Source organism: Pleurodeles waltl, chromosome 6 (genome assembly GCF_031143425.1).
Source record: "Pleurodeles waltl isolate 20211129_DDA chromosome 6, aPleWal1.hap1.20221129, whole genome shotgun sequence".
NCBI classification, from domain to species: domain Eukaryota; kingdom Metazoa; phylum Chordata; class Amphibia; order Caudata; family Salamandridae; genus Pleurodeles; species Pleurodeles waltl.
In genome coordinates, this window is record NC_090445.1 from 80,940,182 (window position 1) to 81,012,270 (window position 72,089).

The window sequence follows — 72,089 nt, forward strand, 5'->3', positions numbered from 1 at the left end:
GATAGAGATGTGCTCCCCTCAACAAAGGGAGGGAGATCAAGGAGGGTGTAGTCACCCTCAAGGACAGTAGCCATTGGCTACTGCCCTGTGACCTTAACATACCCCTCAATTCAGTATTTAGGGGGGACCCTGAACCCAGGATTTCAGATTCTTGACGACCTACAAAGAAGGACTGCTGACCTGAAAAACCCCGCCGAGAAGAAGGAAGACGACAACTGCTTTGGCCCCAGCCCTACCAGCCTGTCTCCTGCTTCAGAGAACCTGCACAGCGAACAGCAACGCATTCTGCGAGCCCAGCAACCTCTGCCGACTCAAAGGACTACCCTGCACCCAAGAAGGATCAAGAACTCCCGTGGATAGCGGACCTGTCCAACCAAGAAAGAAGAAACCATCTTTAAAGGGACTCCCACCTCACTCCAGAAGCGTGAGTCCACAACACTCTGCACCTGACGCCCCCGGCCCGTGTCCAGAGAAACCAACTATCCAGAGAGGACCCCCAGGCGACTCCGACGACGTGTCCACCCTTGGCAGACCTCCTTGCACCCCCACGACGATGTCTGCAAAGGGAATCCCAAGGACCCCCTGACCGCGACTGCCCGGGACGCATATATCTGACGCCTGGAAGAAGCACTGCACCTGCAGCTCCCAGGTCCGTGAGAATCCGACCACCAGTGCAGCAATGACCAGCAGGTGGCCCTCACCCTTGCCCAGTTAGTGGCTTGCCCGTGAGGCCCACCTGTGCCCTGCCTGCAGCACCTAAGTGACCCCCGGGTCCATCCATAGAATTCTATTGAGAACCAGACGCCCCGTTGGCACACTGCACCCGGCCACCCCCGTGCCGCTGAGGGTGTGGTTTTTGTGCCTACTTGGGGTCCCTCCAGTACTCCTCCAAACCCCCTTGGCCTGCCCTCCGAGAACGAGGGTACTTACCTGCCAGCAGACTGGAACCGGAGTACCCCCCATCTCCATGGGCGCCTACGTTATTTTGGCTCCTGTTTGATCTCTGCACCTGACCGGCAATGTGTTGCTGGTGCTGGATGTGTGGTGTTTGCCTTGAACCCCCAATGGTGGACTACCTATACCCATGGATTGAACCCTTAAGTGTGGTACATCTGAAACTGTACTGTACTTACCTCCCCAGGAACTGTTGAATTTTGCAATGTCCACTTTTAAAATATCTTTTTGACATTTTAATGAAAACTGTGTACAATATTGAATCTATTCAAAGTCTCAACTATTATTGTGCAAAGTACCTTTTCATGTAATGTACTTACCTGCTAAATTAATCTTGTGGTTCTAAAAATAAAATAATATTTTTCTATATAAAAATACTATTGGTCTGGAGTTAAGTTATTGAGTGTGTGTTTCTCTTATTGTCTGTGTGTGTACAACAAATGCTTAACACTACCCTCTGATAAGCCTAACTGCTCAACCACACTACCACAAATAGAGCATTAGTATTATCTATTATTGCCTCTGTCAAGCCTCTTGGGGAACCCCTGGACTCTGTGCACACATTTGCCCTCATTATGAAATTGGCGGCAAATGCCACCTACCTCCACGGCGACAGCCGCCAACATACCGTCGCTGTGGCTACCGACCGTCCACATATTTATGATCGTAAGCGGAATTCTGCCAGAAGGCTGGCGGAACTCCATCTACGGTCATGGTGGCGGACGGCGGTAAGGTGGTGCGGCTGTCAGCCATGATACGGCCTGACAGTGTTTTGCTGGCAGATGCTGCTGCTGGCAGCAGCGCCGTGTCCCGTCTCCTGCCGGAGGCCCCCCTGCAAGCAGGTCAGTCGGGTCCTCCGAAAGGAGAGGGGGGTGGGTGGGTGTTGTGTGCATGTCTGGGGGGATGTGACTGTGTTTGTATGCGTGCATGCGTGTGTTATGCATGTGTGCATGAATGGGTGTGTGTGTACGTGCATGTTGTGTCGTGTGATTGCATGTGTGCCTGGATGTATGTTAGTGAGTGTTGCTGTGAGTGTGTATGAATGTATGCATGCGTGGGTGAATGTAGGAATGCATGTGCGTATGGGTGTGTATGTATGAGAGTGTATGTGTGTATATGTGGGGGGGTCGGGAGGGGGAGTGGGAGGGTGGGGGAGATCTCTGGGGAGGGGGAGGGGCAGAGGAGACCCCTATCAGTGCCAGGGAAGGAATTCCCTGACAGTAATAGTGCCTACCGCCATGGTTTCTGTGGCAGTACAGAAACCACAGAAACCATGGCAGTGGGCGGAGTCAAAATGCCATGGGTGGCCTAGTGATGGCCACCGGGCTGGAGACTGTAATCTCTAGCCCGGCGGTCGTTACCGCCGTGGCAGTCGGTGTGTTAACTTGGTGGTTTGGCTTTGGCCAAACCGCCAATGTCATAATAGTGGTGGTATGTACCGTCACTATTACACCGACCGCCGGGGTCGTAATGACCCTTATATCTCATTTTGATTTTGTATATACAGACCCAGCTTCCTACATTGAAACAAATGGGTGGAGTCTAAGACTTTGCATTTGCTGGACTACTCAGCCAATACCTGATCACACAACTAAATTCCAAAATTGTCATTAGAAAATTGATTTTTGAATTTTGAATATTTTTCAAAATTTTTAAAAGTCCTGCTAGGGCCTTGTGTAAGACCCTGTTAGCATCTCTTTTTTAAGTTTAAAAGTTTTGCAAAAGTTAGGATTTAAGTACTAGAAGTAGTTTTTAGTTTCTTAAAAAGTAATCCCAGCTTTTAGAGACATAGGTCCTCATTTTGACATTGACGGTAAATGCCGCTTACTGCCACGCTGATGGCCGCCAACATACCGCCACAATGGCGAATATCCGTTCGCCATATTATGACATACACACACTAATCCGTCAGAATATAGCCACATACACAAATCCGCCAGCCCAAAGGTCAGTCAAAAGTGGCAGTCCCAAAACCCATACAGTCACATCAACAGAACAACGCCCACCGCATTATGACCCACGAATCACTACAGCGGACATTCAACGGCGGTAAACTATTGGCGGTACATACCGCCGCGCTCAGAATGGAAACCCACATACAAAACAACACTACATTGGCCATACGAAAAACACACACCTGACACTCATACACACACCACACACACCCACCCACAATACTATAAAACACACACTCACATTACCCACAACCCTTTACGATTACAAATCATTGCCACCAGACTGACACCAAGACCAGTTAGACAACTAGACACACACCACTTACACCCATACACCCCTCATGCACCCCACATTACACACCCCACCACATTACTCAACACACTCTCACCAACACACACCACACAACACCCATGTCCCCTCAAAGGCACCCCCGTTTCACTGAGGAGGAGATAAGGGTCATGGTGGAGGAAATTGTCGGGGTAGAGCCACAGCTGTTTGGAGCACAGGTACAGCAAATATCCATTGGAAGGAAGATGGAGTTATGGCGGAGAATCGTGGACAGGGTGGATGACGTGGGACAGCACCCAAGAACAAGGGACGACATCAGGAAGAGGTGGAACGACCTACGGGGGAAGGTACGTTTCATAGCAGCAAGGCACCAGCTCGCCATACAGAGGACTGGCAGTGGACCTCCTGCTCCTCCCCTACAGCCCACAGCATGGGAGGAGCAAGTCTTGGCAATACTCCATCCTGAGGGACTCGCTGGAGTAGCCGGAGGACTGGATACTGGTAGGTCAATAATTACCACTTATCACCCCCATACCTGTATGCCATCTCACACCCTCACCCTCACTCCTATCACATCACTCCATCCCACACACTGCACCAACGCAGATGACTACCCCAATGCCAAGCCCTGCATGCCATACCAATGCATGGACAGCCCTCCCAGCCCTGCATGGACACCCATCACCAAAGCATGCACAGCATAGGGGAACTAACAATCCCACAATACATCACCATACGCAGTCAAAGGTGGCAGGGCAAAAGCAACCATAGAGGGGAGGATAGGGATGTACAATATGTCACAGGTATGAAGCATAATACATCTCTTACATACCCACAGGTGCCCCAGCCAATCTCAGTGGAAAGGAGGTGCCACGGCCATCCAGTCCCCCAACAGAAGATGCCTCCAGTGATGACAGTAACTCTGGACTTCAGGATCTGGATCAACAACCTGGCCCATCAGGGACCACTGGACAGTCGGTCACCCCAGCCCACTCACAGACCACCACAGAGCCTCCCCCATCAGGATCCAACACCACAGTACCCACCCAGCGTACCCACACCTCTGTCCCGAGGACATGTTAATCAGCAGTGTACCCACCTGTACAGGGACCCAGGCCACACCTTGCTCCCAGGACAATCAGGGACCTGGAGTCAGTGGCAGTGGGCACACCATTCAGGGGACAGAGGCACAGGCCATAGGGACATTGGGAGGACTGCTGTGCGACGGGGGAGGACAGGAACAGGGAACCGACTCTCCAGGAGGCACTCTTCAAGATCCTGGGAACCTACCAACATTCCCAGGACACAATAGGCCAGATTCTTGACAACATGCAGGTGAACAGGTGGCTGCAGGAGGGACAGTATCAGGGGATCAGGGAGGACTTGCAGGCCATTAACACCGCCCTGATCTCCATAGCAGAGGTGCTGGCAGACATGGCCAGCATCATGAGGGAGGCAACAGTACACCAGTGAGCCCCTACCACTAGCCAGACCATTGACCAGCTCTCCACTTCTGCTGCAGCTAGTGGGCAGGAGACCCTGCCACAGGACCCACAGGCCACCAACATCCCTCCCCCTGCAGAAGGTGAACCACTCCGCAAATGTTCCCTGTGACCCAGACAGAAGCCAGAGACACTTGCCAAGACCACCGCAAGGAAATGAGACTCTCCTGATTGTCCCTCTTGTGTCTCACTCAGTCACCTTGTCCACCTTGAACTGCTGTTGCTCCCCTTCGTATGGCCCCTTGGACACAGGACCTGTGCTACAAACAGACTGGAACAATACCCTGGACTTTCCTCCGTCATCACCCCATTCTATTGCACCTTCCCCTACATTTCTTTGCACTACAATAAACACCCTTGAACACAACTCGACTACTTGTATGTCATGTGTTTAAAATGTGTATTCATGGAAACAGTAACATCCATTGCAAATTAACTGTACATTGTGAGAGCATAGAAATAATGACCTGTAGCTGGCTGTAGTCAGCACATCAGCACACAGTTGTTATATCACCAACATCTGTAAAATGACAAACCCTAAGTGACAGTAAGTAGAGGTAAAAGGAAGTTAATGCCATCATGCCACAGCCACACAGAATACACAAATAGTCATAGAAATGTGTAGTTGCACTGTCTCACCTGTGTGTCATTGGAAGTACTGACGGATAACTGATGTTCTTTTGTTCTCTTCCTCATCCCCAGCCTCTTCAGCCTCACTGTCATCAGTGTCTACTGCTGCCACAGGGACATCTCCTGTCTCCTCCTCCTGCAGAAAGGGTACATGGCGTCTGAGGGCCAGGTTGTGGAACGTGCAGCATGCCACTACTATTTGGCAGACCTTCTTGGGTGAGTGGCACAGGGATCCACCTGTCAGATGGAGGCACCTGAACCTGGCCTTCAGGAGACCGAAGGTCCTCTCGATGATCCGTCTGGTTCGCCCATGTGCCTCATTATACCGTTCATCAGCTCTTGTCCTGGCATTCCTCACAGGGTCAGCAGTCACAATAGGTTTGGGTAGCCAGAGTCACCTGCAGGTATTGAGGGACAACATTTAGCCACACACAATCCTATGGTGTCAACACCAGAGGCATACACTAACATACAGTGGGTGGGGACCAAGGCTCACCTATTAGCCACACCCTGTGCCTCTGTAGTTGGGCCATCACATTTAGGATGCTGATATTCCTCAGGACAAAGGCATCATGCACTGACCCAGGATACTTAGCATTGATGTGGGAGATGTACTGGTCCACTAGGCACACCATCTGCATAGTCAGTGAGTGGAAACTCTTACAATTCCTGTACATCTGTTCATTCTGGCGGGGGGAGACAAACACAATATGTGTCCCGTCAATCGCCCCAATAATATTGGGGATATGTCCCATTGCATAGAATCCAGCCTTCATTGTGGCCAAATCTTCCATCTGGGGGAAAGCAAAGTAGATGCACCTGTGTTTTATCAGGGCAGACAACACTCTTCCCAGCACAATTGAGAACATTGGCTGTGACATTCCTGCTGCCAAGCCCACTATCACTTGGAAAGAACCTGTTTCCAGGAAATGGAGCACTGATAGCACTTACACAAGAGGGGGATCCCAGTCGGATGATGGATAGATGAGATCAGGTCAGGCTCCAACTGGGCACACAACTCTTTGATTGTGGCCCTGTCCAGTATATAGGTGAGTATAATGTGCCTGTCCTCCAGTGTAGTTAAGTCCACCAGGGGTGTGTACACGGGGGTATGTCTCCACCTCCTATTCACCCGCAGCGGTAGGTATCTAAGTGATACAAGAGTGAGTAGGCTGTCACAGTTGGAACAACAAAACCACGACTGCAGTCCACTTGATGCACTTATGTATTGGGACAGTGTTAATGGCGAAGTATGTGGCATCTAATCTGTGACGCAGTAATTGTCGATATGCCTGTTTACCCCCCCTTGAAATGGTGACCGCCTGTCCTGTATGTAGGGACCGGTTGAAAGTAAGGTAATTCCGCCGACGTGGGCCGTTGTGGTGGAAGGCGAACTTGCACCGCCATGCCATTCCTCATTGGATAATATTAGGCTCTATGGAGTACAGTGGCCAGTGGGGATCTACGCCGGCGGTGACTGTCATACACCGCTGAGGATATGACCGCCATTTTCTATCTGATTCCTCACTTGTTTCCTGACCTTCAACAGGAGAACACCTACACTGCGTGTTCTGCTGTGACCTGTGTCTGGAACCTACCATGGCCCGTGTGACCGGGGAAAGGGCTCCAGCCTTCACTTCGGAGGAGATGGAGTGACTGGTGGATGGGGTCCTACCCCAGTACGGACAGCTGTATGGGCCTCCAGACCAACAGGTGAGTACACTTTGGGCAGGATGCATGTGGGAAGGATGCATGGAGATGTGTGTGCAAGCATCCTGTAAGGGGGGTGGGGAAATGGGGGAATGTCTTGTGGCGGTGTACATGGTGTGCACTGGACTATGTGTGTGCCAATGGTGATGGAAACGGTTATGGTGGGACATTTCTATGACAGGCTGGAATGTGTGTGTTCTCCTGTCTTTATTGCTTCTGCAGGTCAGCGCCCAACAAAAGAAGGGAATATGGTGTGCCATCGCTAAAGACGTGCGGATCCTGGGGGTCTTTGGCAGGCGGAGCAACCACTGTCGGAAACGGTGGGAGGACCTGAGACGCTGGGCACGGAAGACCACGGAGGCCCAGCTGGGCATGGCCTCCCAACGAGGAAGGGGTGCCCGTCGGACCCTGACCCCCCCTGATGGCCCGCGTACTGGCGGTGGCCTACCCGGAGCTAGATGGGTGCTTGAGGGAATCACAGCAGCCACACGGGGGTGAGTACAGTGGGTATCAATACATATTTTGGCTGGTGGGGTGGTATCCGGGTGGTGAAAGTGTGTTAGTGGGTGCCCCTAAGGTCAGGCCAGACATTGCAGCGCGGGTTATCTGAAGAGTAATGGGTGTATGGCAAATGCAGGTAACCTAGCTTGTTAGCAGTCCATTTCAGCCAGGGTATCGTGGGTCCCAGGAGTGCTGCAGTTGGCGGTGTGTGCTCCTCATCTTGCCTTAGTGACTAGCCATATAACTGGTAGTGCAATGCATAGTGCTTAAGCCTGTTCCCTATGTGTGACGGTGATGTGTATGCTGGTGTATGTGGTGTTGGTGGAGACATTGACCCAGTGTATCCTTTGTCACTCTCCCCCACTTTCTTGTTTTGTCATTCTGTACTTGTGTGCATTAGCATTATCTGGTGGAGGAGCAGGGGCATCAGTGACAGAGGGAGCAGCATCCCACAGGACCCAGGAGGCAGAGTCCACCGACGCCGAGGGAACCAGTGGGATGGAGGGCGAGGGGAGCACCACGGCGGAGACTGAAGGAGACACCACAGAATCAGATACCTCCTCTGATGGGATCTCCCTGGTGGTGATTGGCACCTCTGTGACCACCCCAGCTGCAGGTATAGCCACCATCCCACGTACAAGCACCGCCCCAGGCACCTCAGGCCCTGCCCCAGTGAGCTCTGCTGCGCTGAGTGAGGAGGCTATTGACCTCCGGAGATCCATCTCTGTTGGGCAATCAACCATTGTGAATGCCATCCAGGGGCTGGCATCCCAGATTCAGCAATTCAATGCATTCCTGGAGGGCATTCACAGAGGCTTGGCGGCCCAACAGAGATCAATTCAGGCTCTGTCCCTGTTTCTACCGTCCCCCATCCAACTTCCACTACCCAGTTCCATTCTCCTAAACCCCAACCCATCCCAGGCACACATACAGACGAGCATGCACACAAGACCACACCCAAGAGTGTCACAGGCAAACACAAGCACCACACTTCATCCCACAAGCCCTCACGCAAACACCATACAGTTGCAGACATGACAACATCCACTGTCCCCACTGTCACCCCTCCTCCTCCTCCTCCACCTCCCTCCCAGTCACATCCACATCCACACTCACACCTGCATGCACTACATCAACATCCACCACCAGCATCACCACACCAAGCAGAACACACACCTGCACGTGTCCCCTCTGTCCTCTCCCACCCTGTCTCTACCCCCTTCTAGAGGACACAAACGCAAGCACTCACACACCCAACAGCCATCCACCCCACATCAGCCTACAGCCCATGCACCTGCACCCAAATCCAGCAGACATACACCTCCTACAACCACTCCCTCAACCTCCACTCCCATCACTCTTCCCTCCTCCCACCCCAACGTCCCTAAAAAGCTTTTCCTTTCCCAACTTGACTTCTTCCCTCCGGCTCCCCTTGTCCTGCCCATAGGAGCGGGGTACCAAAGACCCAGCCCAGCACCTCAGCCAAACAGTTCACGGGACAGTGCTAGCACCACCTACTCATGGTGGGAAGGATACCACACCTCCATCGAAGAAGGGGAAGGGGGCTGAACATACAGGCAAGAAGGGGAAGGACCCTGCACGACCAGGCAAGAAGAGAAAGGAGCCTGCACCTCCATCAAGGAAGGGGAAGAGGCCATCCACCCCTGCCAGGAAGGGTAAGGGATCCATGCCCCATGTAATGGAGGAGAAGAAGCCCTCTACTCCAGCAGAGGCTGACACCTCCACCACCAACAGCTGTCACGGGCCCCCACCGCCAGCTGATGAATTGTAGCCATCAGCAACTGCAGAGGCTGCCCAGGAGGCACCTCAATCCACCACGACACTGCAGCCATCAGCAACTGCAGAGGCTGCTCAGGAGGCACCTCCATCCACCACCACTCTGCAGCCATCACCACCTGCAGAGTCTGCCCAGGAGGCACCGCCATCCTCCAACACACTGCAGCCGGACGCCATGTAGCCCACCCTCCAGGGGCTGCTGTATGAGTTGCCCCCTCCAGAACCAGTGGGAAAGTCACCCACCTGAGAGACTGTGACCTTGCCCTCCCCAGGACAGAGCAATGGGCAAGTTGCCCCCTCCAGAACCAGTGCGAAAGTCACCCACCTGAGAGACTGTGGCCTTGCACTCCCCAGGACAAAGCAATGGGCAAGTTGCCCCCTCCAGAACCAATGGGAAAGACACCCACCTGAGAGACTGTGGCCTTGCACTACCCAGGGCAGAGCAATGGGCATGGAGCCCCATCCAGAAATAGTGTGCTTGTTCCCTCATCCGGCTGAGGTGCCCCCCCCAACTCCCCTGCAGTGCCTGCCCATTTGCATACTGATGCCCCTGCAGACTACTATCCGGATGAGGTCAGGATTCAAGTTTATCCTTAGATTGTGCCCTGTGGCCATGTGGGCCCTTTAAACATTGGACCGGGCAGTGTCCCTTTGTGTACATATCTGTTTCATTGACAAATCTATTGCGTTTTTTAGATGGTGATTTGATTACAATCACTTTCGTCCATTCCTGTTGTTCTTGCATTATTCTGCTGTGTTTCGGGGGCAAATTGTTTTTCGTGTGAAGCTGGTTGAGTGTATGGTGTGTGTGAGGATGGTGTGTGTAGTGAGTGTGTGTGTGTCACTCTTGTTTTCCTGCTTCCTTCCCTTGTGTGCTAGGCGGCTGTACTAACCATCGTCGTCTTCGACTGCGTTGATGTTCCAGGTGGAGCATAACATAGAAGATCATCAGGAAAACTTCCAATTCGGCTTCCGTGGCGGCGTTGTTCTTCCCTATGTCTCCGATGGTAAGTCCTTTCTCTTCTGTGATGCGTTTCCGCCAGGGTTTGGATGGCGTTGGTACCGCCCCGGAAAAGGTGGCGGATTGCAGTGTCTTAATATGGTGGGCAGTTTTAGGAAGTTGGCTCTGTATATACTATTTCAAAGTAAGAAATAGTGTGCACAGAATCCAAGGGTTCCCCTTAGAGTTAAGATAGTGGCAAGATTAGATAATTCTAATGCTCTATTTTGTGGTAGTGTGGTCGAGCAGTAGGCTTATCAGAGGGTAGTGTTAAGCATTTGTTGTACACACAGAGGCAATAAATGAGGAACACACACTCAAAGACTTACTCCAGGTCAATAGGTTTTTATATTGAAAAATATATTTTCTTAGTTTATTTTAAGAACCACAGGTTCAAGATTTACAGTAAACCCTTTAAATGTAAGGTACTTCACTTAGATACTTTAGGAACTTTGAATAAAAGCAATATCATATACAGTCTTTGTAAAAATGGCAATAAGCTATTTTCAAAGTGGACACTGCAAAAATTAACATTTCCTGGGGGAGGTAAGTAAAGGTTAGATTTGGAGATAAGTAAAACACTTACAAGTCTCAGTTCTGGGACATAGGTAGCCCACCGTTGGGGGTTCAAGGCAACCCCAAAGTTACCACACCAGCAGCTCAGGACCGGTCAGGTGCAGAGGTCAAAGAGGTGCCCAAAACACGTAGGCGCCTATGGAGAAAAGGGGTGCTCTGGTTCCAGTCTGCCAGCAGGTAAGTACCCCCCCTCCTCAGAGGGCAGACCAGGGGGGTTTTGTAGAGCCCTGGGGGGGACACAAGTAGGCACACAAAACACACCCTCATTGGCACAGGGGCGGCCGGATGCAGTTTGCAAAGCAGGCATCGGGTTTCAGGTGGAAAACAATGGAGAGACCCGGGGGTCACTCTAGCGGTGCAGGCAGGCACAGGGGGGGCTTCTCGGGACAGCCACCACCTGGGCAAGGCAGAGGGTCACCTGGGTGTCACTCCTACACTGAGGGTTGGTTCCTTCAGGTCCTGGGGGCTGCGGGTGCAGTGCTGGTTTCAGGCGTCTGGTCCCTTGTTACAGGCAGTCGCAGTCAGGGGGAGCCTCTGGATTCTCTCTGCAGGCGTCGCTGTGGGGGCTCAGGAGGGTTGTCTCTGGTTACTCACAGGCTCACAGTCACCAGGGAGTCCTCCCTGAGTTGTTTGTTCTCTGGATCTCGAGCCGGGGGCGTCGGGTGCAGAGTGTGAAGTCTCATGCTTCTGGCGGGAAACGTGCAGTCTTTGAAAGTTGCTTCTTTGTTGCAAATAAGTTGCTGGTTTTGAGCAGGGCCGCTGCTCACAGGAGTTTCTTGGTCCTTTAGTCCAGGGCAGTCCTCTGAGGCTTCAGAGGTCGCTGGTCCCTGTCGGATGCGTCGCTGGTTGCAGGTTTTCGAAGTTGGAGACAGGCCGGGAGGAAGTTGTTGTCTTCCTCCTTCTCTGCAGGCTTGTAGGTCAGCAGTCCTTCTTGTTTCTTCAGGTTGCAGGAATCTGATTTCCTGGGTTCTGGGGTGCCCCTAAATACTAAATTTAGGGGTGTGTTTAGGTCTGGGAGGTCAGTAGCCAATGACTACTGTCCTGGAGGGTGACTACACCCTCTTTGTGCCTCCTCCCTGTGGGGAGGGGGGCACATCCCTAATCCTATTGGGGGACTCCTCCAAACTTAAGACGGAGGATTTCTAAAGGCAGGGGTCACCTCAGCTCAGGACACCCTAGGGGCTGTCCTGACTGGTGGGTGACTCCTACTTGTTTTTCTCATTATCTCCTCCAGCCTTGCCGCCAAAAGTGGGGGCAGTGGCTGGAGGGGGCGGGCATCTCCACTGGCTGGGATGCCCTGTTGTGCTGTAACAAAAGGTGTGAGCCTTTGAGGCTCACCGCCACGTGTTACAGTTTCTGCAGGTGGAGGTGTGAAGCACCTCCACCCAGTACAGGCTTTGTTCCTGGCTACAGAGTGACAAAGGCACTCTGCCCATGTGGCCAGCAACATGTCTGGTGTGTGGCAGGCTGGCAGAAACTGGTCAGCCTACACTAGAAGTCGGGTAGGTATTCAGTGGGCATCTCTAAGATGCCCTCTGGGTGTATGTTACAATAAATTGCACACTGGCATCAGTGTGCATTTATTATTCTGAGAAGTTTGATACCAAACTTCCCAGTTTTCAGTGTACCCATTATGGAACTGTGGAGTTCGTGTTTGACCAACTCCCAGACCATATACTCTTATGGCTACACTGCACTTACAATGTCTAAGGTTTTGCTTAGACACTGTAGGGGCATAGTGCTCATGCACCGATGCCCTCACCAGTGGTATAGTGCACCCTGCCTTAGGGCTTTAAGGCCTGCTAGAGGGGTGACTTACCTATGCCACAGGCAGTGTGAAGTTGGCATGGCACTCTGAAGGGAGTGCCATGTCAACTTAGTCATTTTCTCCCCACCAGCACACACAAGCTGTAAGGCAGTGTGCATGTGCTGAGTGAGGGGTCCCCAGGGTGGCATAAGACATGCTGCAGCCCTTAGAGACCTTCCCTGGCATCAGGGCCCTTGGTACCAGTTACAAGGGACTTACCTGAGTGCCAGGGTTGTGCCAATTGTGGAGACAAAGGTACAGTTTAGGGAAAGAACACTGGTGCTGGGGCCTGGTTAGCAGGGTCCCAGCACACTTTCAAATCATAACTTAGCATCAGCAAAGGCAAAAAGTTAGGGGGTAACCATGCCAAGAAGGCATTTCCTTACAGCGGTAGTTTGTCTTCCGCCTGGCTGTTGATGGCTACTGCTGCGGTGACTGTTGTTTCCGTCCTGGCGGTTGGTGTGGTACATTGGCTGTCTATGGGAGTTATCACCGCCATGGTCATAATTTGGCGGTACTTACCGCCAGGCTGTTGGCGGTATTACCGCCACTTTTATCACTCACCATCAGGGTCATAATGAGGGCCATAATGAGTAACAGAGGATATGGTGATGGAACTCAGCGTCACCCCTTACCTGCATCTAGGGAAGGCAGAGCTAAGGCCCCTGTGTAAGTTAAGAAAAATTAAAACTGGGTCCAAACCTACCAAGGTCAAGCTCCAGGAGCTCTTGGCAGAGTACACTAGGGACCACCCTACTGAAGGGGAAGACCTCCCCTCAGATGGGTAAGAAGTTGGGGATCTGGAGGTAGAACTCCCCCCTCCTAACCCAACTAGGGAGACCAGGGTTCCAAGACCCCTGTCTCCACAAATCAGAGTCAGAGATTCTGGTTATTCCACAGGGGAGTCCAGTCTCTCTGGGAACATTGAGGATAGCCTCAATGAGGAGGACATCCTTTTAGCAAGGATGGCCGAAAGATTAGCTTTGGAGAAACAGCTCCTAGCTATGGAAAGGAAGAGACAAGAAATGGGCTTAGCATCCATAAATGGTGGCAGCAATATAAATAGGGTCAGAGAGAATACTGACATCCTAAAAATCCCAAAAGGGATTGTTTCAAAATATGAAGAAGGTGATGATATCACCAAATGGTTCACAGCTTTTGATAGGGCTTGCGCAACCAGAAAAGTAAGCAGATCTCACCGGGGAGCTCTCCTGTTGGAAATATTCACTGGTAAGTGTAGGGATAGACTCCTCACACTCTCTGGTAAAGATGCAGAATCCTATGATCTCATGAAGGCTACCCTGATTGAGGGCTTTGGATTCTCAACTGAGGAGTATAGAATTAGGTTCAGGGGGCTCACAAAACCTCGAGCCAGTCCTCAGTTGATTTTGTTGACTTCTCAGTCAAAACACTAGATGGTTGGATAACTGGCAGTACTATGATGGGCTGTATAATTTATTTATGAAAGAACATCTGTTCAGTAATTGCTTCAATGAGAAACTGCATCAGCACCTGGTAGACCTAGGTCCAATTTCTCCCAAAGAATTGGGAAAGAAGGCAGACCACTGGGTCAAGACAAGGGTGACCAAGACTTCCACAGGGTGTGACCAAAGGAAAAAGGTCACAAAGCCTCCCCAGGGGAAGGGTGGTGAGATGTCCAAGGACAAAACTAAAGAGTCTTCTCAAGGGCTCCAAAAACCTTCTCAGGAGGGTGGGCCCGAGCCTCTTCACGGTCCACAAATGGGTAAAAGGGTAAAACTTTGATCCCAAGAAGGCCTGGTGCCACACCTGTAGATAACATGGACACCAAATTGGAGAACAGGCCTGTCCCAAGAAAAGTCCCACAACTTCTACTCCTGTTAGCACTGGAATAGCCAGTCTCCAGGTGGGATCAACAGTGTGCCCAGAGCAAATCAGAGTTCACACTGAAGCTATTCTAGTCTCTGAGGGCAGGGTGGATATAGCCACACTAGCTGCCTGGCCACCTAACATGCAAAAATACAGGAAGCGGCTCTTGATAAATGAGACAAAGGTAGAAGCCCTGAGGGATACAGGTGCCAGTGTCACCATGGTGACAGACAAACTGGTTTCCCCAGGACAGTATTTGGCTGGACAAACATATCGAGTACCCAATGCTGACAATGAAACTAAGGTTCATCCCATGGCAATGGTGACTTTAGAATGGGGAGGGGTTACTGGCCTGAAACAGGTAGTGGTCTCTTCTGGAATCCCAGTAGAATGTTTGCTAGGGAATGATTTGGAGTCCTCAGCATGGGCTGAGGTGGAACTCAAAACCCATGCGGCCATGCTGGGTATCCCTGAACTGGTGTGTGTAACAACAAGAGCACAGAGCATAGGGTGAAAAAGAAATGCCTGGAATAATGACCCAACCTTCCAAGAGAAAAGGTAAGAGGGCTTGGGGACCAGCCTAAGTACAGCAAAAGAAAGAGGACCTCTCTTCACAGGAAGATATCCTATCCCCTGATGGAACTGAGTCCATGGAGCTGGAGCCTTACCAGGTAGAGCTCTTGGGCCCAGGGTGGCCCTCAAGGGAACAGCTGTGCCAAGGACAAAATACTTGTCCCACTTTTGAAGGCCTGAGACAGCGAGCTGCTGAACAGGAAAAAGGAAAAGTCAGTGGATCCCACAGGGTCTATTGGGAGGATGGACTCCTTTACACTGAGGCAAGAGATCCCAAACCTGGTGCCACTGGGAGAGTGGTAGTGCCTCAGGCATTTAGAAAGTTTATCCTCACTTTGGCCCCTAGCTGGACATTTGGGACAAACCAAGACATCGGACAGATTATCCTCACTTTGGCCTCTAGCTGGGCATTTGGGACAAACTAAGACATCGGGCAGATTAGTGAACCATTTCTATTGTTAGTGAACTATTATGTCCCATAAAGTAAGGGAGCTTTGTAGCTCCTGTGTCACCTGTCAAGCAAGTGGCAGACAGGTGGCCATCCAAAGCCCCCCCTCATTCCACTTCCAGTGCAGGGGGTCCCCTTTGAAAGGGTTGGTGTGGACATTGTGGGTCCACTTGAACGTCCCACAGCCTCAGGGAATCAATACATACTGGTAGTAGTGGATCATGCTACCAGATACCCTGAAGCAATTCCCCTTAGGTGACTACTGTCCCTGCAATAGCCAAGGCCCTAAATGGTCTCTTTAATAGAGTGGGTTTCACTAAGGAGGTGGTTTCAGACAGAGGTACCAACTTCATGTCAGCTTACCTCAAACACATGTGGCATGACTTATAAGTTCACCACACCTTATCATCCACAAACCAATGATAATAGAGCACTCTGACAGTCCCTGGGCTAGCCCAGTGGTCTTGGTCCCCAAACCTCATACCTAAGATAGAAAGAGAAAAATTAGGTTTTGTGTGGACTACAGAGGACTCAATTCTGTCACCAAGACAGATGCTCACCCCATACCCAGAGCAGATGAACTGATTGACAAGTCAGGTGCAACCACATTTCTGAATACCTTTGACTTAACTGCAGGGTACTGGCAAATTAGGATGGCACCTGGAGCAAAAGAGAAAACAGCATTCTTAACACCTGATGGGCATTATCAGTTTACTGTTATGCCCTTTGGCTTAAAGAATGCCCCTGCCACCTTCCAAAGGTTGGTGAATCAAGTCCTTGCTGGCTTGGAGTCCTTTAGTGCAGCATATCTAGATGATATTGATGTCTTTAGTTCCAACTGGCAGGATCACCTGGTCCGCCTGAAGAAGGTTTTGCAGGCCCTGCAAGCAGCAGGCCTCTCTATCAAGACATCCAAATGCCAGATAGGGCAGGGAACAGTTGTGCACTTGGGCCTCCACTTGGGCCACCACCTTGTAAGTGGAGGCCAAGTGCAACCCTTATAACCCAAGATCCTGACAATTCTGGACTGGGAAGCTCTAAAAACCCAGACTCAAGTCAGGGCATTCCTTGGCTTGACTGGGTACTACAGGCGGTTTATGAAGGGATATGGATTCATAGCGACTCCCCTCACAGAACGTACCTCCAAGAAAATGCCCAAGAAAGTAAACTGGACCTAGACTGTCAAAAGGCCTTTGGCACCCTAAAAGAAGCTATGTGCTCAGCACCATTTCTAAAAGCTCCAGATTATTTTGAGAAATTCAATGTGCAGACAGATGCCTCTGAACATGGGATAGGAGCAGTCCTGTCCTAAACCAATGATGATGTCCTTGACCAGCCTGTTCCTTTCATTAGCAGGAGGGTACTCCCCAGGGAGCAGCGTTGGAGTGCCATTGAGAGGGAGGTCCTTGCGGTGGTTTGGTCATTTAAAAAGTTGAGAGCATAATTGTTTGGTACTCACTTTATAGTTCAAACTGACCACAGACCTCTCAGATGGCTCATGCAAATAAAAGGAGAGAACCCTAAACTTTTGAGGTGGCCTATACCCCTACAGGGAATGGACTTTGTAGTGGAACACAGACCTAGGACTACCCATGCCAATGCAGATGGCCTTTCCAAGTTCTTCCACTTAGACAATGAAGACTCTCTTGGGAAAGGTTAGTCTCATCCTCTTTCATTTGGGGGGTGGGTTCTGTAGGAAAATCCCACTGTTGGCATGATCACCCTCACTTTTTGCCTAGTTTTGATGCCAGCTTTGATTGGAAGTGTGATAGGACCCTGCTAACCAGGTCCCAGCACCAGTGTTCTTTCCCTAAAACTGTACCTTTATTTCCACAATTGGCACAGCCCTGGCACACAGTTAAGACTCTTGTAAAAGTACCCCTGGTACCAAGGGCCCTGTGGCCAGGGAAAGTCCCTAAGGGCTGTAGCATGTACTATGCCACCCTCAGAGACCCCTCACTCAGTGCATGCACACTGCCTTGCAGCTTGTGTGTGCTGGTGAGGAGAAAAGACAAAGTTGACATGGCACTCCCCTCAGAGTGCCATGCCCACAAACCACTGTCTGTGGCATAGGTAAGTCACCCCTCTAGCAGGCCTTACAGCCCTAAGGAAGGGTGCACTATACCACAGGTGAGGGCATAGCTGCATGAGCACTATGCCCCTACAGTGTCTAAATCCATTCTTAGACATTGTAAGTGCAGGGTAGCCATACTGAGTATATGGTTTGGGAGTTTGTCATAACAAACTCCACAGCACCATAATGGCTACACAGAATACTGGGAAGTTTGGTATCAAACTTCTCAGCACAATTATCCCATACTGATGCCAGCGTGGGATTTATTGAGAAATGCACACAGACGGCATCTTAGAGATGCCCCCTATATGTTAGCCCTACTTTTAGTGTGTGACTGACCAGTCTGTGCCAGCCTGCCACTTCCAGACGAGTTTCTGACTTCATGGGTTGAATGCCTTTTTGCACTCTGTGGTCAGAAACAAAGCCTGTCCTGGGTGGAGATGCTTCACACCTCCCCCTGCAGGAACTGTAACACCTGGCGGTGAGCCTCAAAGGCTCAAGCCTGGTGTTACAATGCCCCAGGGCACTCCAGCTAGTGAAGATACCCGCCCCTGGGACGCAGCTCCCACATTTGGCGGCAAGTCAGTGGAAGTAATGAGAAAAACAAGGAGGAGCCACCCCCTCAGCCAGGTCCACCCCTAAGGTGATCAGAGCTGAAGTGACCCCCTCCTTGGAAAATCCTCCATCTTGTTTGGGAGTATTTAGCCCAATAGGGATAGGGATGTGCGCCTCTCCCCAAAGGGAGGGAACACAAGGAGGGTGTAGCCACCCTCAAGGATAGTAGCCATTGGCTACTGCCCTGTGATCCTAACACACCCCTAAATTCAGTATTTAGGGGCGTCCGTGATCCCAGAACTTCAGATTCCTGAAGACCTACAAAGAAGAAGGACTGCTGACCTGGAAAACCCTGCAGAGAAGAAGGAAGACGACAAGTGCTTTGGCACCAGCCCTACCGGCCTGTCTCCTGCTTCAGAGAACCTGCACAATGAACAGCAATGCATCCTACGGGCCCAGCGACCTCTGCTGACTCAGAGGATTGCCCTGCACCCAAGTTCAAGAACTCCTGTGGATAGCGGACCTGTCCAACCAAGAAAGAAGAAACCATCTTTAAAGGGACTCCCACCTCATGCCAGAAGCGTGAGTCCCCAACACTCTGCACCTGACGCCCCCGGCCTGTGTCCAGAGAAATCAACTATCCAGACAGGTCCCCCAGGCGACTCCGACGACGTGTCCACTCTAGGCTGACCTCCCTGCACCCCCACAATGACGCCTGCAGAGGGAATCCCGAGGACCCCCCTGACCGCAACTGCCTGGGACGAAGATATTCGACACCTGGAAGAAGCACTGCACCCGCAACCCCCAGGCCCGTGAGAAACCGACCACCGGTGCAGCAATGACCAGCAGGCGGCCCTTGCCCAGTCAGTGACTTGCCTGAGAGGCCCCCCTGTGCCCTGCCTGCAGCACCTAAGTGACCCCCAGGCCACTCCATACAGTTCTATTGAGAATCTGACACCCTGTTGGCACACTGCACCTGGCCGCCCCCGTGCCGCTGAGGGTGTGGTTTTTGTGCCTACTTGGAGCCCCTCCAGTACTTCTCCAAACCCTCCTGGTCTGCTCTCCGAGAACACGGGTACTTACCTGCCAACAGACTGGAACCGGAGTACCCCTTATCTCCATAGATGCCCACGTTATTTTGGCTCCTGTTTGACCTCTGCACCTGACCGGCCCTGTGTTGCTAGTGCTGGGTGTTTGGGGTTGCCTTGAATCCCCAACGATGGGCTACCTATACTCCAGAGATTGAAGCGGCAAGTGTGGTACTTACCTCTGATACTGTACTGTACTCACCTCCCCCAGGAACTGTTGAAATTTGCAGTGTCCACTTTTAAAATAGCTTTTTGCCATTTTAATGAAAACTGTGTACAATATTGAATCTATTCAAAGTCTCAACTATTACTATGCAAAGTACCTTTCTATTAATGTACTTACCTGCTAAATGAATCTTGTGGTTCTAAAAATAAACTAACAAAAGAATATTTTTCTATATAAAAACCTATTGGCCTGGAGTTAAGTCATTGAGTGTGTGTTTTAACTTAGTGCTTGTGTATGTACAACAAATGCTTAACACTACTCTCTGATAAGCTTAACTGCTCGACCACACTACCACAAATAGAACATTAGTATTACTTATTATTGCCTCTGTCAAGCCTCTTGGGGAATCCCTGGACTCTGTGCACACTATGGGGGTCGTTACGACCCCGGCGGTCGGCGATAATGTGGCGGTAAGTACAGCCAACAGGCTGCCGGTAATTACCGCCACATTATGACATTGGCGGGTTGGCAGAAGCCAACCCCCCAATGTACCACTCTGACCGCCACGGCGGTAACAGCCGCCGGGCTGGAGATATACATCTCCAGCCCGGCTGCTGCCATTGTGCGGCCTGAGGGATTATGACCCCGCCTACCGCCATGGTTTTTGTGGCGTTCGTAACGCCACAAAATCCATGGCGGTAGGCAATGTCAGTGACAGGGAATTCCTTCCCTGTCACTAATAGGGGTCTCCTCACCTCCCCTACCTCCCCTACCTCTACATACCCCCCCAACATCCACACCCCCCCTTCACTAACATACACACACATACACACACACACATACATACACGCATGCATACAGCCAATCACAGACACATCCGCACACACTTCCAAACATACACGCAGACACGCATTCACATTTCACAACATACATGCACTCACAGGTCCGTACATGCACACACGCATTCAGCACTGGACACACAAAAACACCCCCCCCCCACACACACAGACACACAACACCCCCCTCCTCTGTCGAAGACCCGACTTACCTGGATCCAGGGGGTCCTCCAGCAGGAGACACGACGGGGCTCTGCTACCGCCAGCAGCGCCCGCCATGCAGTATTATTTGTCATAATACGGCTGGCGGCGGTCTACTGGCGTGGCGCTGCTGGTGGTAGCAGCTCCACCTTACTGCCATCCGCAGGTATGGCCACAGCCGGATTTCCACTATTCTTATGGCAGAAATCCGGCTGTGGTCATAATATTGCGGCGGCTAGTAGCCATGGCGACGGTCTTTTGGCGGCCGTTGCTGCAGGGGTAGGCGGTTTTTACCGCCAATGTTGAAATGAGGGCCTATATCTTATTTTGATATAGTATATACAGAGCCAGATTCCTACAGGTGTATGATGGTGTTGTCTGATACAACCAATTAACTGAGTATAAAAACTAAAATGTTTGCATTCATCATTTACTTCTGATATACAGCAGGTATGGCTGAGAACCAAGTCAATGCCAATAAAGGCAGCTGGGTGTCCCAGAACAAATCATTTGTGTGGTACAGAGGTAGCTAACATCATCAGTGATGGGCATCTGTCAGTGTTACAGGATACAGTTCCAATTGTGCCTGTTGTCAGATGTGTCACAGGTCTCAATATTGAAACTACATGACCCCACCAATGACAGCTGAAGAACCAGACTTACCTGTCCAAGACAAAGTACACATGAACATTGTGAACGGCGGGTACACTGGATGGCAAATGCATGGACCAGTAGACGTGAGGTTGCAGAGAAAGTGAAAGCTCCTTTGTCTATAGGGGAAGCATATAGGGATTACAAGACAGTAATGTTTCCATTTTCCATTCCCCTAATTTGCCCAGTGCACTCATAAGAAGGCCAAGATACTCAGGCAACTGACACAAAATGATTGCTAAAACAAAGAGGATTTATTATGAAAACATCAACCTATCTAGTAACTAAAACCTTCGCTACCCTAAGCTAACCTATACTGACTATGCTCATCAAACAACTACATATATCTAACATAATCTAAACTTATCTTACACATGGAACACCACACTCTAAACATTGCCCCCTCCCCTTAAGAAACAAGATACAAGTAGGACAACAATTACTAAACTACACATGTACTAACATCCTATTTCCTATACAAATATATATATTTTTAGACTTTTCTAAAATGTTTATTTTTTTTATTTTTTTATTTTATTACATAAATACACATACCCAAACATTATCCCTACCCAACTCTCCACCCAAAAAAACTTTATAATTAAACCCCCCAACATACTTAACCTAACTAATGCCTACCCTACACTAACCTAATACTAACTATCTAAAACCCAACCCACAACTAACAACCGCAATAGGGAGGGGAAGGAACTGAGAGGTAGTCCAAATAGTCCTTGTTAGAAATGGGGTCTCTAGTTGGCAGAGGTATACACCACAATTCTAGTCAGGGTAAGTCACACACAATCCAAATTATCCTGTGCCCACCCTCTGGTAGCTTGGCACGGAGCAGTCAGGCTTAGCTTAGAAGGCAATGTGTAAAGTATTTGTGCAATAAATCATACAGTAACACAGTGAAAATACCACAAAATACACCACACAGGTTTAGAAAAATATATGATATGTATCTGATTAAATTAAGGTCAAAACGATAAAGATTCAATAAGCACAAGTTGCGATTTTAATTTTGCAAGATTAAAAAGAGTCTTAAATCTTAGAAATCAACAGTTGTCTCTTGGTTTCATAAAGTACCTGGTTTGCATCAAAAATAACATGCATGGAGACCGCAAAGGAGGAGATGCGTGGGAAAATAGGGCATGCGTCAGATATTACAGGGCCCACAGACATTGTGTTGTTTCTTTCCACACTGCAAGGGGCTTTGCGTTGATTTCCGACGCGCAGTCTTGGTTCCTCACTGCGATGCAGGGATCTTTTTGACACCCAGGGACGATGCAGGGAAATCCTGGGTGTGCAGGAAAAAGTTACAGGTGTTGTGTCGTTCTGGCAGGCGATACGCTGAATTTTCTGTCACACTGCAGGCGCTGCATCGATTCTTCACTCGGGAAGTATGGCTGTGTCGTTCCGGTTTGGCTGTGTGTTGATCCGGTAGGCTGTATGTCAAAGTTCCGGCCGCAAGGCAGGCGCTGTTTCAATTGTTTACTCGGGAAGTTGTGCCCCGTCGTTCCGGCTCAGCTGTGCGACGATTTCTCGGTCGCAAAATGGCTATGCATCCTTTCCGGCAAGCTGTGTGTCGATTTTCGGCGCACAAGGAGTTTCCCCAAGAGATAAGTCTTGGCCCTGAGACTTCAGAAAACAGGAGGGCAGCAGGGCAGCAGGGCAACAGCAGGGCAGCAGTCCTTTTCAGCAAAGCAGTTCAGATGAGTCCTTTGGGCAGCCAAGCAATTCCTCTTGACAGGTTGCAGGTTCAGGTCCAGAAGTGTCTACTATGGTGGGGTCAGAGACCAGGTTTATATACCCAAAAATGTCTTTGAAGTGGGGGAGACTTCAAGGAGTGGTTTTGAAGTACACAAGTACCCCTTTCAGTACAGGTCTGTCTGCCATGGTCCTAGTAGGGGGTTTGGCAGTCCACTGTGTGAGGGCAGGCCACTAGCCTTTGAAATGTAAGTGTCAGACCCTCCACCCTTTCAGCCCAGTAAGACCCATTCAGTACGCAGATGAGTGCAGATGTGACTGAGTATCCTGTGTTTGTGGTTTTCTGGGTGAAATGCACAAGGAAGTTGTCAACCAGCCCAGCCCAGACATTGATTGGAGACGAGCTGTAAGGCACAGATGGATTTTAAGTGCAGAGAAATGCTCACTTTCTAAAAGTGGCATTTCTAAAATAGTAATATAAAATCCAACCTCACCAATAAGCAGGGTTTTCTATTACCATTCTGACCATACTAAATATGACCTGGTTACTCCTTTCTGACCAGAATCTACCACTCAAACAGTATGTGACGGTAGCCCTAATGCTAAGCTATGAAAGGAGCAGGCCTCACAGTAGTCGAAAATGTATTTAGGAATTTCCAACTACCAGGACAAATAAAACACACATGTTCATGTCCTGCCTTTTACCTACATAGCACCCTGCCCCATGGGTTACCTAGGGCCTACCTTAGAGGTGACTTATATGTAGAAAAAGGTGTCAAGTACTTTTAAATGCCAAGTCGAAGTAGCAGTAAAACTGCACACACAGGCCTTGCAATGCCAGGCCTGAGACATGGTTAAAGGGCTACTTATGTGGGTGGCTCAACCAGTGCTGCAGACCCACTAGTAGCATTTAATTTACAGGCCCTGGGCACATGTAGTGCACTTTACTAGGGATTTATAAGTAAATTAAATATGCCAATTGGGAATGAACCAATATTACCATGTTTATGGGAGAGAGCATATGCACTTTAGCACTGGTTGGCTTTGGTAAAGTGCGCAGAGTCCTAAAACCAGCAAAAACTGTGTCAGAAAAGTGAAGTGCGGCAGGCAAAAAGTTGGGGAATGGCCACCCTAAGGTTCTCAGGTCTAACAGTCCTAAAGTTCATTTTTTCTGTTTTATGATATTCTTCTTGATGAACTTTAACATTCTCCGGTTGTCAGCCGATTCCTCCTCCAGTTTGTCCAGTCGCTAGAGGATAGCATTCAGGTACCTCCTGAGGTCCAGCTCAAACTGAGTCAGTAAACCAGCTGCTGGTGGCATTACCTATGGCTGTGTGCTGACAGGTGGTGCTGATGTTTCGGGCGTAGGTGGAGCTGGGACCCCTTGCAACCCTGAGGTGCTGGCTCCTGTGTCCCTTGGTGCCTGCATCGTGGGACCACCGTGTGGAAAGGCATGCCATTCCCCGGAAGCTCTCTCATGCATGTAATGGCTGAGTATCCTACAGTATCCCGGTTCCACTTCTAGGATGTGAGGATAATGGTCTGTCCTCTGCTCAAGGGTCATGTTGGCAGCTGAAATATGAGGACAAGCAAGCATCAGTATCAGCATTGGATGGAATTTGTACAGAGTTTAAACTTACACTGCAACAGTAACTGACACAGTACCACACACATTCCACAACAATGACGTGATCCTCATCTATGTCTAAAACCAACTAGACATCACCAGTATCACGTACATGTAAGTGAGATGACGGCAATCCATAGTAAATCAAAAGGGCCCAGGACTGATAGGAACAAATACAACCTTCATCAACATTTGTGTCATGTAACTTGTGAGGATCATGTGCCTCTACAGGTCTGAATTAACTGCCTCTCTGGCCATTAGGGGGCCTGGGCATGCTATCCATTTCCTCAACACCCCTGGTGATACATCACGGCCTGACCACACATTATGGAGTTAAGGTGGGGCCCATATCATTGTGGGGCTGCTAACTACAAACCTGCTATTCTGAGGTCAGGTAAATCTACATTCATGTGTCCTGGTGTAAGACCTGCCCTGAGTATATGTGACAAGGAGCCACCCCATATCCCATTATGTGTCCACATGTGCAACTGATGCAATGTTGGCAGAAGAATGGTTGGGCAAAGTCTGAGCTGCACATCACAGTTGTCAACACATTACAGAACTGAAACTCCCTACGCTGTGCTATGTAGTCCTACTTGTGTAAAACTGCACACACAAGGTGGCTGTATGGATGGTCCACAGTGATATTAGCACAGCATTGAGTGCTGCAGCTGTATCCTGAAATGTGTTATATCATTAGCACATGCATGTCATACATCATCAAGATACCAGCTACACACACACAATTCACATCATTTGCATATGTGATGTGACCTACAACCGTCAAAATTATCATGGTGGCAGGACAATGTTGTGAAAACTGTGGACATCTGGGCCCATATTCATGGGAAAATGACAAGGCGCGATGCAGAGCCAAAATTTGCAGCGCCGCGCTCCCGTCAATTTCACAACACAGGGATGCGCCGTATTTAATTGGATAAGGCGTACACCTGTGTTGTCCCCTGCATTGGCCCTAAATTTAGCTGACTGCACCAATGCAGGCATCCTTGCACCATTGTGCATGGATGTCTGCGCTGAGGGGTGCTATTGTTCATGTGCAGGAAGGTGTCCCTTCCTGCACATAAAAAAACATTTCTGGCAATTTTGCTCTTTCTATGCGGGCTGCAGAATGGAGCATGCATAGAAAAAGGGGAAAATGAGGAGGATAAAAGTATTCCTCCTCGCAGTGCCTTGCTAATGCCACCCCTGGGGTGGCATTTGATTATGGCGCTGCCTCAGGTTTACGGAATCTCTTGGATCTGAGGCAGCATCAAAATGCAATGGATGTTGCTGTGGCATGCCCACAGCAACACCCATTGCACGCTGCTCTGACGCTGAAAACTGCGTCAGAGAGGCCCATAATTACAAGGAGGCATAACGCCACAAAAATTGTGTTACACCTTCTTGTAAATAATAAGCTGAGATTAGCGCTACTGGAGCGTCAAGTTAAGTGATGCTCCAGTGGCGATAGGGGCTCTTACATATGGCCCCTGGTGTGGAAGAATCATGGACCTTTCCAACAACCATCTGGAGTGGAGTTGTCCACAAATTGTGAACACTACTGACTGTTGTGCAGCACATAATGGCTCCTGCTGTCCTACAACAAATTAGATCTGAAGGTTACTGAGGCACATGTGGTATGTGTGTCTCCTACATAATCCCCATAGTTACTTCTGCAGACAGAACACACATCTGTACCATCATGTCAATAAGTGTATGTTATGTGTGGCACACTGTGCTGACAATGGTGCTGTGACAAAGTGGTTGTCAACAGGCATGCTATGTACATGTACAGCTGCCTTGTGACCCATAATGGTAGACAGCTATGAATATGTGGTCAGCCATAACTATTCCTATTACACACGTTGGCCTGTGAACTACATGCAAGCCATTCTATTTGCATAACATTCCAACATACATGATGTCATTATCCATCCTCCTATGATAACAGATCATTGGTCAGAACCAAATACTTCTGTCATTGCATTCCACACCTCTGACTGACTCACAGCATTCCCTGGATTGGCGCACAGGACGCACAATATGACACTTACTGGATGCTTTGGGGTCTTGTATACACAGCACCTCTCCAATGGTGTAGCGGGCTGGTCCACCTGCAAGACATTAATGGAAAACATTGCTTAGTGTAAAAGGCAAGTTGCAGTACATGGACAACATTGTACAGTGCAAACTTGTTAGGCTGAAAGAGGTAGTTGTCCTAGTGGTAGATCACAGTAACTGGCCAACTTCTATGATCACTCTATCACACATACTCTCAAATAAGGTAGACCCACGCACTTACAAACCATCACTGTCCCTGAAACTCCTGTGGTGCTTCTCACTGCACCATTTATACATGACATTGTCATGCAGCTGTCTGGTAGCATGACACCTCCATTACCATATAGGACTGCTTGATAATGTTTATTCCATCTGAGGGGCATGCAGTGGTTGTCGCAGTGCCTGGCCCATTGTAGCACCCATAGCATTTCTGCCTGCATCTGATGCTGTAAACATCTACATCATTGTCACAGCTAACTGACAAACTACTACCCTGGGGTTGTGTGGGTATTCCAAGGTGTTGAGGAATGCCATCATACATCCTTCAGTCAAGTAAGGTATCTGTGTGTGCCATCTCAAGGTACACATACTTTCAAAATAGCTATGGGAGTGTACACATGTAATGTTGAGATACCTACTTGCACATTGACTGGATGTAATCATGGATGTAGTGCCAATAGTGTGTGGCCTGCCATTGCTGCCATTGTATACCATTGTTAGTCTAGAGAGGAATTAGTGCCTGGGCATAGATATATGACTCAACATGGACACACTTGCTCAGTGGCTAAAGGATGCATCTGGGGGTGTAGGTTAGTGAGTCGTATGCCAGTGATAGAGCTGATGCAGGGCAGCCCATACTGTCAGTGAGAAGCGGCCTGTGGGACTGACTCTGCATATGTGTCTGGTTATTGACATCTTATAGGCTGTCTGTGATACACAATGAACTGGAACATGAAACTGCCAGTAGTCTGGACCATTGCATGTTCAAGCACCCTTACATGGCCTTGGCTATTTACACAAAGGACCCAATAGACCAACAGTGATGCATTACCAATTGCATCTGTACCTTCCTTGTGGCTCTCATTGCACCCTTTACTCACCGCCATGTGTATGCGTAGTCAGAAACATGTCACAGCATGATGCATGTGTCGTTCAACATCATCTATTCATGTGAAGGTCAATGATGCACTCAGCAGGAGATGCAACAGATCACAAAAACTACTGCTGAGTAAATGGGGGCCCTTCTCACACATTTGTATGCCCACAATTCACAGCTTCTCACAGCAGCTGTTCTGGGTGCTGGAAAATAATACCTAGGGAATTATCTTCTGACTCAGCGGATGACAATTTGTGATAAAAACAATGTTTTGAGGTCCCCTTTCATGCATGTTGCATGGCGCAGGCCTCATTTGTAGCTGCTCTTTACCTAGTTACAATATGAATTTATCACAACACTTGGAGATGGTTGTGCATGGTAAATTATACATCTGTCCTGCATTTGCTTTCTTGTTGTACAATTAAAATGCAGCCCTAACGTGAGGCATAACCTCTTCATGCAGGTCGCATATGACATGTCCACAGCCACTGCATGCAGCACTCAGACTTAACAGCAACTGTTATGCATATGCTAATAAAATAAGGTTGTAAGGCAATGGGAGACTTACCAACTGTTCCACCAATCTCTACTACCCAATGGTCAAGCAGATCCTGCTCCCTCAACACCAGATTTGCCCAACAGTGCTTGATTTGGTGGTCGTTTCTTCCTGTTTTTAATATCCGGGTAAGATGATGGAGCACCTTGCTTTCATGGGGTAACCTTGGATCACCTGCCCACCCAGTTGCAGCATCATGTGGAGGTAGTGTGCCACAAGCCAGATGAACCCCCAGCTCATCAGCAGACATCCGGCTTATCCTCCCTTTCCCAGACATTACCAGTGGTGAATGGATTTCACCCAAATAATAAAGAAATTAAACGTAACCCCTACTCATACCCCAACTACCCAAATTACCCCAACTACTTAATTACCCAAGACAAACTCCCGACAATACAGAGACAATTACAGTACACTCAATAGACAAAATACAAGTATTGACACAATAATAAAATAAAATAAACTCAGGACACAGAGCAATGTACACAACGCACACAGCAAACACTCCACAAATTCAGCAGCACCAAAAATATCCTCACACAGTCACAGGGAAACAGACTGTAAGTGAAAATGAAACTACGCTCACTGTAGCATGTTTGCAGACAGGATGTCCTGGTACATCACTTCCTGGGTGCGTGTGTCAAGTTTTTCAGTCATGCGTCTTTTTTTTTATGCATGGCGGTTTTGCATCGTATTTTCACACCATTAGTGTGAAAAAAGCCTATGGATGTGACATAGACACATAGGGCCTTTGCGTCTATTAGCCTAGGGGTATTGTATGGCAAATGTGTGAACATTTTTCACGCATGACGGTATTACGTGGATTTTTGCATTGTGTCCTTTGAGTGTACCCTGAGTGACTTGAGGTGCTACATATGGTGTACAACTATGGTGTATATATGTAATGGCAACATGTGGGTGTATGTCCAGCAATGTCATTACGGTGACAATGGGATGTTGGACCTATGGGTTGGTTTGTGAGTGTGCTGAATGCGATTACTGAATACCTCATGCACATATGCATGTGTAGCTACACTGTGTCCACAAACATGTTGGCACATGTGTGCTATGTGTGTATACATGTGTTCGTCAGCTAATTTTGGTGTGGACCACATTGTTATGTTTGAGATACAGATGTACACATACCTACGACACCAAACATGTTTGGTGGCCTATGTTCAACACATGGGAATATATGTGACGACCATGTAAACTTTTACACACAGTACTCAGTGGACTTAGACTGCATTAACATCACGTCAACCCAGCCAATTTGCCTGTGTATGTGTGTTCACTCTGTGCTGTGTCATTGGATTTCCCTTCATGTTGCTCTGCTACACATGTGCCATTTCTGCCCCCATGCACTGTACTTGTTGGACATGTCATGTATACATGTGTTATGTAAGACTGGCATCTGCCGTGTGTGTGTATGGACATATGTTTTGTGATTGCTGTCACATGTGACAACAGTGGTGTGTTCATGGGATGTGAAACCTCACATTACATTCTTCCTGCATAAACACATGTTGCCATTTCACAAATGCATGTGTTGTCACATCAGTGCCATCCATGTTTCCGTATGTCAGAACACATGTGTAACTCATTTCTGTCAGCCACTGATCTTGTGAAACCAATGCCCTACTTTTTTGTTAGGTTGCCTTTTGCTCTCAATCCATACACATTTCCATGGCTGAGCCAATACAGTGGTCCATGTGTGCTGACATATGTGGCATCGGGTTAGTAATGACAGTCACAAACAATGGCAAATGACTGTGTCACAGTGTTGAGGCCTGGCATAGCTGCCAGCCTTCTCATATCACAACAGAGTGAGTACCTATAGCAACACAAAACCATGGTTGCATGTGAAGAGGTAAGTCAAAGGAACCCCAGTTTAATCACATCCCTGTGCACATGCATCAGGCCCCTGACAATGTCATATGTTCATGTAGCTAGAGCAGTGGTGTGTGGATTCATTGAGCAAGGACCTAGCCTCTTCATGTTTGCCACTCAGCAGTACTTTGCACACTCCCCAGCAGACACATGCACAATTGTTGTCATACAGCCCTGTATCTCACATTTACCATTGCCGTACTTGATGTCACCTTTCCCCTCTCACGTACATCACTCTGATGTTGGACATTTTGTACAGGTGACATGTTTTGATGTCCTTAGCATTCCCTTGGGCATATTTTTGGGCCTAGTGTCTCTGTTGTGACTTCAACATTGGAAACATTCCAGGGTACAGATGGTGTTACCTGTCGCAGCCTCCTGTCATGGGGGCATGCGATGGGCAAAATACTATGATATGCAAGTGGGCAACATGACTGGGTGATGTACTGACCCAGTTGCCCTCTCTGTCCATATGTGAAATATTGACATGTAGACATTGATGTGTTCTATAGTCTATGTGTATCCATTCTCCTTGCATTCCTGCACTATTGGTGAGGCATGTATTGTCACCTACATTGCTCCCATTCTTCAGTCTGTTAGCACTTTGTGCACATCTCATACTGAAAAATTGTCTACATATACATGGACATGATGCTGTTGTGTAGCCATTTTAGTTATAGCTCCATGCATGTTATTTTAGCACACTAGCCCTGCCGCTGTACACTTTAACCTAGATATATTTTATTCAGCTTTGTTTATTATTTTAACAATAGTCACATTTACAGTCTTGTTTTATTTCTCTCTATCTAGCTGTTCTTTGCTTAGGTCGGCACTGTGTTCTTAAACAAGCACTCTGCTTCTCTCAAAGCTGCAGTGAAATAGGTTGCCAGTAACACGTGGTAAGGTTTTGTCTCTGGTATTTATAGAAACTTACACATCCTTACATATGGACGTTTTCTCAGAACCTCAGATGTTTTATTATAAAAACACTTCCCTGTCCCATGCAAGTTAGAGGGAGATTCCAGCCAGATAACCACGACTGTATGCTGATTGCTGAACACCTCCCTACAGCTGCTTATGCAGACTTCAGGCCTTTGCTCAGGTGTGGGGGATGATGTCTTCCCAGGGGAACCTCAAGGGCAGAACTAGAGCTTAACATGTTGTGCTCTAATATAGCCTAGGTAGGGATTAGTCTATTGACTCTAGTGACAATATGGTAGCATTATTTCTATGCTTCACTCTCCTTGTCACAATTTTAAAGCTGTCATGCTTTATCGTCCTGGTGATTGCAGTATATGCATTAGTATCTAAGACGCAGTTACTTCATTAAAACCTTATTAAAACATATACTGCCTCTGTATGTCCTTGTATATGTGAGACTAATGTAACTGAGAGAAACAGATGAGATCTGAGTGACCACGATTTCCCTGAAGAGTCAATTGTGTTATGCCCTCGGATGCCCAATCATCCCTGCTCTTGGGAAGAGATGAGGCATTGCTAGTTGTCTGAAGCAAAACCCAGATTGGGGGGACAGGTGTCACCTGTAGTAGGTTAGACTCAGTCTTCCACACCACAGGCGATTCTGCCGCTCAAATCCAGTAGTCTTGTTAGAATAATGAGAGCCTACATGACAATGCAACATGTGACTTGTGTTTATGGAAGATGTTTACATCTCCTTCTCCTGCCAACTTGATAGGTACAGTTCCATTGTGTGTATTTGTGAGTTATCATGTGTTACCCACACACATGACATCACTCCTGCCACACCACTTTGTTTGTCTCCATTTGACATCCCATGTTGTATGTATAAGTATGTGTGGGTGTCTGGAAGCAGTCCATCCAATATGTCCATTGGACGTGTGTTAGCATTTCCCCCAGCATGGCACAGCCTAGGTAACTCTTACCATGACTGACTGATATTGAGGTGCCCCATCATCTCAGTGCTGGAGAGTTTATTAGCCAATTGCAACATATATGAGTAGGTCTACTCCCACTCTGTTTGGCATTGTGTCTCAGACAAATTTCAACAATGCTGGAAAGAGTAGCACACCCACACCTGTCTGCGATGTTGGAGGCCACGACATGTATGGGACTAATTGTCTATATTGCCATCATGCACTTGCCCTGTCATGTGAGTGACAATGGGTGATGTGTGGTGTTTTGTGCTGTGTGATGTAGTTGTACACAGCATACTAGATATACATGCTGTCACATCAACCATAGTTGATCCTGGCAAAACCGTTGCTACCTAGAACATACTCCCATACATCAGTATGCACATGTTTGCCTAGATTTACGCTAGCCATGTGTCAGGACAGGAGATTTGTGTGAAATGTTTGCACCTTATGTACATTATGATCATTTGCTACTGTAACTACATTCAACCCAGTTGAGTATGTGGTGATAAATTGTCCCAAAATATCCCTGGGTGGTGACAATGGCCATATGTTTGGATAGTGATTCTGTACCCATAGCTGCTTATGTAGTTAAGGCAAGCCATTGTGCACTCCACAGCCAATGTATGTGTGCCATACGTGAGGTCCAGCACACCATGTGCCCTGGTTGTGCACATTGGCAGTGCTGGGACACATTTCCATGGTTACACTGTGCATGCTCAGCATGGGTCATTGGTTACAATCCCTGGGCTTTAACTGAGGGACCACAGTTCACAGTGATGTACCACCCTTGTCACACATGTACCATGCAGGCAATGCTACTGTCACCATGAATTGTGACAGTGTATTGTTACTACATGACTTGTTATGTATTTGGTGACAGCCCCTACCTCATGTATGCCCCCTTGCATTCATCCCGTTATGGATGGTGTTGTTGTGGTGGATTGGCTAGGTATGGACACCTTTCCCACTTGACGGGACAATATATGTGGTGGTGCATGGATCCAGACCTTCAGGATCCACTGCCCGCAAATTACGTGTCACTGATATTTGATATGGTGGCAGTAGACCCACTAATGTCACAAAGGCTGCTGCTACCATACAGGTCACCTTTGTGTTACCTACCTGCTCACTGTGGTTAGAGTCACATTCCAATGGAGTATGTATTCAAGAATGAGTAGACCAAGAAGATTCAGGTGCAAAGTGATTAATTAGTGCTATTTAGAAGGTGATGTTTGAAGTACTGTGGTCATGTGTAGAAGTTATCCACAATATGGCATCTCCTGCGAACTCCGGCTGCAGTGTTAATTTGTTCCCCCTCCACATGATCTGCTCCATCATCATCCTCATCCTTGCTGCGAACATCATCCTTTTCATCCCAGGTGATATTTGTCCGTACACAAAGGTTGTGCAGGATTGCACATGCCAAGATGATCTTACAAACAAGTGGTTGAGCATATAAGAGGCTTCCTTCTGTCAGGGCCAGACACCTGAACCTGGATTTCAGGATGCCAGATGTCCTCTCCACCAAATTGTGGGTTTTCCTGTGCCTCTCGTTGTAGACCCACTGCTCCACCGATGTGGGATAAGCAAAAGGGGTCATCACCCACGGCTGGATGCCATAACCTTGATTAGCTGCAATGAATACAGAGGAGATATGCTGTTAAGTGTTGATACTGGCTTGGTACGCCCCATGGCAGTTGTACTTTTTCATTAGAGATGTGACACAATCTTGCTTGTGGTGTACTGTCTATTCCTGTTCTTGTGAAATGGTTTCTTTGAACTGTGTTGATGGACATGGCAAACTTGGGTAGTGGCTCAAAGGCCTGGGAAGTTTTTATGTTGTTCCCAGAAGTGACGGTCATGATTTGGGCCTATGTGTTGTGTAGTCTATATTTGGATCAGTGTACTAGTCTTACATGGCACATACCACTTCCTAGCAGCACAATGGTGTCAGATGTTGATAGAGCATTGTTGCCCTACAAAGCAAGATAGCGCTGTCCTTTTTGACATATTGCACTATGCAAACAGTGTGACACTTAGGAGCCTAATTTTGAGCACCTAGCGCCACCAGAGCATCACTTTTATAGAAGCTCCGGTGGTGCTATGCCCTGCCCCATATTTAAAGGTGGTGTTATACCATTTTTTGTTGCTTGATGCCACCTTGTGACTACGGCCCCTTCACACACAACCCTTTGCACGGAAGGGGCGAGCAATGGGTGTTGCTGTGGGTGTGCCACAGCAATACCCATAGCATTTTCTAGCTGTCTCTGATTTTAGTAGATCTGAGGCAGCACCAATACCTCACCCCACCCCAGGGGTGGCATTAGCAAGGCACAACTAGTGGGATACTTTTATTCCTCCTCGTGTTTTACCAAATTTGATGTGTGCTGCATATTGCTGCACGCATAGTAGGAACAAAATGCCAGATATGGTAGTTTATGTGCAGGAAGGTGTCCCTTCTCACACATGAACAATCACAGCCCTCAACGCAGACATCCTTGCACGATGGTGCAAAGATGCCTGGGTTGGTGCTGGTAGCTAATTTTTGCACAAGCACTGGCCACAACACAGGGGTGTGCTGCATACTATTAAATTAGGAGCATCCCTGCATCATGTAAATGAAGGTAGGCTGCGTGGCCTATTTTGGCACAGTGTTGCACTCTGTCATTTCCCGTAAATGTATGTGCCCTAGTGACCCTTTGTGGCAGATGGTGGTTGTACCAGCCATGACCTGTATGGGAGTGTGTGTCCCACATTGGTAGGAAGAAGTAATTTTTTGCTGAAGTTTTGCCTGCCTTCTATTACATGATTTCTGACTGACACTTTCAACAAATGCATGGTGCAGGCTTTGGGAGATGGCACAGCTATATTTCAAATGGGTCCCTTAGTACGGAGAATATAAGGTCATGCATCTCCACTATACACCTACCACATCCGACTATGTCATCCATGAATTTTAGTGATTTTTCCACAGACACAAGACCATGGTGGAGCATTTCTGGTAATTGGAACAGACATGGTGTTCTTAGTGGGCACTATGGGGCGCATGTGAGGTGACACTGGAGTAGGTGCTGCCCCATTTCTCATGATTAAACCCCACGGTCTTCAAAGTGAAATATTTTTGTATACGTTTGTGTGGGACTCAATGCAGCAGACAGGTGTATGTGAACACAACAGGAATGTCAGACATGTGTATCTGATGTATACTTGGTTAGGGCACCACTTGGGTGGCATTGGATTTAGGTTCTTCCAGAGGCTGACACACCATGAGTTACGTGGGACTGTGCCTATGTGTGACTTCCTCAACATGACCATAACCTATGCCATTGACATACCTGTGCACGTCTTTGTTTGGGGTAATGTGTGTGTGTGATCTGTATTTAGTTGTCAACCTGTGGACACTTGTAGTGATTTGTGAGCAACTTCGCCATGCAAAGGAGACTTGGCTCCACCTGTCCACACGTGGTTTGCCAGTCAGGGTGTTGCTGTGATATGAAGATTTGGGTGCATACAAATGTGACATGCAATGTGTGCAGTGTGGTGTGGCAAGTGGCTTATGTGTTGTTGCCTGTACATCTCTGTGGCCCTGCCCATGTGTATTTCTTGTTGAGTTTGTCTGGCTTGTCCTTTCTGGGTAGTGTGTTGTGTGGTATGATTGGTATGGTGACTTACCTATGAGTAGCCCATTGCTATATTCGCCATCCTGGAACCGCTGGTTGATGGTGCAATGGCAAAAGATATATGCGTCATGGATGCTGTCGGGATATTTCCCCAGGATGTTTGTGAAGAGCTCACGGTGGTCAATGATAGCCTGCACATTGATGGAATGTGTGTGTTTGCGGTTCCTGTAGAGGTGTTCCGCTGCTGCAGGTGACACCAGTTGGACTTCGGTACAGTTCATTGCACCCAGCACATGTGGAAAGCCAGCTATCTGATAGAAACCTTGCTTGGTCCCATACTGCAGCTGCTGGGTGTTTGAGAAGCAGATGTGTTGTGACGTGAGGTGTAGGATTGCGTCCAGGACCTTTGGTAGGCAGACGGAAAAGGATGACTGGGAGATACCAGCCACTAACGCACCCGTTGTCTGGAATGATCCAGACACCATCATGTGGAGGACAACGAGGAATTCTGTAATGGGTGGGATGTTATGGGGAGTTTGCAGCCTTGCCGTGATGTGTGGTGCTATCAGGTGCAGCAGGCATACAATGGACTCCCGGTTGAGTCTGTACACCCAGACCAGATCTTGTTCCCTCATTCCTAAAATGGTGATTCGCTGTCTAACAATTCTCTCCTTCCTTCTGCACTGTCTCTGTGGCTGTTGTGGTGGGGTTTGAGGTTGCTGCAGTGGTGGTGGTTGGATCTGCTGTCTTTGCTGACGTCTGCAGCATGTGCCAAGCTGGAGCAGTAGAACTTCCATGTTGTCCTGGCAGTTTCCAAGGCTCCGTCTGGGTTTTTTCTATGAGTGGTGGTGTGTGAGCCTCTTTTTAACGCCTGGGCCTGACCAGGCGTTAATGTTTTGCGCTATTCGTACTTAGCTCCATTTTTTCAGTCCGCTTCCCTCGTTAGCGCCATTTTTGCGTCGGGGATAAATATGGCACTAGGGGGTTAGCATTGTGTTTAGGGTGAGAACGCCTACCTGACATCTCATTGACGCAAGGTGCTTTTGCGCATCCTAAACATGGCGCTAACTCCAATATTTTGATGCTAGATGGGTCTAGCATCAAAATATAAATAAGGAGCTAGCTATGCACCATTTTATCGTCAACATTTTTTATGCTAATAAGGCGCAAGCCAAGCATAAATATGCACCTTGGTGTTTGTAAACTTGCGGTCTCTGTTCACTTTACTCGGCTTTACATTATAAAAGCGAACTTAAAGTGAGAGAACCTTTGTTGGAAGTTTGCCTTTGTCACTTTTCTAGCAACAATTACTTACGTTGCTGAGGACAAAAGCTTACAGCATGCATCATTAAAATATTGCGTCTTTCTTTTCAGAATACATTCTGGCCCTTCTGCTTTTTTGCATCTTTTCTGCTACCCACCCACGTGCACACTACACCTGACTGTCTTAAATGGTTAGGGTCTGCTTTGACGTGCTGCCATTGTTTAACAAGCAGGCTTCAGGGCACTTGGCTTATATATCGGTGCCTTTCCTCGCTACCTACATGGATGTGTGACAGCACTGACACCACTCACTATCCATATTTTGTTTCCCATGTCTTGTTGTGTGGTGTAGGTGTTGCCTCGATCAATATATTTTTAGGTTAAGCTCCAGTGCCAGTTAGCATTTGGCCATGACACGCCTAAAGCAAAAGGCACCGTCAATACACCAAAAAATAAAAATAACTCCTGTGTTCTGGATAATATGCTGTATGTCTAAACACTTATAAGGTCCAAAAGGCGGGACCTATTGGCTATGCCAATGCTTGCTTCCTTTTAGTCTCAGCCACGCTGCACAGTAGTAGCGCAGCTACATAATATTCCTGAAAAGAATACATCGCCAAAGCCATTAGCTCTCGAATAGGCGAGGCTAATTGCCTTTGTCAATGCTTGTTTGTTTTGCTGCCTGAGCCTATTTTCTTTCCCAGCCCGATCCCGAGAACATTCTAGATCAGATCATGTACGCAATGGATGTACACATAACAAGTGTTACGTAATCTTGGCAGCTGGGGCTGAAACAGGCTGGTGGGGCGCTTTCACTTTCACTTTCGGTCGTGATGGGAAAGTCGGAAACCTAGGCTACCTGTTCCCACAAGACACAAGGCTCCACTCCCTGCTCGTGCACTTGTTCCAAAGACCGTAGGAGATACTGGCAAGGTCCAAGCACCGACGACCGACGTCTCTTTACTGAAGGCGAGGGGCTGCCCAGCTCATGCCAGGCAAGTGAGCATGACTCAAGGAGGGAGAGAGGGAGAGGAAAACGTGGGAGCAGCAGATGAAGCGCGAGTACGCTAGGAAAACAGTGGGAAAGTTCTGCAGATTTGGGGGGCAGAAATTAAAAAGTAGAGGGAAGAGGGGATGGAGCATGAGAGAGAGGCAAGGTAGGACGCGGGCAAAGGGTGGAGGGGATGAAAAAACTTACTAGGGAAAAGAGGAGGCGGAGAGACGGAGTTTGGAAGGAGGCCTCTCTGTTGCCAGGGTAACCAGGTGTAGGCTCGTCGGGTATAAATCATGGGCACCAGGTGTGTCACTGGAAGTGCTTTAAATGGACGGGTACTGTCCGGTACTGAGTGCGAGTACCTGCACTACTCAGCACTGCTGCAACTCATTTAATGGGAGAGTACCGGCACTTCTCAAGTGGAAACAGGTACTCGGAAGAGTATCTGCACTTGACATTTCTATTTAAAGCACAGGTCAGTGCCATGCCTCAGTGAAAGCAATGCTTTAAATGGGAAGGTGTTATCAGGTACACCGTACCTGCATTTCTTTGATTTGGAAGGGATAGCACCGGCAGTGCTCCAGTGCTTTTATCGATGGGGGACAGGCACTTCTCAGCAGCAAACTGGTACTCTGTGACAAGGAGTATCTGCGCTTGTGCATTTGCAATTCAAGCACCTAGTGGAATCCAGGGCCGGCTTCAGGGCGATGCCAGTGGCGTAACAACGCCACCCGCAGCACCCTTCGTGCCGTGACCCCCCAAGCTCCAAGGGTCCCCTTCAGCATTGGGCTTGAGAGCTCCTGAATAAGACCTGAAGAGGGCCCCCTCAATGTACTTTGCATGGGGGCCACCCCAAGTTTTGTTACGCCACTGGGCGGTGTCCAGCTCCGTGGCACTGGGCGAAGAGCTCAGGAGGCGCTGTATTTGGAAATGCCTTTTATGGCGTTAAAAGCACCTGCTGCCTTGCACCCCAGATTTTTTTCAGGAAACAATACACACGTTAAGATATCTCTGGCGATTAATCTACATGCTGAAGAGAGGCCAAGTCACAGTTTTGACCGTCCATGAAGTAGAACGGAGAGGAGTTATGCCTGCTTCATACCGTGCATATCACTGAGTTGTATTTTATGTAGATAGCTCAGAGGGTTACTGCTTTTGTCACGGAGGTCCTTTTGTTATGTGTGGTTCATAAGTTACAACCCTGACAGAACACAGCGAGCTATGAACTGGCCCCACAGAGCTACACGAAAACTGCATGTATGACCCTGTGGTCCTGACTGCCTTAACATTTCTTGTGTAACATTGACTTACACTACACTTATGCGATTCATTGTCTCTGTATAGTGTGTGTGATGTAAAGTGCTCTGACGCCCTACAACGAGCTGAGCAGCGCTATAAAAGAAATGGACTAGTTGTGCGAGAAGGGCTACGGAGAGATGAGGGGTGCAGTTGGAGCCCCCTGGAGAAGGCGGTCACTTACAACAAGCATCGGGGTGCTTTAGGAAAGAACAGACAGAGGTAGAGATACAAGTGGAAGAGGGGAGCGAGCAGGGCTGATATGAATAATTTCCATGGATGCTTTGGGATCCCAGAACAGCCCTCGTCTCTGCACAAACTCCTGTTAGCACCGGGATTGGATTTTCGCTCTTTGCTTGGAGCTGGGCCTGAGTAATGACCCTCATTGCTCTAGGTATGAAGGCGAGTGATGATTTGCTGTTTTGATTACTTCTTAGTCTGGTCAGATTGAAATGTTGCACAGCATAATGTGCCGGTGCCCAAAGCTCTCCTCTGAAACACGCGACTTTTGAAATTAAGTGTGCAGCACGGAATACTGAGGCAGCGTAACCCTGAAGCCATCTCAGGCCCCTTTGATCTGTTTACAGCCACTCCCTGACCCTTCAGGTCTCTCTTGTAGCTTTGTGCTTTCTCCTTTTGTGACTCTTTTTCGGTGTTCTCTTATTCCGTCTTTCCCATGTGTGTCTTTTGCTCGCAGTAAATGCTTGAGGCAGAAAAATAAGTGCCGGTGCCCCGCACCGGAAACCACCGTCTCAAATTAAGCAGAGTCCTCCAGCACAGGTGCATGGTAGCAGTACCTGTGTCGCTTCTTCAATGGGACCATTCGTGAAGTTCTCAATAGAACACAACACCCTAAACACCAGTTGGAGTAAAAGGGCTCCCAACGCCCCCCAAACCATCTTGTGTGTCAGCCCGGGCTGCTGCAGCCTCCAGGACACACAGATGTTTAGCCGTTTTGCTTTGTATTTTAAGTGCATACAATACACAGTGGAGGCTGATCCTGGGCAGGGCCACAACAAGTATTCTGCAACTATTTTGTCGGCCTTTCACCTTCAGGCAAGCACATATAAAATATTAAGCACAAACCTTTAATTAAAAATTTGTGTCAAAATAGTCAGTGGGAAATGCATTATTTTATCATTTGAAAGCTACATTGGTTAATGGGGTCACAGCTGATATCTGTGTGTGTGTAAGCAACAGTCACACAACTGAGTCCTGTTTCTGTGTGTGTAAGCAGAAAGTCATACAACTGAGTCTAGTTATCTGTGTGTATAAGCAGAAAGGCACACAACGGAGTCCAGGTATCTGTGTGTGTGTAAGCAGACAGTCACACAACTGAGTCCAGGACAAGTATCTGTGCGTGTAAGCAGACAGTCACACAACTGAGTCCAGGTATCTGTGTGTGTATAAGCAGACAGTAACACAACTGAGTCCAGGACAGGTATGTGTGTGTGTGAAAGCAGACAGTCACACAAGGGAGTCCAGGTATCTGTGTGTGTAAGCAGACAACACAACTAAGTACAGGACAGGTATCTGTGTGTATAAGCAGACAGTCACACAACTGAGTCCAGGTTCAGCACCAGTAGAGCGGTGACGTGTATTTATTCTGCTATGAGCTCCCAGCCTGTGATTGAAAACATTGTGAATATGCAAGACATTATTTTACAATTGCTTTGCACACAGTATAAGAAAGGCTGCTACAAAATTGCAAAGAGCTAAAGGGGGAGATTTACTAACGTTTCACGCACTGTAGCACAACTACTAAAGTTGTGCTGCGATGTATGGAAAGGAGAGCAGAATATTTGCTAAAATATGGTGACTAGAACTTTAGGCTGATGTGCCTCCGCACACACACCAGTGCAAAGCTGCAAGGGTGTGTGTGTTCTGGCAAGCATAGATTGTGCACATCATGGGTATACATCCAGTACAAAATGCTATGCTCAGATGTAGTGTACCACTTTTCCCAGTTTGCAAGTTTGCTAGAAAAAAAATATATTTCTCCAAGTCAAAGCCAGCCTCAAAGAGGCATTATTTTTCTACGCAAAGCCTGGTCTACAAATGCTAGTAGATAGATCTTTGCATTAAAAACAGTGGGTGGTTGTATGGGAACGTCCATGTACCACCCATGGTAAGCCACCTTGACACAAAGCAGTGCCAGCGCCACATTGCGTTACTTTACAGCTACTTTCCAGCCCTAATAAAGTTGTGCACTTGAAAGTAAATCCCAAACAAACTGTTTGCACTGCTTTGCGTCACTTTTGTGATGCAACCCAATATATACAGCTGGGCTGGAGAAACTGTACAGACCCCAGGCGTGCGTCTGAGCGGCAGTGACTACCGCTCGGACCAATCCTGGTGCTGCTTACATGCTATGTAATGCTTGTAAGCAGCGTCAGGGTTGCTGGGAAGCAAATGCTGGGACACCATCAGGAGCAAAGGAGCGAGGAAGCAGGAGACAGTAATGGGAGACAGGCAGCGAAAGGTAAGTAGTTTCTTTTTTTTTTTTTTTTTTTTTTTTTTTAATGTTTCCCCCGACGTCCGATTCCAAAACTTGACATATCCGGCGGACGCTGCCGTTGGATTGAAATAATCTTTGCAAAAACGTGTTTTAAAGTCCTTTGGTTTGAAATCTGTTCAAACTGCTTTTTGGTAGGCTCACTCATTCCCCCTTTTAAAGAGCTCTTTCAGTAGCCTATAAACATTGTAAAATCCACAAAAGCATGTTTGTTTTTATCACTAATATATTTAAAATGAACAATTTGTCTCTCTATTTTCTTGAAATGGCTTTGAAGATAGCTCCGCCGCATTGATTGAATTGTTAACGGCGACCCCATTGGTTAATTGTTAGTCTCTCCCCCACAAAGTTCAGATCTGGTTGTGTCCCTCCTAAGCACTTAAAGACCATGAATATCAGGCCATTGAGTGAAGCAAGGTACAGTCCACCAGGAGAATATATCACATAGTTGCTCAGTAGCAGTCACTGTTTGGACATGAGGCCTTTGCTAGGAGTATGCAATTTCTCCATTTTACTGAGGCACATACTTTCCAGTTCTGGGCAGTTATTTCCCAGATCACTGTTTTCAGGTTTCATGGTCTACTTTTTTCATTTTAAATGCACCAAAACTGTCACTTGATCTAGTATTAGGTTGCTGTAAAGTGCTGTATCTCCTCCTGGTTTCATGGCCCTAGAGGTCTCCTTTGAGAAATGCAGGCCAGAGCTTCTCAAGGAGGCTAACAGACAGAAGAGACTTCAAGGTTTTATGGAAGGAGAAGAAATGAGAGATTGTCTAGCAGTGAATGGGAGCTGGATCAAAACTTTCACTCCTAGATGGCTAAATAGAGACCACCTGCTGATTTAGTTTTTTCTAGAATGGAATTTCAGTAAGAGTTTCCCCTCCAATTGGAGTGTATGTGCCAGTTTGTCATGGTGTCTGACTGAGATCACCAGAACTGCTTTGGATGGTAAACAACTTTGTGAAAAAAAATATTCTTTTTCCCCTGCTAGTCAGAGCAGTTTTCTGAGAGGTCCTGAAACATGATAAAAATTCTTCAACAAGCTGACCAGTCTAATAGGCTTATTGCGGACTCGCTCTACAGCCTAAATAATATAGAAGCTGGAAATCCTAGATAACGACACTTGCAATAGTCTAACTTTGGAGAGACATATGCCCATAACATATTGGAAGACAATTTGGTGGGTAAGATTGGCAGATCGTCAGAGTAGACAATAATAATGTTCACTGCACACAGCATTGATTTTAGAGTATTTCAATAGCTCATCATTAAGCAGAAGAACACCCAGTGATTTTGCCTTTATATAGGATCCGGGGGAGCACCAAAACAAGCAGGCCACATCACGCTATCCCTTCCCTCTATCAGCTGCCACTTATCTCTATTGAGCTTTAAAAAGTTTGCGCGCCCAAGGCTGATCAGCTCGAAGACAGCTATGCATCCTGTTTAGAGAACGAGGAGCAAGAACAGTGCAACTGTAGGACTGAATCAATTTATATGGAGGAAGAACATTGATATTAAATAGTAGTGGTGATAAAAAGGAGCCCGGTGGCACCCCAAGTGTGGGAGCTGATCCCCTTGATATAAAATATCCTATCTTCCAGAAATGATTTCCAGAATGCAACATTATATCAAAGAAAATTAAAAAAACGGTTCCACATGTCTTCTCAGGACCAGCTTTCCTCGCTTCCACTGTTAGCGGTTTCCACTGAAACCTCTGTATTATTTTTCATGATCCTGTGTCCTTCTTCCGCCTCCCTCAGCAGTATCTCTTTCTCAAGTAGGTGCAGCATCAGGTCATTTGCTTCCTATTCATCTTAACTCAAATTTGCATCTGTCAGCATTTAACCAGCTAGTCTTCTAATCTGCTACCACAAATGCTGTCACTCCTGGTATCATTCTGAACGTTTATCTGAGGTGCTGCACGCCCACCCATACGTCAGGTTAGCAAGCACCTCTTGTTGAGTCACTTTTCAACATTCCTTGGTCTTTTTCTCTCATCCTCTTTATGAAGATGGAGAAGTGGGCTTCATAATGACAGAGGATTGTGCCAGCCTGGAGCTTTCCAATAAGCAAAATGGCTGATGAGCCTCTTGTCAAGGGGAGCGGTTCAGTATTCTCTTAGGTACACGAGTCTGGTCAGCTACATGCACCTTGCTTGTTATATAGCAAGCCACAGTCTTTTTTGAGGCCTACGTACATCTTTCAGCCTCCCAATTCTGCTGCAGCCATTGTAGTAAGATTCAGGGGTTTTGTGTGCCATGTATCAAGTCCTGAAACTCTTTATGGGTTATTCCCCGTGCATTGTCAGTCTTATCTCCTGGGGAATTTCATAGGCCACACTTATCATCTCCAAGACGTTGAGCAACCAGGCAGCTGGCAAACCCATTTTATTTAGAATTTGGTACCAAGCCTGGATAGGGTGAATATGAGGGGAGCGACCAACAGTGTCAAAACTACTTTGCAGACTTGGCACAACAAACAATGTCCACTCAGAAAGGTTCACTCTCTTCAGTGGAGCCGCTGCAGTGGTCTCTCTTCTGAAGGCACAGAGATTACCTCCTGGCAGAAATCTCTAAATCTGGCATTCAGTACACCAGGTGAATGGAGGCCCCACCCATCACTTCTGCTGATTTGTCGGGCTGCCAAGTACCCAGCAGGGTCTCAATGACCCGAGTTGTGTTTGAGACTTTGTATTTAGTGTTTTGTATTCGGAGTTTGTGTCTTTAGTGGAGAGAAGATTTGCATTATGTGACTGGGTACAGGGATCATCTCTTGTGATCTTCGGGCAGCTAATGTAGTTTCTTGTGAAACACTAGTGCTTAGCATCACAGAATTCACCTCTGGCCACAGTTGCGACACTACATTCTGCCTGATGCGATTTTTGTTTGCAGTCACAAAGCCTGGGATTTAAAATATAATAGGATTCACAGCTGCAGAAGAATTTATTGCGATACGTAAATGCCATTTTGTGTGTCAGAAGTCTTGCTTGTGTAATCCATTCAAAATCACAAATTAATGGATGTGTGTGAAAGGGATGCCCCCCTAGTATTTGCGATTAAGAAAGCAAATATCAATTGTTTGTGACCGAAATTAAGGTTACAAACCATCGATCAGTTTCTGCCACCCTAGTTGAGGTGATAACTAATTCTGAATTGGGGTGGCCCCCGGGACAGTTCCCTGTTAAGAATTGAGAAATGGCGGCCTCCTCAGGGTGGGATTGTGCGGGTTCCATACAGTGGACCACTGTATTCTCACCCCATTGTCTTGCCTGCATGTCAATATTAAGCCAAATAGGTCGCTTTAAACAAAAAATATTGATATAAATGGAATGTTAATGGAGGTCTGCTGTCCCTCAGAGCAGTGGCGTAGCGTGGGGGGAGCAGGGGGGGCCGGTCGCACCGGGCGCAACATCTGGGGGGGGCGCGCTCGCGAGTGCCAAAATCCACGGGTTAGGGGGCGCAAATTACTTGTCTTGCCCCGGGTGCTGACAACCCACGCTACGCCACTGGGGACATAAGACTGGGGTAGAGCGAGAGATGGAGAAAGAGAAAGGTGCCTGTGTCGAGTCAGCAGCAGAGAAAATGAAACAAAGGGGCCTCCTGGGCTAACCACACACTACTTCCTCACAACGAACACACAGAGGGTGTGTGAAATGACATAGACACAGCAGCCCGGCTAGCTCAGTCGGTAGAGCATGAGACTCTTAATCTCAGGGTCGTGGGTTTGAGCCCCACGTTGGGTGTGATGCTTTTTAAAGGCTTCTCCATTTTCGGGTTTAACATTAACTCTCACCTTTTTCAGATATTTCGCTGAGGCTTAAAACTACACACACACACACATCCTGCAGTTTGCCTCACGATTCCCACAGGACTCCACACAACGCACCACTTCCCGCCCTGGGAGGCGCCGCTGGGAGCGGTCCTAGGCCAAGCCTTTCCTGCGCCCTTTCCTAGCCTGAGCTGCCCGTGCTTACAGCGAGCTCGGAGTCTGCTCCGGTCCGTCCTGTCCCCCCCATCCTTTCAAAAAGAGGAGTTTAAGGTCTCATCCCGCTGGTGTTATGATTAAAGTAGGTATGAAAACTACTTTATGTCGGCAGAGGTATTTGATCACGGGACTGGGGAAGATACTGCTCTTAAATGTGACACCTTACACCACTCGACTATTCCGGCATCCTCCGGAACACAGTTCTGGAGGCTGACTGCCATCTTGCGAAACAGGGAGAGTTCACACTTTTCTCTACTGGACATTTAAGTATGTGCACAGAGACAGGTTGAGAGGACAGATGCATGTATGTACCAGATTGAGCTCCAGAGAGACTGATGGGGACATAAGACTGGGGTAGAGCGAGAGATGGAGAAAGAGAAAGGTGCCTGTGTCGAGTCAGCAGCAGAGAAAATGAAACAAAGGGGCCTCCTGGGTTAACCACACACTACTGCCTCACAAAGAACACACAGAGGGTGTGTGAAATGACATAGGCACAGCAGCCCGGCTAGCTCAGTTGGTAGAGCATGAGACTCTTAATCTCAGGGTCATGGGTTCGAACCCCACGTTGGGCGTGATGCTTTTTAAAGGCTTCTCCATTTTCGGGTTTAACATTAACTCTCACCTTTTTCAGATATTTTGCTGAGGCTTAAAACTACACACACACACATCCTGCAGTTTGCCTCACGATTCCCACAGGACTCCACACAACGCAGCACTTCCCGCCCTGGTAGGCGCCGCTGGGAGCGGTCCTAGGCGGAGCCTTTCCTGCGCCCTTTCCTAGCCTGAGCCGCCCATACTTACAGCGAGCTCGGAGTCCGCTCGGGTCCATCCTGTCCCCCCCCCCATCCTTTCAAAAAGAGGAGTTTAAGGTCTCATCCCCGCTGGTGTTATGTTTAAAGTAGGAATGAAAACTACTTTATGTCGGCAGAGGTATTTGATCACGGGACTGGGGAAGATACTGCTCTTGAATGTGGCACCTTACACCGCTCGGCCATTCCGGCATCCTCTGGAACACGGCTCTGGAGGCTGACTGCCACCTCGCGAAACAGGGAGAGTTCACACTGTTCTCTACTGGACATTTAAGTATGTGCCCAGAGACAGGTTGAGAGGACAGATGCATGTATGTACCAGAGTGAGCTGCAGAGAGACTGATGGGGACATACAGTGGCGTAGCGTGGGGGGTGCCGGGGGGGCCGGCCGCACCGGGCGCAACATCTGGGGGGGGCGCACTCGCGAGTGCTAAAATCCACGGGTTAGGGGGCGCAAATTACTTGCCTTGCCCCGGGTGCTGACAACCCACGCTACGCCACTGGGGACATAAGACTGGGGTAGAGCGAGAGATGGAGAAAGAGAAAGGTGCCTGTGTCGAGTCAGCAGCAGAGAAAATGAAACAAAGGGGCCTCCTGGGATAACAACACACCTCTTCCTCACAAAGAACACACAGAGGGTGTGTGAAATGATATAGGCACAGCAGCCCGGCTAGCTCAGTCGGTAGAGCATGAGACTCTTAATCTCAGGGTCGTGGGTTCGAGCCCCACGTTGGGCGTGATGCTTTTTAAAGGCTTCTCCATTTTTGGGTTTAACATTAACTCTCAGCTTTTTCAGATATTTCGCTGAGGCTTAAAACTACACACACACACACATCCTGCAGTTTGCCTCGCGATTCCCACAGGACTCCACACAACGCAGCACTTCCCGCCCTTGGAGGCGCCGCTGGGAGCGGTCCTAGGCCGAGCGTTTCCTGCGCCCCTTTCTAGCCTGAGCCGCCCGTGCTTACAGCGAGCTCGGAGTCCGCTCCGGTCCGTCCTGTCACCCCCCCATCCTTTCAAAAAGAGGAGTTTAAGGTCTCATCCCCGCTGGTGTTATGATTAAAGTAGGTATGAAAACTACTTTATGTCGGCAGCGGTATTTGATCACGGGATTGGGGAAAATACTGCTCTTGAATGTGGCGCCTTACACCACTCGGCCATTCCGGCAGCCTGCAGAACACGGCTCTGGAGGCTGACTTCCACCTCGCGAAACAGGTAGAGTTCACACTGTTCTCTACTGGACATTTAAGTATGTGCCCAGAGACAGGTTGAGAGGACAGATGCATGTATGTACCAGAGTGAGCTCCAGAGAGACTGATGGGGACATAAGACTGGGGTAGAGCGAGAGATGGAGAAAGAGAAAGGTGCTTGTGTCAAGTCAGCAGCAGAGAAAATGAAACAAAGGGGCCTCCTGGGATAACCACACACTACTTCCTCACAAAGAACACACAGAGGGTGTGTGAAATGACATAGGCACAGCAGCCCGGCTAGCTGAGTCGATAAAACATGAGACTCTTAATCTCAAGGTTGTGGGTTCGAGCCCACGTTGGGCGTGATGCTTTTTAAAGGCTTCTCCATTTTCGGGTTTAACATTAACTCTCACCTTTTTCAGATATTTCGCTGAGGCTTAAAACTACACACACACACACATCCTGCAGTTTGCCTCACGATTCCCACAGAACTCCACACAACGCAGCACTTCCCACCCTGGGAGGCGCCGCTGGGAACGGTCCTAGTCCGAGCCTTTCCTGCGCCCTTTCCTAGCCTGAGCCGCCCGTGCTTACAGCAAGCTCGGAGTCCTCTCCGGTCCGTCCTGTTCCTCCCCCCATCCTTTCAAAAAGAGGAGTTTAAGGTCTCATCCCCGCTGGTGTTATGATTAAAGTAGGTATGAAAACTACTTTATGTCAGCAGCAGGATTTGATCACAGGACTGGGGAAAATACTGCTCTTGAATGTGGCACCTTACACCGCTCGGCCATTCCGGCAGCACTTGGAACACTGCTCTGGAGGCTGACTGCCACCTCGCGAAACAGGGAGAGTTCACACTGTTCTCTACTGGACATTTAAGCATGTGTCCAGAGACAGGTTGAGGACAGATGCATTTATGTACTAGAGTGAGCTCCAGAGAGACTGATGGGGACATAAGACTGGGGTAGAGCGAGAGATGGAGAAAGAGAAAGGTGCCTGTGTCGAGTCAGCAGCAGAGAAAATGAAACAAAGGGGCCTCCTGGGATAACCACACACTACTTCCTCACAAAGAACACACAGAGGGTGTGTGAAATGACATAGGCACAGCAGCCTGGCTAGCTCAGTCGGTAGAGCATGATACTCTTAATCTCAGGGTCGTCGGTGCGAGCCCCACATTGGGTGTGATGCTTTTTAAAGGCTTCTCTATTTTCGGGTTTACCAATAACTCTGACCTTTTTCAGATATTTCGCTGAGGCTTAAAACTACACACACACACACATCCTGCAGTTTGCCTCACGATTCCCACAGGACTCCACACAAGGCAGCACTTCCTGTCCTGGGAGGCGCCGCTGGGAGCGGTCCTAGGCCGAGCCTTTCCTGCGCCCTTTCGTAGCCTGAGCTGCCCGTGCTTACAGAGAGCTCGGAGTCCGCTCCGGTCCGTCCTGTCCCCCCCATCCTTTCAAAAAGAGGAGTTTAAGGTCTCATCCCGCTGGTGTTATGATTAAAGTAGGTATGAAAACTACTTTATGTCAGCAGCGGTATTTGATCTCAGGACTGGGGAAGGTACTGCTCTTGAATGTGGCACCTTACACCGCTCGGCCATTCCGGCAGTCTCTGTAACGCTACTCTGGAGGCTGACTGCCACCTCGCGAAACAGGGAGAGTTCACACTGTTCTCTACTGGACATTTAAGTATGTGCCCAGAGACAGGTTGAGAGGACAGATGCATGTATGTACCAGATTGAGCTCCAGAGAGACTGATGGGGACATAAGACTGGGGTAGAGCGAGAGATGGAGAAAGAGAAAGGTGCCTGTGTCGAGTCAGCAGCAGAGAAAATGAAACAAAGGGGCCTCCTGGGATAACCACACACTACTTCCTCACAAAGAACACACAGAGGGTGTGTGAAATGACATAAAAACAGCAGCCTGGCTAGCTCAGTTGGTAGAGCATGAGACTCTTAATCTCAGGGTCGTCCGTTCGAGCCCCACATTGGGTGTGATGCTTTTTAAAGGCTTCTCCATTTTCGGGTTTACCAATAACTCTGACCTTTTTCAGATATTTCGCTGAGGCTTAAAACTACACACACACACATCCTGCAGTTTGCCTCACGATTGCCACAGGACTCCACACAACGCAGCACTTCCCGCCCTGGGAGGCGCCGCTAGGAGCGGTCCTAGGCCGAGCCTTTCCTGCGCCCTTTCCTACCCTGAGCCGCCTGTGCTTACAGCGAGCTCTGAGTCCGCTCCGGTCCGTCCTGTCCCCCACCCATCCTTTCAAAAAGAGGAGTTTAAGGTCTCATGCCCGCTGGTGTTATGATTAAAGTAGGTATGAAAACTACTTTATGTCGGCAGCGGGATTTGATTACAGGACTGGGGAAGATACTGCTCTTGAATGTGGCACCTTACACCGCTCGGCCATTCCGGCACCCTCCGGAACACGCCTCTGGAGGTTGACTGCCACCTCACGAAACAGGGAGAGTTCACACTGTTCTCTACTGGACATTTAAGTATGTGCCCAGAGACAGGTTGAGAGGACAGATGCATATATGTACCAGAGTGAGCTCCAGAGAGACTGATGAGGACATAAGACTGGGGTAGAGCGAGTGATGGAGAAAGAGAAAGGTGCCTGTGTCGAGTCAGCAGCAGACAAAATGAAACAAAGGGGCCTCTTGGGATAATCACACACTACTTCCTCACAAAGAACACACAGAGTGTGTGTGAAATGACATAAGCACAGCAGCCCGGCTAGCTCAGTCGATAGAGCATGAGACTCTTCATCTCAGGGTCGTGGTTTCGAGCCCCACGTTGGGTGTGATGCTTTTTAAAGGCTCCTCCATTTTCGGGTTTAACATTAACTCTCACCTTTTTCAGATATTTCGCTGAGGCTTAAAACTACACACACACATATCCTGCAGTTTGCCTCACGATTCCCATAGGACTCCACACAACGCAGCACTTCCCGCCCTGGGAGGCGCCGCTGGGAGCGGTACTAGGCCGAGCCTTTCCTGCGCCCTTTCCTAGCCTGAGCCGCCCGTGCTTACAGCAAGCTCGGAGTCCTCTCCGGTCCGTCCTGTTCCCCCCCCCATCCTTTCAAAAAGAGGAGTTTAAGGTCTCATCCCTGCTGGTGTTATGATTAAAGTAGGTATGAAAACTACTTTATGTCGGCAGCAGGATTTGATCACGGGACTGGGGAAAATACTGCTCTTGAATGTGGCACCTTACACCGCTCGGCCATTCCGGCAGCACTTGGAACACTGCTCTGGAGGCTGACTGCCACCTCGCGAAACAGGGAGAGTTCACACTGTTCTCTACTGGACATTTAAGCATGTGTCCAGAGACAGGTTGAGGACAGATGCATGTATGTACTAGAGTGAGCTCCAGAGAGACTGATGGGGACATAAGACTGGGGTAGAGCGAGAGATGGAGAAAGAGAAAGGTGCCTGTGTCGAGTCAGCAGCAGAGAAAATGAAACAAAGGGGCCTCCTGGGATAACCACACACTACTTCCTCACAAAGAACACACAGAGGGTGTGTGAAATGACATAGGCACAGCAGCCTGGCTAGCTCAGTCGGTAGAGCATGATACTCTTAATCTCAGGGTCGTCGGTGCGAGCCCCACATTGGGTGTGATGCTTTTTAAAGGCTTCTCTATTTTCGGGTTTACCAATAACTCTGACCTTTTTCAGATATTTCGCTGAGGCTTAAAACTACACACACACACACATCCTGCAGTTTGCCTCACGATTCCCACAGGACTCCACACAAGGCAGCACTTCCTGTCCTGGGAGGCGCCGCTGGGAGCGGTCCTAGGCCGAGCCTTTCCTGCGCCCTTTCGTAGCCTGAGCTGCCCGTGCTTACAGAGAGCTCGGAGTCCGCTCCGGTCCGTCCTGTCCCCCCCATCCTTTCAAAAAGAGGAGTTTAAGGTCTCATCCCGCTGGTGTTATGATTAAAGTAGGTATGAAAACTACTTTATGTCAGCAGCGGTATTTGATCTCAGGACTGGGGAAGGTACTGCTCTTGAATGTGGCACCTTACACCGCTCGGCCATTCCGGCAGTCTCTGTAACGCTACTCTGGAGGCTGACTGCCACCTCGCGAAACAGGGAGAGTTCACACTGTTCTCTACTGGACATTTAAGTATGTGCCCAGAGACAGGTTGAGAGGACAGATGCATGTATGTACCAGATTGAGCTCCAGAGAGACTGATGGGGACATAAGACTGGGGTAGAGCGAGAGATGGAGAAAGAGAAAGGTGCCTGTGTCGAGTCAGCAGCAGAGAAAATGAAACAAAGGGGCCTCCTGGGATAACCACACACTACTTCCTCACAAAGAACACACAGAGGGTGTGTGAAATGACATAAAAACAGCAGCCTGGCTAGCTCAGTTGGTAGAGCATGAGACTCTTAATCTCAGGGTCGTCCGTTCGAGCCCCACATTGGGTGTGATGCTTTTTAAAGGCTTCTCCATTTTCGGGTTTACCAATAACTCTGACCTTTTTCAGATATTTCGCTGAGGCTTAAAACTACACACACACACATCCTGCAGTTTGCCTCACGATTGCCACAGGACTCCACACAACGCAGCACTTCCCGCCCTGGGAGGCGCCGCTAGGAGCGGTCCTAGGCCGAGCCTTTCCTGCGCCCTTTCCTACCCTGAGCCGCCTGTGCTTACAGCGAGCTCTGAGTCCGCTCCGGTCCGTCCTGTCCCCCACCCATCCTTTCAAAAAGAGGAGTTTAAGGTCTCATGCCCGCTGGTGTTATGATTAAAGTAGGTATGAAAACTACTTTATGTCGGCAGCGGGATTTGATTACAGGACTGGGGAAGATACTGCTCTTGAATGTGGCACCTTACACCGCTCGGCCATTCCGGCACCCTCCGGAACACGCCTCTGGAGGTTGACTGCCACCTCACGAAACAGGGAGAGTTCACACTGTTCTCTACTGGACATTTAAGTATGTGCCCAGAGACAGGTTGAGAGGACAGATGCATATATGTACCAGAGTGAGCTCCAGAGAGACTGATGAGGACATAAGACTGGGGTAGAGCGAGTGATGGAGAAAGAGAAAGGTGCCTGTGTCGAGTCAGCAGCAGACAAAATGAAACAAAGGGGCCTCTTGGGATAATCACACACTACTTCCTCACAAAGAACACACAGAGTGTGTGTGAAATGACATAAGCACAGCAGCCCGGCTAGCTCAGTCGATAGAGCATGAGACTCTTCATCTCAGGGTCGTGGTTTCGAGCCCCACGTTGGGTGTGATGCTTTTTAAAGGCTCCTCCATTTTCGGGTTTAACATTAACTCTCACCTTTTTCAGATATTTCGCTGAGGCTTAAAACTACACACACACATATCCTGCAGTTTGCCTCACGATTCCCATAGGACTCCACACAACGCAGCACTTCCCGCCCTGGGAGGCGCCGCTGGGAGCGGTACTAGGCCGAGCCTTTCCTGCGCCCTTTCCTAGCCTGAGCCGCCCGTGCTTACAGCAAGCTCGGAGTCCTCTCCGGTCCGTCCTGTTCCCCCCCCCATCCTTTCAAAAAGAGGAGTTTAAGGTCTCATCCCTGCTGGTGTTATGATTAAAGTAGGTATGAAAACTACTTTATGTCGGCAGCAGGATTTGATCACGGGACTGGGGAAGATACTGCTCTTGAATGTGGCACCTTACACCGCTCGGCCATTCCGGCAGTCTCTATAACGCTACTCTGGAGGCTGACTGCCACCTCGCGAAACAGGGAGATTTCACACTGTTCTCTACTGGACATTTAAATATGTGCCCAGAGAGAGGTTGAGAGGACAGATGCATGTATTTACCAGAGTGAGCTCCAGAGAGACTGATGGGGACATAAGACTGGGGTAGAGCGAGAGATGGAGAAAGAGAAAGGTGCCTGTGTCGAGTCAGCAGCAGAGAAAATGAAACAAAGGGGCCTCCTGGGATAACCACACACTACTTACCCACAAAGAACACACAGAGGGTGTGTGAAATGACACAGGCACAGCAGCCCGGCTAGCTCAGTCGGTAGAGCATGAGACTGTTAATCTCAGGGTCGTTGGTTTGAGCCCCACGTTGGGCGTGATGCTTTTTAAAGGCTTCTCCATTTTTGGGTTTAACATTAACTCTCACCTTTTTCAGATATTTCACTGAGGCTTAAAACTACACACACACACATCCTGCACTTTGCCTCACGATTCCCACAGGACTCCACACAACGCAGCACTTCCCGCCCTGGGAGGCGCCGCTGAGAGCGGTCCTAGGCCGAGCCTTTCCTGCACCCTTTCCTAGCCTGAGCCGCCCGTGCTTACAGCGAGCTCGGAGTCCGCTCCGGTCCGTCCTGTCCCCGCCCCATTCTTTCAAAAAGAGGAGTTTAAGGTCTCATCCCCGCTGGTGTTATGATTAAAGTAGGTATGAAAACTACTTTATGTCAGCAGCGGGATTTGATTACAGGACTGGGGAAGATACTGCTCTTGAATGTGGCACCTTACACCGCTCGGCTATTCCGTCAGCCTCCGGAACACACCTCTGGAGGTTGACTGCCACCTCACGAAACAGGGAGAGTTCACACTGTTCTCTACTGGACATTTAAATATGTGCCCAGAGACAGGTTGAGAGGACAGATGCATGTATGTACCAGAGTGAGCTCCAGAGAGACTGATGGGGACATAAGACTGGGGTAGAGCGAGAGATGGAGAAAGAGAAAGGTGCCTGTGTCGAGTCAGCAGCAGAGAAAATGAAACAAAGGGGCCTCCTGGGATAACCACACACTACTTCCCCACAAAGAACACACAGAGGGTGTGTGAAATGACACAGGCACAGCAGCCGGGCTAGCTCAGTCGGTAGAGTCTGAGACTGTTAATCTCAGGGTCGTCGGTTTGAGCCCCACGTTGGGCGTGATGCTTTTTAAAGGCTTCTCCATTTTCGGGTTTAACATTAACCCTCACCTTTTTCAGATATTTTGCTGAGGCTTAAAACTACACACACACACATCCTGCACTTTGCCTCATGATTCCCACAGGACTCCACACAACGCAGCACTTCCCGCCCTGGGAGGCGCCGCTGGGAGCGGTCCTAGCCTGAGCCTTTCCTGCGCCCTTTCCTAGCCTGAGCCGCCCGTGCTTACAGCGAGGTCGGAGTCCGCTCCGGTCCGTCCTGTCCCCGCCCCATTCTTTCAAAAAGAGGAATTTAAGGTCTCATCCCCGCTGGTGTTATGATTAAAGTAGGTATGAAAACTACTTTATGTCGGCAGCAGGATTTGATCAGAGGACTGGGGAAGATACTGCTCTTGAATGTAGCAACTTATACCGCTCAGCCATTCCGGCAGCCACCGAAACACGGCTCTGGAGGATGACTGCCACCTCGCGAAACAGGGAGAGTTCACACTGTTCTCTACTGGACATTTAAGTATGTGCCCAGAGAGAGGTTGAGAGGACAGATGCTTGTATGTACCAGAGTGAGCTCCAGAGAGACTGATGGGGACATAATACTGGGGTAGAGCGAGAGATGGAGAAAGAGAAACGTGGCTGTGTCGAGTCAGCAGCAGAGAAAATGAAACAAAGGGGCCTCCTGTGATAACCACACACTACTTCCTCACAAAGAACACACAGAGGGTGTGTGAAATGTCATAGGCACAGCAGCCCGGCTAGCTTAGTCGGTAGAGCATGAAACTCTTAATCTCATTGTCGTGGGTTCGAGCCCCGCAGTGGGCGTGATGCTTTTTAAAGGCTTTTCCATTTTCGGGTTTAACATTAACTCTCACCTTTTTTAGATCTTTCGCTGAGGCTTAAAACTACACACACACAAACATCCTGCAGTTTGTCTCATGATTCCCACAGGACTCCACACAACGCAGCACTTCCCGCCCTGGGAGGCGCCGCTGGGAGCAGTCCTAAGCCGAGCCTTTCCTGTGCCATTTCCTAGCCTGAGCCGCCCGCGCTTACAGCGAGCTCGGAGTCCGCTCCGGTCCGTCCTGTCCCCCCCATCCTTTCAAAAAGAGGAGTTTAAGGTCTCATCCCCACTGGTGTTATGATTAAAGTAGGTATGAAAACTACTTTATGTCGGCAGCGGGATTTGATCACAGGACTGGGGAAGATACTGCTCTTGAATGTGGCACCTTACACTGCTCGGCGATTCCGGCAGCCTCCGGAACACGGCTCTGGAGGCTGACTGCCACCTCGCAAAACAGGGAGAGTTCACACTGTTCTCTACTGGACATTTAAGTATGTGCCCAGAGACAGTTTGAGAGGACAGATGCATATATGTACCAGAGTGAGCTCCAGAGAGACTGATGAGGACATAAGACTGGGGTAGAGCGAGTGATGGAGAAAGAGAAAGGTGCCTGTGTCGAGTCAGCAGCAGACAAAATGAAACAAAGGGGCCTCTTGGGATAATCACACACTACTTCCTCACAAAGAACACACAGAGGGTGTGTGAAATGACATAACCACAGCAGCCCGGCTAGCTCAGTCGATAGAGCATGAGACTCTTCATCTCAGGGTTGTGGTTTCGAGCCCCACGTTGGGTGTGATGCTTTTTAAAGGCTTCTCCATTTTCGGGTTTAACATTAACTCTCACCTTTTTCAGATATTTCGCTGAGGCTTAAAACTACACACACACATATCCTGCAGTTTGCCTCACGATTCCCATAGGACTCCACACAACGCAGCACTTCCCGCCCTGGGAGGCGCCGCTGGGAGCGGTACTAGGCCGAGCCTTTCCTGCGCCCTTTCCTAGCCTGAGCCGCCCGTGCTTACAGCGAGCTCGGAGTCCGCTCCGGTCCGTCCTGTTCCCCCCCCCATCCTTTCAAAAAGAGGAGTTTAAGGTCTCATCCCTGCTGGTGTTATGATTAAAGTAGGTATGAAAACTACTTTATGTCGTCAGCGGGATTTGATCAGAGGACTGGGGAAAATACTGCTCTTGAATATGGCACCTTACACCGCTCGGCCATTCCGGCAGCATTCGGAACACTGCTCTGGAGGCTGACTGCCACCTCGCGAAACAGGGAGAGTTCACACTGTTCTCTACTGGACATTTAAGCATGTGTCCAGAGACAGGTTGACGACAGATGCATGTATGTACTAGAGTGAGCTCCAGAGAGACTGATGGGGACATAAGACTGGGGTAGAGCGAGAGATGGAGAAAGAGAAAGGTGCCTGTGTCGAGTCAGCAGCAGAGAAAATGAAACAAAGGGGCCTCCTTGGATAACCACACACTACTGCCTCACAAAGAACACACAGAGGGTGTGTGAAATGACATAGGGACAGCAGCCTGGCTAGCTCAGTCGGTAGAGCATGAGACTCTTAATCTCAGGGTTGTGGTTTCGAGCCTCACGTTGGCTGTGATGCTTTTTAAAGGCTTCTCCATTTTCGGGTTTAACATTAACTCTCACCTTTTTCAGATATTTCGCTGAGGCTTAAAACTACACACACATCCTGCAGTTTGCCTCACGATTCCCACAGGACTCCACACAACGCAGCACTTCCCCCCCTGGGAGGCGCCGCTGGGAGCGGTCCTAGGCCGAGCCTTTTCTGCGCCCTTTCCTAACCTGAGCCGCCTGTGCTTACAGCGACCTCTGAGTCCGCTCCGGTCCGTCCTGTCCCCCCCCCCATCCTTTCAAAAAGAGGAGTTTAAGGTCTCATCACCGCTGGTGTTATGATTAAAGTAGGTATGAAAACTACTTTATGTCAGCAGCGGGATTTGACCACGGGACTGGGGAAGATATTGCTCTTGAATGTGGCACTTTACACCGCTCGGCCATTCCGGCACCCTCCGGAACACACCTCTGGAGGCTGACTGCCACCTCACGAAACAGGGAGAGTTCGCACTGTTCTCTACTGGACATTTAAGTATGTGCCCAGAGACAGGTTGAGAGGACAGATGCATGTATGTACCAGAGTGAGCTCCAGAGAGACTGATGGGGACATAAGACTGGGGTAGAGCGAGAGATGGAGAAAGAGAAAGGTGCCTGTGTCGAGTCAGCAGCAGAGAAAATTAAACAAAGGGGCCTCCTGTGATAACCACACACTACTTCCTCACAAAGAACACACAGAGGGTGTGTGAAATGACATAGGCACAGCAGCCCGGCTAGCTCAGTCGGTAGAGCATGAGACTCTTAATCTTAGGGTCGTGGGTTTGAGCCCCACGTTGCGTGTGATTCTTTTTAAAGGCTTCTCCATTTTCGGGTTTAACATTAACTCTCACCTTTTTCAGATATTTTGCTGAGGCTTAAAACTACACACACACACATCCTGCAGTTTGCCTCACGATTCCCACAGGACTCCACACAACGTAGCACTTCCCGCCCTGGGAGGCGCCGCTGGGAGCGGTCCTAGGCCGAGCCTTTCCTGCGCCCTTTCCTAGCCTGAGCCGCCTGTGCTTACAGCGAGCTCTGAGTCCTCTCCGGTCCGTCCTGTCCCCCCCCATCCTTTCAAAAAGAGGAGTTTAAGGTCTCATCCCAGCTGGTGTTATGATTAAAGTAGGTATGAAAACTACTTTATGTCAGCAGCGGGATTTGATCACGGGACAGGGGAAGATACTGCTCTTGAATGTGGCGCCTTTGTAGGAGGCTGGACTGGCTTGTAGTGAGTACCAAGGGGTACTTGCACCTTGCACCAGGCCCAGTTATCCCTTATTAGTGTATAGGGTGTCTAGCAGCATAGGCTGGTAGATAATGGTAGCTTAGCAGAGCAGCTTAGGCTGAACTAGGAGACGAGTGAAGCTCCTACAGTACCACTAGTGTCACTTGCACAATATCATAAGAAAACACAATACACAGATATACTAAAAATAAAGGTACTTTGTGGGTCATTCTTACCCTGGCGGTCAGTGTTAAAGCGGCGGCCAACCCGCCAATAGGCTGGCGGTCAAAAAAATGGAATTCTGACCCTGGCGGGAACCGCCAACAGAGGCCGCCGCTTTAACACTCCGACCGCCACGGCGGGACAAACAAACAGCGCGGCGGTCACAGCCAACAGACAGGCGGGAGACAATGTACCGCCCACACTATCACGACTCACCAATCCGCCACCTTTTCCGGGGCGGGAGCCCCGCCGATAAAAACACGGCGGAAACAGACTTTCCAAACGGAAAACGCTCACCTCGAGACACTCCACGCGGAATCGGGACAGCATGGAACCGGAACTCCACATCCTCCCAGTCATTGCCTTCCTGCTCTTCTTCCAGGATCACGAACGTCGCCACAGACGACAACGGTGAGTACTGCACCTACGACACAGGGGAGGGGGGAGGAGGAAAGGTTACGGGCACACACATACGCGACACACCCACCCCCACCCTCACCCCCACCGAAATACCTACACACCAATGCAGATTAAAAAGTCAGAGTGACACCCCCAAACCCCCAAAACAAAAATGCAAAGACAAAAGGCAATGATTGAAAAAATAGAACTATATTATAGCAATAATAAAGTATAGTGAAGTTAGCAATATATTAAAAATTAGTAATCATCTGGAACTAAATATATGCAGGTAGCAAAAGTCCGGCACAGTTTTGCAAAGTTCAAATGTCCATGGGCCAATGTGCAGCAACACATGGGCAAAGCCCACACACGAGATCGAGTCCACTGGAGAGAACACTGCTGGGGCATCACAAAAATAAAATACAGGCACCTCAGGGGGAAGGGAAGGGGGGGCACCTCAGCCACATGACTCCACGACGCCAGATCCACGAAGGGCCTCCATGCCCACTGTGCCATCCTGGGGAGTGCAAAGCCACAGTCTCTCAAGTCTCTTCAGTGGGTGGGCTGCCCACTGTGCCATCCTGGGGAGTGCAAAGCCACAGTCTCTCAAGTCTCTACAGTGGGTGGTTTGCCCACTGTGCCATCCTGGGGAGTGCAAAGCCACAGTCTCACAAGTCTCTACAGTGGGTGGGCTGCCCACTGTGCCATCCTGGGGAATGCAAAGCCACAGTCTCACAAGTCTCTACAGTGGGTGGGTTGCCCACTGTGCCATCCTGGGGGGTGCAAAGCCACAGTCTCACAAGTCTCTACAGTGGGTGGGTTGCCCACTGTGCCATCCTGGGGGGTGCAAAGCCACAGTCCATCAGGTGGATTACAGAGTCCACAGGTCATGGAGGAGGCATGGTAGGCAGAGTGCCACGTGAAGCCCTGCCCGACACAGATCCGGGCCTGCCAATGTGCCAGCGGTGCTTGACAGTAGGGGCCCAGCAGAGCGGTGCTTGACAGGAGGGCCCAGCGGAGCGGTGCTTGAGATGAGGGCCCAGCGGAGCGGTGCTTGAGATGAGGGCCCAGCGGAGCGGTGCTTGACAGGAGGGCCCAGCGGAGCGGTGCTTGAGATGAGGACCCAGCGGAGCGGTGCTTGACAGGAGGGCCCAGGGGAGCGGTGCTTGACAGGAGGGCCCAGCGGAGCGGTGCTTGACAGGAGGGCCCAGCGGAGCGGTGCTTGAGATGAGGGCCCAGCGGAGCGGTGCTTGACAGGAGGGCCCAGCGGAGCGGTGCTTGAGATGAGGGCCCAGCGGAGCGGTGCTTGACAGGAGGGCCCAGCGGAGCGGTGCTTGAGATGAGGGCCCAGCGGAGCGGTGCTTGCCACGGCAGGGCCCTGTTCAGCGGTGCTTGCCTTGAAGGGCCCTGTTCAGCGGTGCTTGCCACAGCGGTCCCTGTTCAGCGGTGCTTGCCTTGAAGGGCCCTGTTCAGCGGTGCTTGCCACGGCGGTCCCTGTTTAGCGGTGCTTGCCTTGAAGGGCCCTGTTCAGCGGTGCTTGCCTTGAAGGGCCCTGTTCAGCGGTGCTTGCCACGGCGGTCCCTGTTCAGCGGTGCTTGCCTTGAAGGGCCCTGTTTAGCGGTGCTTGCCACGGCGGTCCCTGTTCAGCGGTGCCTGTCTTGTGTTTCATGTGAACCACACCTGGCCAATACTTCCCGCTCAGTCAGCATCGGACCTTTCCTTTGGGGGGCCCTCCTGTGATGGAGTCCTAGGGCCCTGGGTCTCCTCCGATACACCCGGAATGGGGCTGGTGGGCCCTCATGGCCAGGTCGGCTGCTCCCTGCCTTCTCCGCTTTGCTGCCCTTGCCCTCTTTGGCAGACTCTCTGTGGCCCTTAGCTCCCTTACCCGATTTGGCAGGTGACGGTGCAACACTACTCTCCTTGGGGGCAGGCGTATCAGGCCTGTCGCGCCTGCCCTTCAGTTTTTTTGTCCTCTTCCCAGGGGGGGGGGGGCTGGCTGTGCTTATGCTGCTGGTCGATGTCCCTGCCCAAGGAAAGGGCGGACTCCAGAAACCAGGCACGACGTTCTTGGGAGTCGCTGGGCTGGTGGTGGCTGAGGTGTTTTTAGAACTCTTACGAGAAGGAGGGGGTGGGTCAGGTGAGGAAAAGAGGTTCAGTTTAGAGAGGAAAAGTTTTTTAGGAGCAATGGGAAGGGTAGCTGGAGTGGGTATGGGAGTGGAGGAAGAGGATGTGGTTGTAGGAGAGTCAAGTCTGGTGTCTTTGGGTGCAGGTGCTTGGGCTGGAGGCTGTCGTGAGGTGGATGGCTGTTGGGTGGGTGCCTGCCTGCGTTTGTGTGGTTTGGAAGCGGGGGTGACAGACACACTGGGAGAGGACACAGGGGACGTGTACATGGCAGTGGGGGTGGTGACTGCACGTGTGCGGACTGGTCTGGAGGGTGTGCTGGTGATGGGTGTACTGGCTGATGGTGGTGTGCATGCAGGTGTGAGTGTAGACGTCACAGGGAGGGAGGAGGGAGACGAGGAGGTGGGGGACACAGAGGAGGTAGTGGCAGTTGGCATGTCTGCATCTGGATGTTGCTTGGGTGAATGTCACCCATCCGCCAACCCACAGGGATTCTGCCTCTAGTGCAGGTGCTGTCAGTTCTCCATTTTTTGGCTAGTGGATCATTTCAAACTACACTGGCCATATCATCTGGGATGTCTCAGCCTATGTTTTCCAAGGTATTGTCCAGAGTGTTGTCTGCCCTGATGAAATACATGCGGAGCTACATCATTTTCCCTGAGGTGGGTGACTTGCCTATAATGAAGGGTGATTTCTATGCCCTTGGACACATTCCCAATATCATTGGTGCCATTGATGGTACCCATGTGGCTTTGGTCCCCCCAAAAGACAATGAACAGGTGTACAGGAACTGAAAAAATTATCATTCGATGAATGTGCGGGTGGTCTGTTTGGCTGACCAGTACATCTCCCATTTAAATGCCAAGTTCCCAGGGTCAGTGCATGACGCATACGTCATGCGAAATAGCAGCATCCCTTATGTGATGGAACAGCTACAGAGACAGCTTGTGTGGCTAATTGGTGACTCTGGTTACCCCAACCTGCCTTGGCTATTGACCCCAGTGAGGAATCCCAGGTCAAGGGCAGAGGAACGATACAATGAGGCCCATAGGCGTACTAGGAGGGTGATTGAGCGGACCTTCGGCCTCCTGAAGGCCAGGTTTAGGTGCCTGCATATGACAGGTGGATCCCTAATGTACTCACCAAAGAAGGTGTGTCATATCATCGTGGTCTGCTGCATGCTTCACAACCTGGCTTTGCGACGCCAGGTGCCTTTCCTGCAGGAGGATGGTCCAGATGGTGGTGTTGTGGCAGCTGTGGAGCCTGCGGAGAGTGAAGAGGAGGAAGACGAAGAGGACGACACAGACAACAGGGACAGAGTGATACTGCAGTATTTCCAGTAACACACAGGTAAGAATCTACTCCAGCATTTTATGATATCTTTTACAGTACTGGCTCTCTACTGTCTGTTCTTTCCCCCCAATGTATGGTTACTTAGTTGAGAATTTCCCTTCCTATTTCAGTGATCTGGTCCCCACGGAGTGCCCTCTGGTTTATTTACCCATGGACTACCGCTGTGTGACACTGGTATGTTGTCATCACAATGTAATTGGACATTTTTGATTGGTTATTTCGAATACATTTGGTTAAAAAAAAAGAAAATTACAGACTTTATTGAAGTTGAAAAATTGGTGATTAGTTCTAAAAGGGTGATGAGTGATGGTGGAGGCATGTCCATGGCAGAGTCCAGACTCTCGTTCGCACAGGTGCATTGTCCATATGCCTGTGGAAGGTGGAGCAGGGGCAGTTCAAGGTTGGACAGGGTGAACAAGTGGGACAGTGGGATGACATCCGGGGGGATCCGTGCCTGGCGGGGGTCTTGACATCCTACTCTGTCTTCTTCCTAGATCTCAGGCCTTTCTTGCGGGGTGGTTCTTGTTCTGCAGGGGGTGGGGTCTGGGTGGCCCGTTGCTGTTGTGTCGGGGCCTAATGACCACTAGCGCCGGCGGAGGTGGTGGGCTGTTCTTCATCCATGCTAGTGGAAGGGGCCCTTTGGGGGGCCACATGGTCCCACAATGTGGTGACAATCTGGTTGAGTGCCACCACGATTGTACCCATTGCGGAACTGATGGTGCGCAGTTCTTCCCGGAACCCCATGTACTGTTCCTCCTGCATGGCCTGGATCTCCTGGAACCTGGCCAGGACCGTCGCCATCGTCTCTTGGGAGTGGTGGTACGCTCCCATGATGGTGGTGAGGGCCTCTTGGACAGTAGGTTCCCTAGGCCTGTCCTCCCTCTGTCGCACAGCAGCCCTCCCAGTTCCCCTTTGTTCCTGGGCCTCTGTCCCCTGGACGGTGTGCCCACTACCACTGCCCCCAGGTCCCTGTTGTTGTTGGGGTGGTGGGTTACCCTGGGTGCCCTGTAGTGGTAGACCTACCGCTGCTTGACCTGTCCTGGAGACAGAGGCATGGGCCCGCTGGGTGGGTGCTGTGCTGGTGTGTCCAGAGGGGGGTAGGTCTGCTGTGGCCTGTGGCTGCCTGAGGGGAACCGACTGTCCAGAGGTCCCCGATGGTCCGGGCTGGTCATCAGGTTCCAGGTCGCCAGAGCTGCTGTCATCACTGGGGGCCTGTTCTGGGGGTGGGATAGACATTTCTGGACCCTCCTGGCCGGTGTGTTGGCGTTCGGGTCCTGCAGGGGTAAAAGAGTATGGTTATTGGTTCTGTGTGTGCCATGGCGTGCGATTTTCGGGTGCCCTTGTCCCCCAGTGCTGGCATCCCCTTGTGGGAGGAGTTGTGAGGGTGGTTTGTGGGGGGGATGGGTGTGTGCAGTGGTCATGCTTAGGTGATGGGTGTCCATGGTTTGTGTTGGCATTCAGGGGTTGGTGTTGGGATGGGTGGGTTGTGCTGGTGAGACATTATCAGGGAGGATGTGTGATGGGGGTTGGGGGTGAGGGTGGGGGTGTGGGTTGGCATGCTGGTGGGGTGGGGGGGATGTAGTAGTTGAGATTAGACTTACCAGAGTCCATTCCTCCACCTACTCCAGCGAGGCCCTCAGGATGCAGGATGTTCAAGACCTCTTGCTCCCATGCTGTGAATTCGGGTGGAGTGGGTGGGGGTCCGCCGCCAGTCTTCTGCACAGCGATGTTGTGTCTTGACACCATCGACCGCACCTTCCCCCGTAGGTCGTTCCAGCGCTTTCGGATGTCTTCCCGATTTCTGGGATGCTGTCCCACAGCGTTGACCCTGTCGACGATCCTTTGCCATAGCTCCGCCTTCCTGGCTATTGTGGTGTGCTGCACCTGTGTGCCGAAGAGCTGGGGCTCTACCCTAATTATTTCCTCCACCATGACCCTGAGTTCTTGGTCCGAGAACCTGGGGTGTCTTTGGGGTGCCATGGGGTGGTGTGGATGAGGTGTGGGGTGGTGTTTGTGGTGATGAGTGTGGTGGTGTGTGGTGTTTTGTGCGTGGATGTGGTGTGGGTGATGATGTTGGGTTCCTGTGTGTGTAGTGGTTTGCGTTCCCTGTGCTCTCTCTATGTGTATTGCGCCTTGTCTCTTAATTTCGATTTGTGGGGGTTTGTGGGTGATGTGGGTGTGTGTTTTATATCGTATTGATTGTGTGGGAGTGGTGCATGTATGTGTTTCAGGTGTGTGTATTTCAAATTGTCCAATGTGGCTGTGTTTTGGTGCTGGGTGTGTATTTTGACCGCGGCGGTGTGTACCGCCAATGGAATACCGCGTTTGAATAACCGCCACGTGGATTCGTGGGTCGTAATGGCATGGGCGTATTTCTGTTGGCGTGACGGTGGAGATTTGGTCATCTCCAGTTTATCGCTGACCGCTGATGTGGCGGCCTTCAGTGGAGGTCGGGTTTTTGGCGGTTTGGCAGTTGTGGGTCAGAATGACCGTGGCGGTTTACCGCGGCCGCGGCGGTGTTATGGCGGTCTTCTGACCGGCGGTACCTGCCTTTTACCGCCGAGGTCAGAATGACCCCCCTTATTTTTATGACAATATGCCAAAGTATCTCAGAGTGTACCCTCAGTATGAGGATAGCAAATATACACAAGATATATGTACACAATACCAAAAATATGCAGTATAGTCTTAGAAAACAGTGCAAACAATGTATAGTTACAATAGGATGCAATGGGGACACATAGGGAGAGGGGCAACACAAACCATATACTCCAAAAGTGGAATGCGAACCACGAATGGACCCCAAACCTATGTGACCTTGTAGAGGGTTGCTGGGACTATTAGAAAATAGTAAGGGTTAGAAAAATAGCCCACCCCAAGACCCTGAAAAGTGAGTTCAAAGTGCACTAAAGTTCCCCAAAGGACAAAGAAGTTGTGATAGGGGAATTCTGCAGGAAAGACACAAACCAGCAATGCAACAACAATGGATTTCCAAACGAGGGTACCTGTGGAACAAGGGGACCAAGTCCAAAAGTCACAAGCAAGTCGGAGATGGGCAGATGCCCAAGAAATGCCAACGGTGGGTGCAAAGAAGCTGCTACTGGACAGTAGAAGCTTAGGATTCTGCAGGAACAACAAGGGCTAGAAACTTCTCCTTTGGAGGATGGATCCCCCACGCCGTGGATAGTCGTGCAGAAGTGTGTTCCTGTGGAAATACAGCCAACAAGCCTTGCTAGCTGCAAATTGTGTGGCAAGGGTTTTTGCATGCTGCTGTGGCCCAGGAGGGACCAGGATGTCGCCAATGGCGTCTGGGGACAGAGGGGGCGTCGAGCAAGACAAGGAGACCTCTCAGAAGCAGGCAGCACATGCAGAAGTGCCGGAACAGGCACTTCGAAGAAGAGTGAAATGGTGCTCACCCGAAGTTGCAAAAAGGAGTCCCACGCCGCCGGAGGACAACTTAGAAAGTCGTGCAATGCAGGTTAGAGTGCCCTGGACCCAGGCTTGGCTGTGCACAAAGGATTTCTGCCTGAAGTGCACGGAAGCCGGAGTAGCTGCAAAAGTCACGGTTCCCAGCAATGCAGTCTGGCGTGGGGAGGCAAGGACTTACCTCCACCAAACTTGGACTGAAGAGTCACTGGACTGTGGGAGTAACTTCGACAGAGTTGCTGGAATCAAGGGACCTCGCTCGTCATGCTGAGAGGAGACCCAGAGTACTGGTAATGCAGTTCTTTGGTGCCTGCGGTTGCAGGGGGAAGATTCCGTCGACCCACGGGAGATTTCTTCGGAGCTTCTAATGCAGAGAGGAGGCAGACTACCCCCACAGCATGCACCACCAGGAAAACAGTCGATAAGGCGGCAGGATCAGCGTTATAGAGTTGCAGTAGTCGTCTTTGCTACTTTGTTGCAGTTTTGCAGGCTTCCAGCGCGGTCAGCAGTCGATTCCTTGGCAGAAGGTGAAGAGAGAGATGCAGAGGAACTCTGATGAGCTCTTGCATTCGTTATCTAAGGAATCCCAAGAGACAGAGACCCTAAATAGCCAGAAAAGAGGGGTTGGCTACCTAGGAGAGAGGATAGGCTAGCAACACCTGAAGGAGCCTATCAGAAGGAGTCTCTGACATCACCTGGTGTCACTGGCCACTCAGAGCAGTCCAGTGTGCCAGCAGCACCTCTGTTTCCAAGATGTCAGAGGTCTGGAACACACTGGAGGAGCTCTGGACACCTCCCAGGGGAGGTGCAGGTCAGGGGAGTGGTCACTCCCCTTTCCTTTGTCCAGTTTTGCGCCAGAGCAGGACTAAGGGGTCCCTGAACCGGTGTAGACTGGCTTATGCAGAAATAGGCACCAAATGTGCCCATGAAAGCATTTCCAGAGGCTGGGGGAGGCTACTCCTCCCCTGCCTTCACACCATTTTTTAAAGGGAGAGGGTGTAACACCCTCTCTCAGAGGAAGTCCTTTGTTCTGCCTTCCTGGGCCAAGCCTGGCTGGACCCCAGGAGGGCAGAAACCTGTCTGAGGGGTTGGCAGCAGCAGCAGCTGCAGTGAAACCCCTGAAAAGGCAGTTTGGCAGTACCCGGGTCTGAGCTACAGACCCGTGGGATCATGGGATTGTACCAACAATGCCAGGATGGCATAGAGGGGGCAATTCCATGATCTTAGACATGTTACATGGCCATATTCGGAGTTACCATTGTGAAGCTACACATAGGTAGTGACCTATGTGTAGTGCACACGTGTAATGGTGTCCCCGCACTCACAAAGTCCGGGGAATTTGCCCTGAACGATGTGGGAGCACTCTGGCTAGTGCCAGGGTGCCCTCACACTAAGTAACTTAGCACCCAACCTTTACTAAGTAAAGGTTAGACATATAGGTGACTTATAAGTTACATAAGTGCAGTGAAAATGGCTGTGAAATAATGTGTGCATTATTTCAGTCAGGCTGCAGTGGCAGGCCTGTGTAAGAATTGTCAGAGCTCCCTATGGGTGGCAAAAGAAATGCTGCAGCCCATAGGGATCTCCTGGAACCCCAATACCCTGGGTACCTCAGTACCATATACTAGGGAATTATAAGGGTGTTCCAGTATGCCAATGTGAATTGGTAAAATTGGTCACTAGCCTGTTAGTGACAGTTTGTAAAGAGAGAGCATAACCACTGAGGTTCTGGTTAGCTGAGCCTCAGTGAGACAGTTAGGCATCACACAGGGAACACATACATATAGGTCACAAACTTATGAGCACTGGGGTCCTGGCTAGCAGGATCCCAGTGACACATAACAAACATACTGAAAACATAGGGACTTCACTATGAGCACTGGGCCCTGGCTAGCAGGATCCCAGTGAGACAGTGAAAACACCCTGACATACACTCACAAACAGGCCAAAAGTGGGGGTAACAAGGCTAGAAAGAGGCTACTTTCTCACAGCCTTACACCGCTCGGCCATTCCGGCAGCCTGCGGAGCACTGCTCTGGAGGCTGACTGCCACCTCGCGAAACAGGCAGAGTTTGCACTGTTCTCTACTGGACATTTAAGTATGTGCCCAGAGACTGGTTGAGAGGACAGATGCATGTATGTACCAGAGTGAGCTCCAGAGAGACTGATGGGGACATAAGACTGGGGTAGAGCGAGAGATGGAGAAAGAGGAAGGTGCTTGTGTCGAGTCAGCAGCAGAGAAAATGAAACAAAGGGGCCTCCTGTGATAACCACACACTACTGCCTCACAAAGATCACACAGAGGGTGTGTGAAATGATATAGGCACAGCAGCCCGGCTAGCTCAGTCGGTAGAGCATGAGACTCTTAATCTTGATGCTTTTAAAAGGCTTCTCCATTTTCGGGTTTAACATTAACTCTCACCTTTTTCAGATATTTCGCTGAGGCTTAAAACTACACACACACACATCCTGCAGTTTGCCTCACGATTCCCACAGGACTTCACACAACGCAGCACTTCCCGCCCTGGGAGGCGCCGCTGGGAGCGGTCCTAGGCCGAGCCTTTCCTGCGCCCTTTCCTAGCCTGAGCCGCCCGTGCTTACAGCGAGCTCGGAGTCCGCTCCGGTCCGTCCTGTCCCCCCCCATCCTTTCAAAAAGAGGAGTTTAAGGTCTCATCCCCGCTGGTGTTATGATTAAAGTAGGTATGAAAACTACTTTATGTCAGCAGCGGGATTTGACCACGGGACTGGGGAAGATATTGCTCTTGAATGTGGCACCTTACACCGCTCGGCCATTCCGGCAGCCTCCGGAACACGTCTCTGGAGGCTGACTGCCACCTCGCGAAACAGGGAGAGTTCACACTGTTCTCTACTGGACATTTAAGTATGTGCCCAGAGACAGGTTGAGAGGACAGATGCATGTATGTACCAGAGTGAGCTCCAGAGAGACTGATGGGGACATAAGACTGGGGTAGAGCGAGAGATGGAGAAAGAGAAAGGTGCCTGTGTCGAGTCAGCAGCAGAGAAAATGAAACAAAGGGGCCTCCTGGGATAACCACACACTACTTCCTCACAAAGAACACACAGAGGGTGTGTGAAATGACATAGGCACAGCAGCCCGGCTAGCTCAGTCGGTAGAGCATGAGACTCTTAATCTCAGGGTCGTGAGTTCGAGCCCCATGTTGGGCGTGATGCTTTTTAAAGGTTTCTCCATTTTCGGGTTTAACATTAACTCTCACCTTTTTCAGATATTTTGCTGAGGCTTAAAACTACACACACACACATCCTGCAGTTTGCCTCACGATTCCCACAGGACTCCACACAACGCAGCACTTCCCGCCCTGGGAGGCGCCGCTGGGAGCAGCCCTAGGCTGAGCCTTTCCTGCGCCCTTTCCTAGCCTGAGCCGCCCGTGCTTACAGCGAGCTCGGAGTCCGCTACGGTCCGTTCTGTCCCCCCCCCATCCTTTCAAAAAGAGGAGTTTAAGGTCTCATCCCCGCTGGTGTTATGATTTGTTAGAGGGAAATCTGTTAACAAAATGAGACAGATCAATTTGACACAATAATATAGGTTTAATCGATTTTCAGCTGGGAACAACAGGCAGTCTCAACATAGAGGCCATGACTGAAGTTCAAAGTTCTGGTTCAAACACCAGTAGCATTTATACTGTAAAAACTACAAAAAACTGTGGTGAAGAGTTCACCATTGACGTAAGCAACTACAAGCAGTACAGATAAGATAATGAGGTGCCTCTGGAAAGAAGCACATGCACTTGTTGGCCTCATGGGTGGGTAAGTTACACTGACGTCATTCACCATATCTATCTTTTTGCACAACAAGAAATTATATGTTGCGTGCTGCTCATGGTAGCCCTGCCTTGCAACTACTTATCTGACCCTTTACACAGTTCCCCTTAACACGATATGAATGACTTGTGGTTTTTAGGACCCCTGTGCTAAGGAAGGATACACCCTTCTGTTCCACCCTGTTCATGCTGAGTGAACATTATGAAAGCAACAGTTGGTGCAGCTTTAAAGAAAAACTCTAATTCTAATGTGGCTGGGGCTTCTTGTGTGTTTCAGCACAGCTAACTTAACAATGCAGCATGTATATATATTTCCTAACTAATAAGTGTTTGTTTGTCCTAAATATGACCTGTCTTTTCTATTGAACCCACAGTCTGTCTTTTTTAAACATGTCATGTATTAAGCCTTTCACTACTTACATTGGTTTACAACTATCTAGCCTAAAATGCTTGTATTGGGTTTTGGGAATTTATGTTTGTATGTGATGTATTACTATTCTTCCTACATCATTCCTCCCTCTAGTTGATTATTCAACTACGTTTCCTACCTTCCTATCTATTAATGAAATTAGGGGAATCATCCCATACCCACTACTCTGTCCCTACCAATTTAGCTGTCATCCTTTTGCAACATGCTATTATTACCTGTAAAATAAGACACATGAAAAGCAACAACACAATCAAAGGCAACAAGGCCTTGAACAACCCCGACATCCAGGACGGCACCCATTCGAACCAGCCCTCAAACCACCTATCAGCGGCACCCCCCTCATCGATCATTTTCTTTTGTAGATCATGCAATGTCTGAATGGCCTGAGTTAATGTCCCATTGTCCGCATCATTGGCCGGCACATAAGTACAACAGGCCGATCCAATCTTCTTACACACCCCTCCTTCCATGGCCGTCATTAAATCAAGTACATATCTGTGTTGTATTATCATCAGCCTAAGGGCTCGAAGTTCTTCCTTGATAGCATTGAATCCATCTTCAGTTGCATTTATGGTCTTCATCAATTCAAAGCGCGTGATCTGCAGCCAGCGTGCAGTTGCCTTCGCCTGAATGAATGGTAGGATGCTACCAAAAAAGATTTGGGCATCATTAAATAGTCTGTGTTCCTGTGGAACATCTTTCCACACTTCAGTACCAAGAAACTCAGCAGCTCGTTTTGTCCGGTAATGGTGAAGCAAGGTTGTTGGACGGCTCATGGGATGGTCATGTAACTGAGAGATGTCCACACCTGGTATTACCAGGGAGGGGATGTGCAAAGTCACTAGGGAACAGAGGCCATTCCAGTTCGGGGGTAGTTGCATGTGGAGCCGGGCCCCACACATCCAGTAGTGATCCATCAGGCTGGAGGTGCCGCCCTGCATATCAGCGTTGTAGGTGGTGATGTTGCAGTTGAGGTTACTCCCCACCTTCACTGTCCCTTTCCCTCTGAAACAAAGAGAAAAATGTGTTAATTTCATTGCTATTCTAGGGTGTATGGTAGTCACTGTCCATGTATATCTCTGTATGTTCGCATCCCATATTTCCTGACATTGACCTATTATCTTATTAAAGCTTAGTGGACCTTGTGTCTTGGTACCATTCCATAATGATATTGCTCTACATGTGAACTTGGCCTCGGTATGCCATTTATCATGGGCAAATACTGATCCTGTGATACTAAGAACTGGCCTGCCTGCGCAATCAGGGGGCAGTGGTTCAGCTAAATAGTTGCTACATTCAGATGATGGGTAAGACCTTCCAAAAATACCTCGACGTAATACCCATTTTTCCCAATCTGGGTGAAACATTGTTTGCCCTGCTTCCTTCATTCTTGATATCTCTTCCATTATCTCTTGTTTTTCTGTCAGGACTTGTAGGACTTCTGGGGTGGTGTCAAATCTAGTTGTGTTAACTCGTGCAGTAGCAGGACTAACGTGAGTTAGCTGTAGCTGTGCTTTCATTCTGCATAAAAATAGGTGCAGGAGACAATGTGTAATGTTTGGGGATACCTCTTTAGGGAGATGTAAGTTATCTACTCCAGCAGCATGGGAGATGAGAGAGCATACATAACAACTGGTGTTGGATGTGGATGTGCCTATACTGTGCATGTGCTGATACCACACATTGTCAAACAAAGCAATATGGAGAGGGTGATGGTCAGTATCATTATCAACAGTTCTACGCATGCGTGTAGTAATTGATATAGGATCAAAAAAAATTAAATATCCAAGGGCTAAAAGCAGCAATATCAGTGCAACGAGGAGGAAAAACAAACATAAAATACATAACTGAAAAGAAGAATTGTCTAAGATTGAAGCTTTAGAGGGAGGCTTTACTCCGGTTGCTTCTCCTGTTCTCCCCCCTCTTTTTCCTGCTCGGTGTCCAAAGGGATGGATGGCATGGTTGGGGCCAGGCCGATATCCTGGAGGTGGTACCATAGTTTGTGGCCTTGGACTTTCACTGCTGTAGTTGTGCTGTCTGTCACTGGGAAGGGTCCATTGAATTTGCAGTCCTTCCACTTTCTGACAAAATTGGGAATATATACT

The 72,089-nt window shown here is 49.4% G+C and overlaps 2 protein-coding genes and 2 non-coding genes across 4 annotated transcripts in view; 2 read left to right on the forward strand and 2 right to left on the reverse strand.

The window, feature by feature from the left end:
* Positions 1–33,245: 33,245 nt before the first annotated feature.
* Positions 33,246–36,416, reverse strand: LOC138301490 (putative nuclease HARBI1). Its single transcript, XM_069242002.1, has 2 exons — positions 35,672–36,416; positions 33,246–33,631 (listed from the first exon to the last, which is right to left on the reverse strand). Exons 1-2 carry the CDS (start codon positions 36,414–36,416, stop codon positions 33,246–33,248), a joined length of 1,131 nt encoding a protein of 376 aa, XP_069098103.1.
* A 9,753-nt stretch (positions 36,417–46,169) lies between these two features.
* On the forward strand, positions 46,170–46,242 carry TRNAK-CUU (transfer RNA lysine (anticodon CUU)). The gene has a single exon. It is a non-coding gene; the product is annotated as a tRNA-Lys (tRNA).
* A 901-nt stretch (positions 46,243–47,143) lies between these two features.
* On the forward strand, positions 47,144–47,216 carry TRNAK-CUU (transfer RNA lysine (anticodon CUU)). Its single transcript has one exon. It is a non-coding gene; the product is annotated as a tRNA-Lys (tRNA).
* A 22,718-nt stretch (positions 47,217–69,934) lies between these two features.
* LOC138299245 (syncytin-2-like) overlaps positions 69,935–72,089 on the reverse strand; it is a 2,814-nt gene continuing 659 nt past the window's right edge. The window contains exons 1-2 of the mRNA XM_069237377.1: positions 71,833–72,089; positions 69,935–70,989 (exon numbers count right to left, since the gene is read on the reverse strand). The exon at positions 71,833–72,089 is cut by the window's right edge and continues 659 nt beyond it. Of these exons, the coding sequence (XP_069093478.1) occupies positions 70,146–70,989; positions 71,833–71,981 (993 nt within the window). The 5' untranslated portion in view covers positions 71,982–72,089 and the 3' untranslated portion in view covers positions 69,935–70,145. The remainder of the gene's footprint in view (positions 70,990–71,832) is intronic.

Excerpts from the sequence above, each read along its gene's own strand:
- LOC138301490 (XM_069242002.1), bottom strand. The coding sequence starts at position 36,416 with ATGGAAGTTCTACTGCTCCAGCTTGGCACATGCTGCAGACGTCAGCAA. Across the intron at positions 33,632-35,671 it reads TAGCAATGGGCTACTCATAG|CTAATCAAGGTTATGGCATC; the intron begins GTAAGTCACCAT and ends TATTCATTGCAG.